The sequence below is a fragment of the Lactuca virosa genome, chromosome 8 (assembly GCF_052849685.1).
Source record: "Lactuca virosa cultivar CGN04683 chromosome 8, Lactuca_virosa_CGN04683_v6, whole genome shotgun sequence".
Taxonomy (NCBI): domain Eukaryota; kingdom Viridiplantae; phylum Streptophyta; class Magnoliopsida; order Asterales; family Asteraceae; genus Lactuca; species Lactuca virosa.
The window spans coordinates 337463348-337535436 of NC_136433.1; the positions used below are offsets into that span (position 1 = coordinate 337463348).

General features: G+C 33.9%; 2 long non-coding RNA genes, 1 other non-coding gene and 2 pseudogenes across 4 annotated transcripts; 4 read left to right on the plus strand and 1 right to left on the minus strand.

The window, feature by feature from the left end:
• Positions 1-5262: 5262 nt before the first annotated feature.
• LOC145131815 (GCN5-related N-acetyltransferase 1, chloroplastic pseudogene) lies at positions 5263-11127 on the plus strand (annotated as a pseudogene).
• Positions 11128-13061: 1934 nt separating this feature from the next.
• LOC145133715 (uncharacterized) lies at positions 13062-14771 on the plus strand. Of its 2 annotated transcripts, XR_013718698.1 has the most exons (7): positions 13062-13366; positions 13497-13590; positions 13670-13743; positions 13822-13915; positions 13991-14275; positions 14372-14501; positions 14590-14771. It is a non-coding gene; the product is annotated as an uncharacterized LOC145133715 (long non-coding RNA). The 2 variants fall into 2 exon arrangements; XR_013718697.1 differs by having other exon boundaries at positions 13062-13590.
• A 3732-nt stretch (positions 14772-18503) lies between these two features.
• Positions 18504-19125, plus strand: LOC145129373 (uncharacterized). Its single transcript, XR_013717471.1, has 4 exons — positions 18504-18604; positions 18729-18812; positions 18894-18975; positions 19058-19125. It is a non-coding gene; the product is annotated as an uncharacterized LOC145129373 (long non-coding RNA).
• A 2173-nt stretch (positions 19126-21298) lies between these two features.
• LOC145131816 (uncharacterized protein At4g14342-like) lies at positions 21299-21889 on the minus strand (annotated as a pseudogene).
• A 43463-nt stretch (positions 21890-65352) lies between these two features.
• LOC145135037 (small nucleolar RNA R71) lies at positions 65353-65459 on the plus strand. Its single transcript, XR_013719517.1, has one exon. It is a non-coding gene; the product is annotated as a small nucleolar RNA R71 (small nucleolar RNA).
• Positions 65460-72089: the final 6630 nt, after the last annotated feature.

Consider the following 72089-nt stretch of genomic DNA (forward strand, 5'->3'; position numbering starts at 1 on the left):
TATAAATCACGTCATGTTAAACAATAATTCACATATTCGATCTACCCAAGATTTCCCTGGTTCCATGTTGCATTACCAAATTTCTAGGATACAGAATTCCCAGCCGACTGCTGAAGTGGACAACTTCACTCAGGGCCACACATCAAGGCTTCATCCAAGAGTTTAACAGACAAAAGGTTGTCCTGACCCATCCACAAACATGGCTCCAACAATCGTCTAATCCACACAAAAGATTAATTAACCAACCAACACACCAGCAATCAATAATTTCGTTCCACTCTAGTTGAATGCTACGACCAAGTCGAAGTCTTACATCACACTCGGCCCCAATTCGGCCTACGGCCTATCCCAAAAGTATGAATATTATGGCCCTCCCACAGTCTCACAACGATTCCTGCAATGGTCTAACTCATCCTAGTGAAGACTACGAGCCATATCGTAGACTTACAACACTCCCACAACTGCCTACCAATCTAGTGAATGCTACGGGCCACCCCGTAGTCTTATAACACTTCCATAACTTCTTATCAACCTAGTGAATGCTACAGGCCACCCTGCAGTCTTACAACACTTCCACAGCTGCCTATCAACCTAGTTAATGCTACGGGCTACCCCACAGTCTTATAACTTTTCCACAACTGTCATGGGCCCAACACATGGTCTTGCCAACTATCCACAAGAATACCTAGCCAAAATCAACACAATTCAAAACCGCAGCCAACTAACCCAAACAGGCGTTTGGGTGGTACTTTGAACCCCAAATCCTTCATCAGACAAGAACAAGCAGATAGGTTCTAACAAAACCCGCAACCTAAACCTAGACACGAACCCAACATGCGCCACCGCCAAGGCTTAATGTCCTCAGATAGGATAACCTGAATCCTCAACGTTTGCTTCCCTGATTACAACTGACCACCAAACATTATCCCTTGGATAATCCTCGGCTCATACTACAACTAGAACTGGATATCTACTTGACCTTGGATATGAAACTCCAACTTGACTCTCACTTGAAGATATTCCCATTAATCCCAAATGATTCTACCCCTCTTGGATTCAACTACATTATGCCAACTACATAACCAATCAAATTCCCATATCATCCACAACTTCACTACTCAAGATCATCACCAACCGGAGCTTGCAAGAAATTAAATTCCATAACCAAAAAAACTAGTGTACACACACCCCAAAACCAAGATAAACACTTTGCTAAACTTAACAAACGATTGACACCTGCAAAGAACCTTCCATTGATACCACTACAATATCCTCGGATAACTCAACCGATGACAAAGAAAGAATAAACTAACTATCAAAATTGGATCGTCAATCAATCCAATATTCTACTTGCTACTGAGCAGAACCCATGTAGAAACGCATTAACCACGCCCTGAAGGCATGAATTTGACCATAAATAACTCTACACTCGCATTCTGACCAATCCTTTATACCTTGCAACCATGAAAGATTTCCACAATCCTGAATACCAAAAATCTAGTAGACTTACACTGCAACTTCCATAGACCCATTGCACTGAAACCATCAAAATCAATTTGTACGCTGACCCTCCAAGCAGAACACTCAGTTCTCCTCCACTTAGGTTTTACTATATCATTGGCCGATGTCTCCTACGTCGAAGCCTGAACATGGATCAACCAGCTACAATCCTCGAAATATAATAATCATGTAAATATAAAGAAACTCTGATCCTTAGGTGGAGACTTAAACACTCTAAACATAACGTCTTGCACACACAATCATATAATCAAAAACATAAATAATAAAAGCAAGAAGGAAAAGAATACGATACATACCAGTTACAACATCTATTGGAACTCGGGCCTCCTCAGCCTGCAACCGAAATGCTCGACTCCTCACCACCAGAGCCTCCTCCTTGCCCCCACGACCATCAGTAATATAGCCTCGTTTTTAGCCTTTTTCCCTCACAACTCAATCCCAAATAATCTGGGATTCTTTCTACCCCCTAGCCCCAATACTCCCTAGTTCCCAGCTACTTTAGCAAGGCTATGGAGCGCCAGAAAGCCAGTAAAATAGAGCTTCGGTCAAAGTTTTGTCCGCGTAATATCCCGGTTTTCGCTAAAATCTTTGTAAGTTAAGCTACAATTACTTTATTTTAAGTGTAACTTATATTTATGTTCATAGTCATTATTATGAACCTATAAATAAAATTTATCAGTAATTTCAAGTCATTATACTGATTGATCTACTTACAGGGATGATGTCTAGGCTGAATTTAGTGAGGTGTTTAAAGTGGGGTTTCCAAACATTATACTCTGTATACCAAACGGACCCTACATCCGATATGATCCTACATGGTTTTTCCTTACTTGATAGATCTTGATGTAGATACCTAGGCCACGTTAAAAGGAAAAACTAAGGTGTTAAGTGAAGCTCTGCAAAAATCAACAGTCATCCACTTTCAACAAGTGAGTGCATAGTTACTTTCTGCTTACACAAAAATACAAGTATTCTAAATGCTTAAATGCTATGTGTATTGTTTAGTTATGTTGAATATATATATATATATATATATATATATATATATATATATATATGTGTGTGTGTGTGTGTGTGTGTGTGTGCAACATGATATAGCTATTACTTGATTAAAGTATATATATTTTATCATACTTAAAATATGATTCGGTAGTGAAGGGCTGTGTGAAAGAATAGATGAAAGGTTGTGATAGGTTAGTAAAGGGCTGAGTAAAATAATAAATGGGAGGATGAGATAAGTTAGAAAAGGGTTGTGCGAAATAATAAGTTGTGACCTGTTGTGCTGTAACCAAAGTACTATTGTATTGATGTGCTCACCCAAAAGTACTACTGTATTGTTGTGCCTTGTCATCTAGGAAAATATTAGTTAATGATGTGTAAAATAATAAGTTGACCTGCTGTGATGTGACCAAGTACCATCGTATTGCTATGTTTACTGCTGTGATTACCCAAAATACTATTGTACTATTATGGTCACCCAAAGTACTATTGTACTATTGTGCCTAGATGTTTATGGAAGAATAGATGGCAACCGCTGCTAATAAAAGTTCCTTTTAGGAGAGATCCCTCAAGATCATTATTTTAAGATTAGAAAGTAAGGATAATGGGAATGAGTAACTGGGTTATTTTTTTGTTGAAAAATATATAACTGAAGATTATAATATTGTGGGTTGAAAATCTTATGTACTCACTAGGTTTCCCAACCTGACCCACTCAATTTCTTTGTATCACAAGTATCGATACGAATGTATATGATGTTTGGATATATGTTGTAAGGCCAGTAATATTTACGTTTATGATTATCTTTCTTATATCAGTTATGACATCCCAAGTTTTAATAATAAAAAAACATTTCTTCGAAATTACTTTTTACGAGACAAATTCCACTATACGAAGATTACTCTGTTTTTAAATGAATATAAATAAAACGATATTTTTTAGCCATGAAAATGGGGATGTCACGTACAGAAAAAAGAAAAATATAACTTAAGATAATATAGGAATATAGTTTGTTAATTAGTTACTTATATAACTTATTAATGAAAACTTGTAGATTATCAGGGGCTTAAGTGAAAATATTTGAAAGTCAAATCTTTTGGATAATTAGTTCCTTGGGTACGATCATAGAAGATGAATCCTACTTTGGATTCTATTCCACCTATTCAACCGAGAAAGAAGAAAACAATGACTGTGAGTGTATGGCTTCTTTTTACCTCTCCTTAGTTGTATAATTAGTTGCCTAGATTGGTTGTATAAGAGATTTGTCTCTTGAGTTATTAGTTACTGAGTTTTAATTGGTTATGCTTCCTCAATGTTTGTGCCTTTGTGGCCAAAGATCCTGATTACCCATCATAGTTCATGACATTATAAGATACATAAATCTTAATAAGTTCCTTGAAGTTAGGGTTTATTCCATTAGGTTTACTTCTATTGGATTTATGAAAATACCCGTTAGGGTTTGTTTATATTCCATAGTCGTATATATAGAGTACATATACATTGTTTACTGTAAGGACCATACACTATATAAAATGTAAAAATAAATATAAACTAACACTCCCCCTCAGTTTGAGAAGGGATTTCATAAATGTTTAAACTGATATGAAAATCTAGAAATAATTGTGTAAGAAGGCCTTTTGTAAATATATTAACAAACCGATGAGTAGATGGAACATGCAATACATATTCTTGACCAATGGAAATGCATTCCCTGACAAAATGTAAATCTATTTCCACATCTTTGGTTCTTTTGTGATGAACTGGTTAGAAGCTAAGTATATAGTACTAACATTAGCACTAACATTTCGAAGTCGTGCAACTTTAATAAATATATTAGCTACCCCATGTACTCAGCTTCAACACTAGACCGAGAGACAACATGTTGACGTTGGACGATCAAAAAACAAGATTGTCACTGAGATAGAGATAAAACCCAACGGTGGACCGACAGGTCTGAGGACAACGTGCCCAATCAGCGTCATTATAGGAAAACAAATGATCGACAATAGACACACGAATGTAGAGATCATGAGATATGGTATTCTATAAATATCAAAGAATACGCTTAATACCAAAGAAGTGCGGTTCACGAGGATCATGCAAATGCAGGAAAATTTGTTGAACAACATACAAAATATTTGGAAGTGTGAATGTCATATATTGAAGAGCACGGGCGAGACTACGATATAAGGTTGGGTCAGATACAAGCTTACCAAGAGTAGGAAGCTTTGGTTTTAAGTTTGTTAGTTTGTTATAGTGATTTCAGGAAGACATTTCAGCACGAGAGAGAATCTTCTTGACAAAAGCAGTCTATAAAAAGAAACATACATTGTGTAGACCAAGTAGCAGTAATGTCAAGAAAAAAAGATAAGGGACCAACATCTATAATGGAAAACTTAAAGGACAGACGTAAGATAACACGTATGATGAGAAACGGAACAAAGGCAGTAAGGATAATATCATCATCATAGAGAAGGAGATATTTGGTCTCATTTCCATCATGATACGTAAAAAGGGATGTACCGGAGCGACTACTGCGAAACCCGAGACAAGAGATGTAGACGACGAAGCGTTGATACCAAGCACGAGGTTCTTGCTTAAGACCATACATGGCTTTGAGAAGCCGACAAAAATAGTTCGGGTGTTGATAACGAACATAGTCGGGAGGTTGTTTCACGTAAACCTCCTCTATGAGATCGCCATGAAGAAAATCACTTTTAACATCAAGTTGATGTATAGGAAATGACGAGAGATATCGATTCTCATAACGATACTAATGGCATTTGGTTTGACAACACGACTGAATATGTCATCAAATTCAAGACCAGGTTGTTGAGAAAAACTCTGAGCAACCAACCAACCCTTATAATGATCCAACTTTCCATGAATATCGAACTTGTGATAACAAAGCCATTAACAACCAACAATGTTGGCATTGGCAGGAGGAAGAACGAGATCCCACGTGATTTGAATGCAATGCATTCATTTTAAGATCTATAGCAAATTTCCATTTGGAATCACAAAGAGCTTGAGAGGTGGAACGATGGATGGGAGAAACCTCTGTAGTAGTGGAAAGATTAAAACATTTGGCGAGGTTTGAGAGAACTAGGTTGGGACCAAGTAGTCACAGAATGATGAGGACCTTCATGCGCACGTGGAGGGTATGTACTAGGAAGACGAAGTGGTGGTAAAGGAGATGGTGGATAAGATGAGGTCGAATATGATGGTACGGGAAAGGGATCACTTGGAATAGTCGTAGGAATAGGAGGCGAGAAAGATGGAGGAGTATGATCATTGGGAAGAATATAGTCATAGTCGAAAGATGATGAAGGAACGTAGAATTCATTAAAGGGAAAGTGATGTTCATAAAAAACAATGTGGCGCGAGATGATTATCCTTTGAGTCATAAGGCCAAGGCATCGAAAGCCCTTGTGATCGGAAGTGGGTCCAAGATATACACATGCTAACGAACAGGGAAAGAACTTGTAAGTATAAATGGAGGAGATGTTTGGATAGCAGAGGCATTCGAAAACATGTAGATGAGAATACGAGGGAAAGAAGCCAAACACAATCTCAAAATGAATTTTTAAAGAAAGAGTAGTAGTGGGAAGTAAGTTGAGAGTGAAGATAGCATTAAGAAGGGTTTCGGTCTTAAACTTAGGAGGAAGAAAAGCTTGAAAGAGGAAGGTGCGAATAATATTATTTATAGTACAAATGAATCTTTCTACTTCACCGTTCTGTTGTGATGTGTATGGACAAGAAAAACGAATTTGAATTCCATTTGAATGCAATTGGGTAAGAAAAGGTTCGTTATCAAATTCTCGGCATTATCACATTAAAACGATTTGATTTCAGTCTCAAATTGATTTATTACATAAGTGTGAAAGTTACAAAAAAAAAATTATAAACTTCTTATTCCCACATAACGGAAACACCCATATATGTATATATATATATATATATATATATATATATATATATATATATATATATATATATATATATATATTCTTAATAAAAAAACTCCTACATCAGCCGCGTGTCATCTTTTAAACACTGCCTTATGCCACGTGTCATCCCACGACCATTCTACTCTCTCATTTTCCCGTCTAGTTATTCCCATCATCCATCGACATTCAATTTCAATTCCTAAATATAAGCATTTCGGTTGTATCATTAATTGACTCAATATTCTGCAAATCGGTTTCCATATTCTATCGTATACCCATAATTCGTTCCTACAAATAAGGACTTTTGATGTTTATGGCGTGATTTTTGTTCTAGATATTTACACCGTGAACGGAGGGATTAAAAATTGAAATTTGAATATCCCGTCCTCCGTATCTATGCCATGTGTTTCTTCTTCTTTTTGGGTATCTCGCTGATTAGTAGCTTTTTGATTTGTCTGCTTCATGGTAGAAATGTTATCAGCGGGAAGAGCTATTCCTCTATCTTTGATTTTTTTTCTCTAAAAACCCTAGCCATCGCCACTAATCGTCTCTATAAGGGGACAAAAATTGGCATACCTTCTTTTTGTATGTAGAAATCAACAAAGGTTAGTCAGATATCTCTTTTTTCTATTTGAGCCCTAAATTGTTCATATTTTATGTTGATGGTTGTTTATTTTTTGTCTAACGTTTTGGAGGAACACAATAGACTGGTGCAATCTACTCTCTTTCTCCTTTGCACCATTGGAGACTGTGTTAATTAAACTTGGTCTTTCTATAGTTTTTTTTTAAGAAAACAATAGGTAAATCTTTTTCTTTTTACACTATTTTACATTTATTGTCCAAGTACTATAAAGGTTTCTTCATGATGTTTGTTCATATGGTTACTTACTGTCAACAATATTGTTTTTTACATTAATTAGAATACTAATCTTTACGTAATTGTTCATTTTAATTATCTAATGGTATCTTCATGATGTTTTCGCATTCTTTGTGTGTTATTTCGATATTTAATTGGTTAGTTTGTTCTTATTGGTGAAGACATGACAAGACTAATCCAAGATTTACATTTAATCTTCATTTTGTTATTCAGGTTCTTATAGAAGAGAAACAAAGTTAGACATTATTTAATAGGTACTATCTATAGATTCAAAATATACATGTTTGATCTAACCTTTTTTGCCGATTTTACAATCCAAGAAGTAATGGAATGAATATCAAATTCTATTATCACGTTTGATTTTGTTGAAGATATAGAACAACTCATTTAAAACATGTTGTTTTCTATGTATAATTAGAAAACTGAATGCTACTTTAGTTTCTTGTCCATTCGTATTCATACTTTAGTTTTTTATAAAACTATATATCGAATACAAAATCTAAGATTTTCTATAACACATATATATAAATATGAAAAGTAATTAGTTGTATAGACCATGTTTAAAATGATGTTAAAATATTAAAAATGAGACTTGACCATTTTGTCCCTTCATTATTTTTCTGGTTTGGTGCAGTTTTGGTGCATTCTACTTAAAGGTATCTATTGATGTTCTTCTACCTTTGTTTACTCTAGCGTTTTCTGTTTTCATGGCTGTTGGTGTAGTGTTATTAGTGACTTGAGCATTTTACCCTTTGTTGAGAGCGAAAGTTTCATTTCAGATATATAATTACTAATGGAAGTCTTGGTGATGTTTATATAAACGGGGAGCTTTTTTATATTTAGTCTGTAAGGTATTTCAAGTTGGGGTATTGATTAAATTTTTTAGGTTTTCATGGTGGCCATAGTCGGTAGTTTTTTTTTTTTTTTGTATTATTATGTTCTTATTTTCCCGCTTAAACCAAAAAACCCATTTCAAATTTCATTTTTCTATATCATGGTGTTTTGTTTATGTTTGCTTTAAGTAATGGGAGTTGCTAACTCTTGCTGCTAATGTTGGCTGCAATTCAAAGTACATTGCTATAGCATGATAGTACATGAAAGTGCATTGCTATTGATGGATTAGTCTGGAAAGTACTTTGACAAGGTTGGTTTGCTCCTTATAATTCAATGTCGCCAATTTCATTTTTATAAGGTTATTTTCGTGTTGTAAATTGTTGTAGTTTTAACCTCTTTGTATCTTTTTCTTTTTTAATATAGATGTGTCGTTCAAAAAAAGAATATATATAATGGTGAATGGTCATGCTCAAAGTCAAACTGATCCACATCCTTCCCTTCCATCTTTTAATTTTTTGTTGTTTACACTGGTGAGTTATATGTACATCTTTTAATTTTTCCATCTTTTAATTTTTTGTTGTTCACGTTTGCATTGTTTGGGGTGTTATTGTACTTTGGGTACAATTATATGTAGGGATAATTTTTGGTTTTTATTTCTATTACAGCCAAAGGCAAAAGGGGGTTAGGGAGGTTTGATGGGTATTTTGGTAAAAAAAAATTTGTATATATATTTTGAAATAAAAACAATATATACATAATAACACTTAAAAGAATCAACCGGGTAATGTTTTTTTTAATCATTTGTTATATTAAAAATATTTACATAATTTTCATTGCTTTATATCCCCAATTAATATTATAAGAAATATAATTTAAATAAACATCTATAATTCTAAACTTAAATGTCGTTTTTATTAAAATGCAATTTAAAATTACTTAAATTTGTTTAAATGTCATTTTATATATTATAGTCAACAATATAATAAGTCAATTTTATTTATATATCAGCATACAATATTAACATTTTTGATTAAGTTATTCTTAAACATCGTCTTAAATATCCATAAAACATTTTTATATTTATTAAAGTAACACCATAGAAACAAAAAGACAAATTTATTACGCATCATGATTTATAACTATTATTTATTTGAGATTTGATTATTAGTTAATTTCTCAATTGAAGTTTATTCGAATTACAGAACCTATCAATCGTAACCGATTTTTTTTTTCAAATTGGTAATTGTATTTTTAACATATCTACATATACAAAATGGCAATTGGATATTCAAACCAATATCATTTCGTAATTTCAACCAATAATTATGTTATCATATATGATATTACTGACAAAACATATATATTTATTATTTAGTAAAGTTTTTATTATTAATTATCAATAATTAAGTTATAATTTAATTAAAATTATATTTAAAAATTTTTCATCCGTAGTATATATATATATATATATATATATATATATATATATATATATATATATATATATATAGAGAGAGAGAGAGAGAAATTAAATATCCTACTATCTTTTCTTCCTACCCACATGAAATTGTGACAAATGTCATATTTAGATAAAACTAATGATATTTTAGTACACTTGTTATCATTTCAAATGGGTAGGAAGATAAATAGAAAGAAAATTAGGAGGATATTTAATTTCTCATATATATATATATATATATATATATATATATATATATATATATATATATATATATATATATATATATATATAAGGAAATGATCAAATGAGAACACCAAAAAGGTTGAGAACGTGAGAACGCTTATGAACCAATCATTTTATAATATTTAGATTAAATTTTAAAATATTAATATTAAATCCTAAACTCCTAAAATCTAGCGATCATAATATTTACCTAAAAAAGCAAAAAAAATAATAAAAAAAATAATTGATTTTTTTTTTCTTTTTAAGTTATTGGAATACGTAAACAGGTTTTTATTAGTTTTTTTTTTCAACAAAAAAAAAATCAAAGTTATTTACTTAAAAAAATAAACTACAATTACAATCATAAATTAATACATTTTTATTTACAAATAAAAAACCTTACGAAATCCAATGTCTTTTTTCATCAACTCGAAATAAAATTTTTCTAAGAGTTCGTCATATTCTCACAAAATGAAAACTTTAATCACAAATGATTACATTTTTATTTACAAATGAGTATAGCTTTAATCACAAATAAATATAGATTTAATCATAAATGATTAAACTACATCTAAAACATAGTGAACATTCTCATCTATTCAACAAAGAGAGAAACAACTCTAATCATTAATGAATACAATTCCATCACAAATGAATTTAGCTATAATCATATGAATACAAAAAACAATAATCATATGAATTTAGCTATAATCTTCAGGGGAACTTCTCCCTTCCATTCCGATCACTCCTCCGCCTCTGACCTCCGATCACCCACCACCCTCGCAAATTGTCCTTTGCGGCAGTTTCATCGTCCTCCGGTTATGCCATCTCCGACCAAGAACTGGAATCGCGGGGTTTCATCTTCCGCCGCACAATCAACGACCTGAACCTCGACCACTTAAACTCCGTTTTCGTCGCCGTCGGTTTCCCAAAACGTGACACCGACAAGATAAAAGTGGCACTGGAGCATACATATTCGTTGTTGTGGGTGGAGTATGAGAAGACGAAGAGACCGTTGGCGTTTGCTAGGGTCACCGGCGACGTCGTATTCAATGTTATTATTTGGGATGTGGTGGTGGATCCGAATTTTCAGGGGATTGGGTTGGGGAAGGCGGTGATGGAGAGAGTGGTGGAGGAGCTGCTTCAAAAGGGAATCACTAACATTGCTATGAGTTTTGGGATTCTATAGACCTCTCGGGTTTATTTCGGATCCAGAGGGGATAAGAGGAATGGTGTATTCAAGAAAGAATAAGAGAAAATAGTTGTATAGATTTGGGTTCCATGGTGTTCGGTTGTGAGAAAAGTGATCACAGTGATGTACAATCGCTTGAAGATGACTTTGTTGCTTGACCTGATGAATTAGGTAGAAGATGATGAAGGCTGTAGAATGCATTCTCCCTTTGCGTTGGCGGCTAGGTTAAAGAAACAGAGAGGGAAAACATATACATAGGGGAGAGAGAAAGGTGAAACAAGTGGGTCAGATACCTGATATTCAGGGATCATTTAAATATAAATTACTAATTTACCTTATAAATTGATTGTTCAAGAACTGTTCTCGCGTTCTCAACCTTTTTGGTGTTCTCATTTGATCCTACTTATATATATATATATATATATATATATATATATATATATATATATATATATATATATATATATATATATATATAGGGAAAGTTAAATAGAGAACCATTATTAATCAATGAACCAATCCAAAGCGTCGGAATTTAAAGCGATCAACGGCAAAAGGAAGGGTTGTAAAATTTTATAATGGACGCACATGTACCGGATTATAACAAAATTCACTTCCTTTTTTTCATTTAAAATTTTTTTTAGGCCAAGTTTTTTATCGAAAAAAAAAAACGAATATACCGTTGTTCACGATTTTTCGTCCTCTTTCCATAGAGATCCATGATGATATATAAAAAACGAACTTTTTTTTTTCGAAAAAAACTCACTTAATTTTCTTAGTTTTTTCAATATTTATGTTTATTTTTATCAAAAAAAAACTAATTATACCAAAAATATTAATTTTTTGTACTCTATTAATAAACATCAACACCGATTAAAAAAAACCAAAAAAAAAAAACCTCGAACAGTGTAGATTCACACTGTGAATCTAAACTTTAAATATTTCAATTTTTAACATTCACAATATGAAAAATCTCGAACAGTTCAGATTCACATTGTGAATCTGAATTACTATTATGCACACTGTGAATCTGAGAAGGTTCACAAAAAAAAAAAAAAAAACCTCGATCAGTGTAGATTCACACTGTGAATCTAAACTGTAAATATTTCAAATTTTAACATTCACAATGTGAAAAAAAACTCCGATCAGTTCAGATTCACACTGTGAATCTGACTTATTATTATGCACACTGTGAATCTGAGGAGGTTCACAATGTGAATCTGAACAAGTTCACAATATGAATCTGAAAAGGTTCACAATGTGAATCTGAACTGAAATATCGTTTTTTTTAACATTAATATGAATCTATGTTTAAAAAGTACAAAAAATATGAATTTTGATATATTTATTAATATTTTTCTATAAAAAATAGACCTTAACTTTTTTCATTAAAGAAAATGAAGTGAGTTTTTTTCGAAAAAAAAAGTTCGTTTTTTATATATCATCATGGATCTCTATGGAAAGAGGACGAAAAATCGTGAACAACGGTATATTCGTTTTTTTTTTTTGATAAAAAACATGGCCTAAAAGAAATTTTAAACGAAAAAAAGTGGTGAGTTTTTTTGTAATTGGTGGATTTTTTGGTATAATCCGATGTGTGTGCGTCCAATGTAAAAGTGTACATCTATTTCCTTCGCCGTTGATCGTTATGATTTCCGACGCTCACGATTGGTTCATTGGTTAATTATGGTTCTCTATTGAACCTCACCCTATATATATATATATATATATATATATATATATATATATATATATATATATATATATATATATATATATATACACCTTAATAAGCATTTAGCCCTAAATGCTGAATTTTAAGAGGTACATCCCTTAATGCATTATATACAACAAACTTCATGCATTGCAGAAAAATCAAAATCGGCCAACCATTCTTCCTTATCTCTTTGTATCCCTAAATTTTAGTTGAAATATTCAAATCAAAGAACCATAAATGCGGAAGGAATAAAGGGGATTCGTTCTTCATATATATCAGAACTAAATTGTATATAAATACCAAATTTGCCTCTCTGAACAAACTAGACACAAACAACTTAACGTGCCATTCCTCACCCCTTCCATCTCCTTCATCGGCTAACGTTAGCCACCACGACCACCACTCTTATCCTTCTCTCTTCCCTAACAGCAACCTTCACCACCATACACCATTGTCTCCACCACTACCCACCACCACTCTCTAGCATCGAATTCCTACCTTAAATCTGATGAATCGATTATAAGTTTCCACCTTGTTATTTGTCTTTAAGCCATATGCACTCAGAAACGGGCCAGGAAAGAAGGATATCATGGTAATGGCCAGATGGCCTTGCACAGGGATAGCATATTTTCTCATTCATCCTTTCAATTTCAATTTTGGATTTCAAATTTTGAAAATTTCCCAAACGTATGATTCAATTCTTTTTGGATTTGGAATCCCAGCTCCTCTGTTACTGACTGGAAATATTGGTAATCACCATATTTCACGTTTCAATTCAGAAATTAAAACGTGAGGTTTATGTAGCTTTTTGCACATGTAAGTTTACTTTCACTCTTTAATAGATTTGATTCTATATTTTTCTAAAGTTTGTTTGAATTTTGGATGATGTATGCAGTTAATTGGTGTTAAATCAACTTCTGTTGAGGGGTTAAACCAACTTTCGTTGAGAAGGGCTGTAAAATTGAAGTGGTTAGTCCATGGATTCATTTATGCATCTTTAGTCTTTTAATGGGTTTAAGAACCTTGGGTTTGTAATTTTTTTGGCAGGTTACAGAAAATGCACCCCAGGTGCTTGACAAAATGACTCAAATAATGTTTGATCAAGTGTAAATGAACATTAACAGAAAGACCTTTACTATAGGTAATGTGCTCAATGCATCTTTGTTTATTTTCATTGATCTGGTGTAATTGTGATATGAATATTCATGTTTGACAGGTGGTTCATGTAAGAAAGTTCAGGTTTGACTTTGTAAGGATTGCAATTTCACTGCATTTTTGTATCATAATTATTTCAGTGACCACATTTAATTGTTTATCAAATGCATTTCATCGCTAAACTATTGGCTTTGTGATGTACTTAACGATAAGCAAGAATATAGTCGCACATGAGATCAAAGGAAATTCACCACTAATTCCCTATGACTCTCTTCTAAGTAAATTCCATTTCTCTTGGTTTATTTACATGTCGTGTTACTCAAGGAATTCACATCGGGTTATGAAGGTACGATAACATCGTCAGCCCCATGTTTTAATTTGCGCTTAGATTTCATTTGTTCATCTGCAATTGACTGTTTATATTGTATGTTGTACACATTAGGGTGATCCTGGTTGAAATCATGGTCTGGTCATGGTACCAAAATTGAAAGTAAGATCTTATTCTCCATTTTGCTGCTGAAAGATGCTCTAATAGAGCAACACCAATGAGACGTAATTGGAGCTTTTCAGTGGTATGTTTTTGATTTTTTTTTCCTGCTTTGGTAGCCATTCACCCTATTCCATCCTAACATGAATTGTAATCTTACCTTCATGATGAAGAGAACGTAAAGAGGTTTCCAAACCAACGACTTGGCTTCAAGTAAGAAGGGGGAAAAAATCCAATCCAAAAACAAATATAAGTTATTCAAAAAGTTGTAGTTTTATGTTTTTTATTTATTTTTATTTTTATTTTTAATTTTTTTTAGTTACCATTTTACTCAATGAAATAAACTTTTTTACTATACGATTATGCATCTGGAGTGTGTGCTTATATTATGCAGTTCAAATCTTTGGTATACATCCTACCTCAATGATGAAAAAATAGAAAATAAAACCAAAAGAAAGCAGCCAAATAATTTGGCTCTTGATTTGGTAATGGTTATGAACCTCAACTGCTAACTAATGGAAATTAAAGTGATTTATTTAGTTGGATGATCGCACACTTTGGAGTTTAGAAATGTTAGTGGATAAATTGGTTATGAGTCAACCGCAATGTAAAATCATGTCCAAATATAAAATGTGATAATATAATACTTAGAATATTCAATTACGAACTAATACTTCCAATAAATGATGGACAAAATTTGCATCATTTTTAATCAGTTAGTAGGGATTATGAAATAACAAAGACAAAAAGAAAATATGGCGTATCTTTAAAAACATCATTGCAAATTTGTTTTTTATTTTTTCTGAAGTTTCATAATTATTTTGTTCTCAATGTTGTCTAAGTGGATAGTCCATTAATGACCATTTTGCCTATAGATCATATTGGAAAAAAGTTACTAAATTACATATAATTTATAATATTTTTAGAGGATCAATAACAAATTTTCAGATGTTTTTTTATCGGGAGCAAAACATGGGAACAAGAGAGATTGTTTTTTTGAGAAACCCTTTATCAAATGCATTAAAAATCATGGTAACCACCTTTTAGTACGTTTAGATGTAGTAAATTATTTACACAAAAAAACTAATCGTCTTTAGAAATTAATTTCTAAAAAAATTAATTATACCCGTCGCTTGGCGCGGGTAAACGGCTAGTATATATATATATATATATATATATATATATATATATATATATATATATATATATATATATATATATATATATATATATATATATATATATATATATATAAACCCACTTAGACTAAGAACAAGAGTTGTCCATAGCCATATATATAGATTACATATACAATATTTAGAGTAATGATCCTATACTATACAAAATATAAAAATAAATATAAACTAAGAGTTTCCATTCATCAATCCTTTTGTACATGAAAACTCATTAAAATAGCGTTTGAATTTTCACTCCCACTCGCTTGTTTCCTTATCTTTTATGCGAATCTGCAACCATATTCAATCTTGCTCACAAAAAGAAAACCTCCAACTGTCCAACCCTGATTCGGTAATAACTCACGAGAGAAATTCTTCTCGCAATCACTTTCAAAACCCTGAACGGGTGATTCATGATCACAAAACGATTCTCATTACAGTTGATAACCCCCCTTCCCACCCACCCACTGAGAGACGTCGAAATTCGTAGTCAAGATCGACGATAAACAAAGTCTAACTATCACCCGAGAAAAAGGTTTCACATCAAAGGTTATTCGGTCTAAATATTACAAGTTGGTAAATTCATGGTAATAACAATAATACCAAAAGGCCATCACATGTTTACTAGCAAAAAAAAAAAAAAAAAAGGTTACATTTGTGTTTTCATGCGAATAAAAGGGCAACCGAGTATGACAAAACATATTATGTTAATATAATTAATGCAAAAATAAATCACATTATCTACCAGGTCTCTATCATCATACCTTTTAGCATATCCTTATCCTTTGAATGATCGTCACACTTCTTTTGAGATCAAGATCAACTTGCTATGTCATTTTTTTATAAAGTTTGAGGTTGATTAAAACAATCAAATTATAAATAAATTCATTTAATTGGGTTTGCCAAGTACTCAAATTGAGTCATACGAAGTTCGGTTCATTTAGTTAAACTATTCAATGTATCTCAATCACAAGATAAATACGAACTTTTCGATTGTTCTAGTGAATCAGTTCACACATTCATCGGGAACAATTTAGTTTTATTTTTTCATTTTTTGGTACTTTGAATATTTCCAAATGCTTATCTCAAAGAATACAATGGACCCAACAAAATATACAGAAAAAGTTTCAATATTTAATTTAGTTCGGTAAAGTGGGTCTAATATAATGAATTAATGATATTAGTATTCGGGATTACAATAAAAATATACATCACTTCTCTGTGCAAAAAGAATAATCAGGCTGAGGAGTTTCTACGACGTTTTACTTTTTTTTTTCTTTTTACTTTTTGTCTTTTCACTACTAGAAAAAGGTTAATAGAGTACGGTTGAAATTATGAATATTGTACGTACATATAGTAGTAGAGGGGTGTATTAGATTACAAGCATAATAGAGTACGGCTATTTAACCGTACTATATGTATCCTATACCATCGCATACAATCATCTAATACGCCATATAAACACATCTAATACACCAATACACAACCGTACTTGATGTCCAACATCCCCATTCCTTCCAGCCCATTCTGGCTTTGCATTCCAGCCTTATTAATCAGCCAATTCCACTCCATGGATGATGCGGAACACATGGATCACCATTCCAACTATTCCAACTGAAACAAACTCTTCAATTTTTGCAAAGCTTTTACCATGTGAATTGTAACCGAATGATCAATCTCTACAAAATACAAACCAACTATATGATTACATTCCAACCATAAGAAGTGGGACATCGCTGATCATGTTTTCATTTTAAGAAACAGAAAACAAAAAAATTACAATAACCATTTAGTTCATTAAACATAAAAACATTAATATTCTTTCATACTACAGTCTATACAATCTAAAAGACTATCATTTGTATACCTAGTTCATTAAACATAAAAACATTCTTAAATTTGTTAATGTCACACCTCTGACCTCTCTTTCCCCTTTGTGGCTAATTCATTGTATGCCTACAAAAACAAGAAAACTTAGGATTCAAAATCTCAAATAACTTTTAATGAAGAAAACTCAAATTATAGGACCTTCCTGCCATTAACAACTTCATCTATAGCAATGCAAGGGTGAAAACTTCTCCACAACATAAAAAATATGAGCAAATACAACATGAAATACAAGGGATGTTTGTGTACCTCCATAACAGCAACCTCCATAACTCGAAATCTGCAAACTTCCACAATAAAACACAAAATATAGCATCCTACTTTTATATATCTCATTTTCCATAAAAAAAACTTTCGTCCAATTCCTCACTAGAAAATGGTTTTTTGAAAAACATAACCAATTATAACAATGTATATAGAAGAACTAACCGTTAACTTGAAAAAGGCTTCACTTTATCACCAAAAGTTCTCATCCATGTTTTAACACGTTCGTCCAATTCCTCACTAGAAAATGGTTTTTTGTCCTTCCAAATGTTCTACAAACAAATTAAGATAAAAAATTTGTTATTTAACAAAGGTGAGCCTTTAGTACAATAAACAAAAATGCAAAAAAATATCTAACAATATACTTACTTTCGGAAATCCATGTTGTCGAAAAAGTACAAACTCATGCATCCGGTTCATAACGTAGTAACCACACTCCCAATCGGACAATTCTAAATGCATCTTTCTACTCAATAGTGCAAAGCTGCCGACTCAGGGGAGAAGAAACTCTCTCTTCATTTCTGATGATTGGTATGTAAATTGCCTCATATTCTCAAAATCGACTTTATTTATTAAAATTATGACATGGAATTTTATAAAACATTTTAGTAATTCAGCTGTTTTGACTTGTTTTCGAGCCAAATGTGGATGGAAAGGGAGCACACGAGTAAATATTCTCATTTTTCACTACTTTTTTTTCTTCATTTAACTGTTATATTGACCTAATATTTCTCTTATTCTTTAATTTCAGGCTCTTGCAGATGTTAAATCAAGTTACAAAAGGATGAATGCACTCCCTAAAGTGAAAAAAATTAAGGAACTCACAGAAGATGAATTGAATTTGGAACCTTTGTGCAAAGATGTAGAAATCTTTTCTCCTATTCACTTTTCTTTTTTACTTACAGAAGGGTAAAATGGTCATTTACTCATTTACTCACATTAAGACAATTGATATTATATGATTATATCTTGTATTTGTGAATCAGTTACTTGAATATTTTTCTGAAAGAATGATATCTGAAGAGACATTACGGAGAAATCATGTCATGCAAAGAAGATATGAAAAACAGGTAGAAAGAATTTACTAATTTACAAAACTACCCTTCTTCTCCATGTACTCTTTGTTAACTTTTTTCCAATTGTGTATGCAGATTGTTATTGCATTTACTTATAGAAGAAAAAAAAGAACTTGTTAGTTGCAAATACAGATATATCTCAAAGAAATTCTGGCAGGTGAAAATCGATATATCAAAACTTACTATTTATGGTAAAAATCGGTTGACTAAAGTCAAAATTGACATTTTTACCCTTTTAGGAAAGTGATACTGAAAAGATATTATATGGACTTGATGATATAGAAGGAGCAAGTGATATCATCATAGTAAGTTTTCACTTTTTCATCTTGAAATACATAATCTTTTTTGGTGTTTCTAATTTTGATTCATCAAAATATTATATATTTATATATTTTTTTGTATAAAAGGTGGAGGGTGAAATGGACAAACTTGCAATGGAAGAAGCTGGTTTTAGAAACTGTGTGAGTGTTCCTGATGGAGCTCCTCCAAAAGTAAATTAACACATATGGGCTACTTCTTGCAATATAATAGTAACCATTAGTAAATAATGTTGAAAAGAGTGATCATTCCACAAGAGAAGGTTTTACCTTTGTGATATCAGAGACAAATAAGATCCATGGTGTTCTTCATTGATATCCACCTTAATAATCAAATAATCATAAGCAGAAGTAGGTTACTAGAAATTAAATGATTATAATATCATAGACCAGTTGAAATTGTCCATTACTATAAATTTTTCTGATTATATGGTCTAATAAACCAACAACTGAGTAGCATATATACTTTTACACAGTATAACCAGTATCGACTCCTAGCCAACTAGCAACATTGCATAAACACAACATTAATATGCCGTACAAAGAAGACATTGTCATAAACAGAACATTAATCAAAGAAGGCCGATCGTACCTGTAAACAACGTGAAAGAAGGAGGAGGCGGAAGCGGATGTAGGCCGGAGTAGGAGACTTCGTCTATGTCGTCGACCGAAGACCGAAGGCGGAGGCGTCGTTGGCCTGAGGCGGAGGCGTCGTCGGCTGAAGGCGAAGGCTTCGTCGTTCTCGTGATAAGCAAACAACAAAAGGGAACGTAATTGCAATTTTGACTTTTGGGTCAATTTTGTTAAGTTTGCAAATTTTGACCGATGACGAATTGAAAATGTGCTCATATGCAATGTTTTAAAAACCGGTTTGAACCGGCCGGTCGAACCGGTTGGACCGGGAACCGGAGGAGAGAACGGTTCAACTATCACCGGTTTTATGTCGATTTCTGAACCGGATTGAACCGACCGGTTTTTAGAAAAACCTGGTTGAACCGGTCAAAATAAACCGGTTAAACCGAATAAAAACACATGGGAAAGAACCATTTTCATAATAAACTTTAGTGAAAATTTTCAAATCTATTTAGTTTTCTCTAAATAAAAACATATTGTAAATGTTATAAAGTTTTTTGGTGTGTTTGTATTCATCTAAAACTATATTTTATTTCAGTATTATATTTTATTTTCTTTTTGACGTATATGAATTGATATAAAACACTAAAACTTATGGTTATATGTTATTTTAATGTATTTGAATTGATCTACAATTTATTTTTATGTATATTTTTAATATTTGAACTACTAACGTCAAATTCATGATTTATATATGTATGTATGTGTAGGAAAATAGAAAAAAAGATGAAAATTATAGAACCGGTTGACCCGGTGGTCGAACCGGTTGAACCAGAAACCGATCACCATACCGGTTCAACTAAAAAACCGGTTTTTAAAACATTGCTCATATGGGCTAGACTGATGGCCCCTTCAATATATGCATCCATATAAAAGAAAAATGGGATTCACGTCCATATATATGTAAAAAGGACAAAAAAATTCAACTTTTTTTTTTGCTTTTGTTTCTTGTTTAATAATATACATATCTTTTGATGTATTATTATTTTTTTTTGGTTTTAAATTTGATGTTTGTGTATATGTACAAAAACATAATGTATGTACAAAATTGTTCAACTTGAATCAACAAATTTTTTGGAGAATTTTCAACCTTTTTTTTCAATTTTTTTTGTTTTTTATATTGGAAATACATAATACAACTTGAAACATTAAAACACAAAACATCCAAATTGTCAAACTAATACATCTTCAAATTTTCATTTTTTTTTGTTTTTTACACTTGGGTTTTGATGTCTATTTTGGTCTTTTCATCAATTTTTTTATCTATTTTTTTAATAAAATTATACAATTAGACTAAATTTACAAAAAATACACAAAGATTAATGTTCATCACTTACCACGTGACACTTACCAACATAACCACCCCATAAAATACACAAAGATTAATGTTCATCACTAAAACATGACTTTGTATAATATAGAACATATTACATGTGACATAAACATCAAAAACTCAACATAGTTTTTTTATCCTCGCATCAAGTTGATACTACACAAGTTTTTCATAATGCAATCATAGTAAATCTCCCCATGAAGAACCTCATTGCCCTATTCCTCTTCTCTCTCTGGTGGAAGACCACATGGCAACAACATTTTCTGCAAAATAAAAAATAAAAAAAGAATTACTTGAACTCCTATAACATTCACAATAGCAAAGTACTTTCATTGATTTGTTTCTTATCACTTAGCAAAATTTTTTTTGCATTTAGCTTATCAAAAAGGAACAAAGAGAATATATAAAAAGTAACCACTCTATAGAAGGATAGTTGATGTATGATTATAATGATTATATAAAGAATAAATATATGCATAAAATTGTAGCGTTCTCTTCCAATTGATTCATTTTCTGCTATTGCAAAATATTAAAAGTTAAAACACTTTATCTCAATAAGTGAGAAAAAATCAATTTGAGGTGAAAATCAGTAAATCACTAATACTAATATTAAAAAATGACATAGATAAAAATGTCACTCACAATCTGTTCATGTCTGCATGCCCTGTTCCCACATACTTAGCTTGAAGATGCTCAAGTTGAGAGTTGATCTTAAACTTGTCACTAGCCTATGAACCAATCAAATAAAATTATATTATTTTGAAAAAATAAATAATATGCACCCGCATATTGCCCTTGTTGGTATAAGTTCATATTTTCAGATTGTCCAGATGTTGTAATGTCAATAGGGGCAAGAAATGCTACATAATTACAAAATTACCTGATACTTCCTTCTATATTGCTTCAACTGCAACTATCACTGTTATTGTCCTTCAGTTTCAAGGATAATTTGGTCCGGATAAAAGATTTAACTAAATACAAATCAAAAAGATTCTATTAAACAGTTGATTACATTGGAATTGATACCATTATTAGAAGTATATGATAGAAATGAAAGAATAACCATTGTTTATGAGGTACAGAGGGAATCTTTATCCTTTCAGTTGATGCAAACTCAAATGCTTACAGTAAACAAAAAAACAGCAATTAACCACCAATTTTATCATTTCTTGAAAGATTTTAGCCAAAATTTCAAGATTATTAAGCAGGTATACATATTATGTTTGCACTATATATGTGTGTATTATGGAACTTAATTTGATATTTTGACAGACTTGATGAAATAGGGAATGTGATCTCTGTGAGTAAGAAGTTGATATATTGAAATTGATTGGTATGAACTTAGTACTCAAGGACTGTTAAGGACTGTCAAGTAGTATTTAACACGAGGTTGTTTGAATTTTAAGATTCCAAGGTCATCTAGTTAAAATTAAGCAATAAGTTTTCAAAATAGAGATCCTACCATTTGATTTTGCATCTCGGTCACAGCCAAAACGCTTCCTTATCCTTCGTGAACAGTTGTAGTTCCTTTGTATTTCTGCCCTTGTTTTTCTGTTGCAAAAACAGAAATCAAAGCTCTTACCTTTAAATTTGAACCGCTACCTGTGTTTGTCTATTGCAAAAACAGAAATAAAATCTATTACCCTTTAAATTTGAACCGCAGGTGTGGTTAATTTGTATGATGATGATGGTCTGGTGGTGGGATTTTCAGGTTGGTTGAATTATTGGAGGTGCGAGGCGAGGCGAGGCTGGCCGGTGATGATGGTGTTGCGACAGGGGAGATGGAGATGAAGGACCGATTAGTGGTGTAGAGATGGAGAAAGGGTGGTGTTTAGGTGTTCGGTTGGGAGGAGACAAGTGTGGGAGGAGGAAGCTAAAGTATGTGAGGAGGAAGCGTATTCAATTTAGGTATTAGCTGTACTTAATCAAATTGGGGCGTATTTTATTTAGTTATTTGATCTTGTTTCTAGTACATCTCATTAACCGTATTAGATGCTGCAATTGTGCGTATTATATTTATTTATCCCTTTATAATACGGTTTTTATTTACAACCGTATTATATATGGGTGTATTCTATAGCCTATTTTACAGTAGTGTTTGTTTATACATATAAGTTATATGTGTGATAATTCAAAACATCATAAAGGCACCAATGGTTTAGATTTATTGATTTAAGAGGAAAGTTTTAAATGGTTTTTGTCCTACAAAAGAACTCTCTCGTTACAATTTTAGATTCCATTACACCGGTATGTGATTTTAAAATTTTACATGGCCAACTTCATATATTGGTAACCATCTTTATCGTTTTGTTCATATTTAGGTAACATCTTTATTTTTGTACATATTTGATCATTTAACTTGTTATATGTGTTCACATATTGTCAATGTCACCGACTATAGCAGGTGACAATGCTAATATATGAACAAATCAACAAGTTAAATGGTTAAATGTGTGCGAAAAAAAGAAATTTTCTAAATGAGAACAAAACGAAAAGTTAATTACTCTGATAAGTCATTTTCCCCACTTTTAATAGCGATTTTATTTTTCATATTTGTTTGTATTATTTTTTTCAAACGTTATTTTTAAAATATTCATAATTTCCTAAATATTATTTAAATATTGATTAATTTTAAACTTTACTTTTTAATTAATAAATATGTTTTTGTTTTGTGAAATATTTTATATAGCCTATTATATTATATTATATATATATATATATATATATATATATATATATATATATATATATATATATATTTGTTTTTAAGCATATACAATATATTTAAAGTAAATAGTATCTAACAATAAAATTAAATAAATTTAATATGTAACAATAAGTATGGAGAGTCTTTTAAAAAAATAAAAAGAAAATATTACTTAGCAAATAAAAAAACAAAAAAAAATCTATATAATGTAAATGTTTTAAAATTATTCCAACTTTTTCATACTTTTTAATTAGAAGTTTATAAACTTTTAATTTTTTTTAATACAACGTTTTAAACTAGTATTTAACGAAAGTATTTTTAAATGTTATAAAAAAATATTAAACTATCATATAAAATCTATGAAACACTTTAAAAATGTTGTAAAAGAAAGTTTAGAAATAAATGTATGAAAGTTATAAAAAACAATTGTATGAAAATATAAAAGAAACAAGTTAAATACTTGTAAGAAAATTTTAAAACATTTATAAAATATTTGGTTTAAAAACACTTGTATTAAAATTATATGAAAGAATAAAAAAAAGTTTTAAAAAATATTATAAACAAAGATTTAAAACATTGTATTAAAAACTTGTAGGAAAAAAATATCATAAAAATGTTCGAAGAAATTATAAAAGATTTTAAGAAATTTGTAAAAAAAATAAATAAATAAATAAATAAAAAGTTGTTCACATTTGAACAATTTTTTTTGTACACATTTGACAATTTAACTTGTTAAATGTGTTCACATGTTATCATTGTCATCTGCTATAGCATGTGACAATGATAATATGTGAACACAATGTAACAAGTTAAATGGTCAAATGTGTACAAAAAAATTAAATTACTTAAACGTGAACAAGACGAAAAGGTAATTACCCTCGCAAGTCATTTTACTTATACTTTTATCTTTTTTATTTTCTATTTATCATTTTTATTAGTTGTTTATATTTATCATATTTATTAGTTGTTTATATTTGATGTAAATATTAAATTTAAGATCGTAGGATTGGAGATAAAATAATATTTACATCATTTTTCTATATTTAGTGTTAAAAAATGAAGTTGAATTGAAAATGGTCTAACGAATTTACGTCTACACCATCCAACTTCTTATTATTCTTTTTTAATTAAAATTGGCAAAAAAAAAATAATAATAATAATAATAATAATAATAAAGATACAAAAGATTACATATGATAAGAATTTTTACATTGGTCATAGACCAATTCCGCAATATATTATATATTTAAGGACGAAAGCGTTATAAAAGCCATTTTAAACTTCATAATTTTTCGTGAACATAGGTACTATTTCTATAATTTATTTTTAAGATTACGCGTGAGTGATAACAATATAATAGCATTTTGTAGAAATAAGGCATACAACCTTTGAATCAAGGGATCAAGGATCGTAGATGATGGAGTGGGTGTATGATTGTCCCAAACGAAATAGGACACACCTCATTTAAATCATTTATTTAATACTCAAATAATATATTTCACAATAATGTAATAGGTATTTGGTTCATAAGTTCTAATTAAGAAAATTATAATATTTTATATGTACTGTCGATGTGTGTGGTGTCGACCTGTCGTTGCCTCTCTTGAGCCTCTTTACGATCACGACCGGTAAAAGGGGGGTTGTTTGATCGCTCCGGTTTCATTATGGAATCGAGATGGAGGCCCGATGATGCTTGGAATAAGAATCGTAGCGATATGGACAGGACCCGAGATTATAATTCGTACTACAAGGGACAACGACAAGGACACTCTAGAAGGAATCATCACGTAAGTTCCAACGTAACTTCTTTCTTTGTTACAAATGTTCCAGATTCAGTTATTTTGAATGATTTGTGGTGTGCATGTGATCGTATTGGAAAAGTTGTGGATGTTTTTATTTCCAATAAGAAGTCTCGAAATTGTGTAACAATTGGTAAAAATCGTTTAAAGTTCGGCGGTCAAACCACTGCGAACTGCTATGTATTAAAGATCAATTGTATGTAATTTTATGTTTGTAAGTATATTAAATATATTATATTCATAATTTCTTTTAGAACATCTTAAGCTGCTCAAATCATCTATCATTGAAGATCGAATCGAAAATCATCAAAAATTAAATCTATTCATGATGTTAAAAATAAATTTTTACATTAAGTATATTTGAGAGTTATTGATAAGAAATTTGAATAGATTACGTGCTCCTGATTTCGTAGATATAAAGAACATCTAAAACGGAGATCATATGAGAAAGTTACGTCACTTTAAAGTTATAAAAATCAGTATCTATCTGATTTTTCTGAAACAAATTATGCACTGCTTCGTTTGGAATAGCCACGAGCCTCGTAAATTATTTCTGAGCACGTTTTTGAATTCAGACTACAGTCTATTATCTGATTATATTTGATAATTTTTTTAATCTAGACCAAAATTAGATTCGAAAAATTTGTCGAATCTGAAGCAATTAATCGTGAAACTTTAAACATTGATTCCCGGAGTTTGGTATATCGAAATCGAATTTCGTCTGCATTTTTGGAATCACCACAACCGAGACAACAAGCAGATATGTTCGGAAAATTTTCACGAGACGATACGATAGCACGAGAATCGAAAAACGAGATTTAAATCATTAAAATAAAAAGTATATATGTTTATTATCAAAAAAATATATCTAACATTTGTGTACAGTGATTTTTTAGTCATGCATCTGTGCTTCAAATGGAAGCTACTACTTTTCCTTTCATTACCAATTGATATTTCTCCCTCTCTCGTTCTTGGTTACCATCGGCCAAAAGAAGAGGCTGTCGGCCACCATGGCAGCCCTCCTCCTCCATTCTTCTTTTCCGGTCGAGTGGTCAGCCCAACCCCCCCTCCCTCCCTCACCATCACAGCAAATCGAATGGAGGGTGTGTGGGGATGATCTTTTTGAATTATATAAAGTAGGGAGAACTTGAATTTTTTGTTTTAGATTTTGTACCAAAATAGTATATGTATTGGTCCAAGACCAATGTATTTTTTCTGATATTTTCTTGTGTAAAAATTTTCATTCTTTTGCTAAATTTTTCAAAACTCCTTGTTCTGCAATATAATTTAAACATTCAAGAAATCGTTGTATTTGTTTTCTATTTTCAAGTTTATCAGGAAACATATTTAATTTTTCTCGTATGTTTTCTGTTAAAGATAGTTGACCATTTTCTCCAATTTTTAAACCAAGATATTCAACTGTAGATTGAAAAAGTTTTGATTTTTTTTGATAAAACTAAACCTTTTTCTTTGATTCTCTGTAAAACTCTGATAACTGCATCGATATGTGTTTGTTCATTTCCTTTTGTAAAAACAATTATATTGTGAATGTATGCAAGACAAATATGATCTAAAGCATTTAAGGTTTCATTCATGAATCGTTGATATATAGTTGGTGCCTGCTTTAAACCGAATGGAAGGACATTCCAGTCATAATGCTTCTGAGGAGGACATGAAAAAGCAGTTAGTGGTTTCGTATTTTCATGTAAGCGTAATTGCCAATATCCGGATTTTGCATCAAATGTACTAAAATGTGTATTTCCTTTTAATTTTTCCAAAATATATTTTTTTCGTAGTAATTTATACGAGTCTCCTATAGTAGCATCGTTCATCTTTTTATAATTAATTACCATTCTTCGTTTACCTCGTTTTATTTCATTATTATTTTCTACATAGAAGGCATGTGCAGAATGATGACTCGTGCTCGATCGAATGATTCCTTTTTGTAGTAGTTCAGTGCATTCCTGTTTAAATTCGGAAACATCTTTTATACTATATGAAATTTTATTTGGAACATTAACTTCATCATTAGGGTTTTTTAATAATATTATTATTTCTTGATTATTTCTATTTTTTAAATGATCTAGTAGGTTTTCACTACATACTTCTTCAAGTTGTTTTTCAGCAATTTCTTTAGCAAACGTTAGTAATATGCGTAGTTGAAAACCAACTTCTTGTTTGATTATTTTAATAAGATCAAAATGTTTGATAATTGCAGTTTTTATAATACCTTTTGTCGGGTGATTGAGACTTATATGATCATTTGTTTGTATAAATGGTTGATATAATTTAAGGAAATTATTTTCTATTACTAAATCTATTCCCGAATCATGTTGATATATAGTTGGAGTTTTAAATGGTGCTTTTTCAATTACTATATCTATGTCTCTTCCTACGAACCAAATTTTGTGAATTGATTTATCAGCAATTGTAATTTTTAATGGTTTTTCTAATTTTTTCCAATTTTTTAATATCTTTTTTATTCTAAAACATAAAGTAGCTCCTGTATCTATGTATGAAACTAGTTCTTTATCTTGTATTTTAGTTGTAATAAAGGTACTGTTTGGGTTAATATTTGTTTTTCTTCTACTCATTAGAGTTAGTTTATAAATTTCAATATCTGTATTTAATTAATGTTTCTACTTTTTCTAGTAAAGTTTTCATATTAACAAGTTGTTTTTGTTAGGATGGTTGAAACATTGCGTATTGTTTTTAAATTACGATTTTGTGATTTTTTGTATTTCTTAATTCCTTCTTGTAATCGAGATATCTTTTTTAATTGATTATTATACTCTTCATTTTCTGATTGTAATCTTAATAAATAGTTTTCTTCATATGATAAAGTATCTTCTAAATGTTGAACAGTATTAGAGATATTAGAATTTATTTTCCAATGATTTTTTTATTATATTAGTCCATAGCATGTTATCTTTTGAAGAATTAATTTGTACTTTTGAATTCATTTTAGCAAATTATTAAAGCATTTGAAAGAAAATTAATTGAATTGTTAGTATTTTTTATTATTATTTTAAACTGATTAATTTGAGTTCTTAATCTTCCAATTTTAATTAATTGATATGCAGTATAATTCTTGTTTTTAGAAATTAATTCATGTACTTTAGATTCTTTTTCTTTTAAATGTTTTGTGGAATTTTCTAAATCTTTTCATAATTTTTTAAGTAAATTAACTTTATATTTATTATCGAAATTACAATATACTTGAGTTTTATAGCTCATAAATTTATTTACCATGTGAAAGGTCGTTTAATAGTAAGTGGTTTTTCTCTAAGCGGTGGTCATTAAGTGGTTCTTCTTTAATAGTTTTTATTTTTAAATATTTTTCAAGTAATATTTTCTGTTGAGTTAGATTTTGTAATAATTCAGGAATTTGTTTTAATACAAGTAAACTTTCTATTTCTATAATATTATTTAACTTTTGACTAATTATATTTAATTTATCTCCTATTGGTTTATCATCTTCAGAACTAAGACCAATATTATATACTGTTCCTTGTGGTAAATTTTGCAGTATTTCTATAATCATTTCTTTATCTGTTATGCATGGTTTTGTATTTTGATATGAGCCTTCAACTGTGTTAAAATATTTTAAGGAATTACTAGATGATTCTGTCATATTTTTAAACTTAATGTCTAATCATTTCTTTAATATCTTCTAATTTTTCATTTTGATTTTCAGGAGATGTTGTAGGTTGACATTCCGAGATGGAGGATCTACTTATTATAGTTGAAATTGGAGGTTCTATAATTGGATTTCTTTTTATTAACAGAGTAGTTATTATTGGTTGAAAAGTAGCTTCGTTAAATATTCTATTATTAGTCATATTTGGTGATTCAATGGATAATAAAGGGGTAAATAATTTATCTATATAAATTCTATCTTTTGTTTTAAATGTGATACTATGATGAGAATTTGTTAATGCATAATTTATTTGATATGTAATAGTAAACGGATGATTACCTTTTAACATAAAATTTTGTCTTAATAATTTATATAATACGGTAATACTATTACTTAGATTTTTATCTTTAAGACTTAATCCTAGTTGAATATTAATATTAAATTTTATTTTTCCTTCAATTAAATTACATTTTCCTTTTGCAATAATACTTTCTTGATTATTAATTATACGATCATCTCTGATTTCTAATTCTAATGGTGTATCTAAGTCACTAAAAGTACTTTTTAAAATTACTTGAATAGTTGATATATGAATATAAGTAATTTTTATTCTATCTATTTCTTTAATATTAGATAATCTATTTCGAATTTGTTGTTTATTATTATAAGTATAATAATATTTCAATGAGTTGATTCTATGGGTATTGGTTCTTCTCCTATAATTTTTCCATAGTATATAATATTTTTTCTTGAAAATAAGTTTTTTAATGAGTTATTTCTAAAATTATCTTTTTCTGATAGTGTAAAATTTGATTTTCTTATAGCATCTTTATTAATATTATTTTTATTAATTAGAGCATCAAATGTGTATCCAGATTCATTTCCTTCGTTATTAATAATTATTGGTGAATTTTCTATTTCTTGAGACATATTTAACAGATTAATCTTGTTATCTTATCTTCAAGATTTTTTATTTGTTCTTGTTTCCAAATTATACTATTATCTATTATATGTATTGCTTTAATATTAGATATGTAATTGATTATTGATATGTTAGAATCTATTTTTTAAATCTAAAAAAAATTAGATTGTTTCAGTGTTTTACGAAAAAAAATTTAGTTCTTGTTTATTAATGTTTAGACTTTAAAAAACTCATGATTATAATTCTATAAGAACAAAAACTTTGTTATGTTTTAGATCAGAATTACGATTATGACTATTATTTTTTATGATGATTATGATAAGTAATATGCATGATAACTCATAACGATGAATATTCATATTCATAATAATATTTATGATGATGCATGACAAATAACAATGAGAATTCATAGTAAGAACGATATCTTGCTCTGATACCAAATCGAACGGAGGGTGCGTCAGGATGATCTTTTGGAATTAATTTGTTTGGATTATATTGGATGATTATATGTATGAGTTGGATAGGGCTCTGCTATTCAGAAATAGACAAACTATTTCAACAGAGGGCTCTGCTATTCAGAAATAGACAAACTATTTCAACAGAGGAAGAACTTTGAGATTCAACTCAAGTCTTAAACACTCAAAACGCCTTGTTTATTTCATACGGGCAAATGCCCTATTTATAGGCTCTAAAAAGCCAGTTACATAATTGAGAGCAATCGTATGATTGCAACACGACAAACCTATTTTACAATTCAGACCCATAGACTATCAAGGGTCTTACACTTTATGTTACATCTTACCTACTTTACGTCACATTCGACATATTACATTTAACCTAACGACAACTGTTGAAATAGTTTGTCTATTTCTGAATAGCAGAGCCCTCTGTTGAAATAGTTTGTCTATTTCTGAATAACAGAGCCCTATCTAACCCATACATATAATCATCCAATATAATCCAAACAAATTAATTCAAAAAGATCATCCCGACGCACCCTCCGTTCGATTTGGTATCAGAGCAAGGTATCGTTCTTACTATGAATTCTCATTGTTATTTGTCATGTATCATCATAAATATTATTATGAATATGAATATTCATCGTTATGAGTTATCATGCATATTACTTATAATAATCATCATAAAAAATAATAGTCATAGTCGTAATTCTGATCTAAAACATAACTAAATTATTGTTCTTATAGAATTATAATCATGAGTTTTTTAAAGTCTAAACATTAATAAACAAGAATTAAATTTTTTTTCGTAAAACACTAAAACAATCTAAAAAAAATTTAGATTTAAAAAATAGATTCTAACATATCAATAATCAATTACATATCTAATATTAAAGCAATACATATAATAGATAATAGTATAAATTGGAAACAAGAACAAATAAAAAATCTTGAAGATAAGATAACAAGATTAATTTGTTAAATATATCTCAAAAAATAGAAAATTCACCAATAATTATTAATAACGAAGAAAATGAATCTGGATACACTTTTGATGCTCTAATTAATAAAAATAATATTAATAAAGATGCTATAAGAAAATCAAATTTTACACTATCAGAAAAACATAATTTTAGAAATAGCTCATTAAAAAACTTCTTTTCAAGAAAAAATATTATATACTATGGAAAAATTATAGGAGAAGAACCAATACCCATAGAATCAACTCATTGAAATATTATTATACCTATAATAAATAAATAACAAATTCGAAATAGATTATCTAATATTAAAGAAATAGATAAAATAAAAATTGCTTATATTCATATATAAACTATTTAAGTAATTTTAAAAAGTACTTTTAGTGACTTAGATACACCATTAGAATTAGAAATCAGAGATGATCGTATAATTAATAATCAAGAAAGTATTATTGCAAAAGGAAAATGTAATTTAATTGAAGGAAAAATAAAATTTAATATTAATATTCAACTAGGATTAAGTCTTAAAGATAAAAATCTAAGTAATAGTATTACCGTACGATATAAATTTGTAGTCGTTTGATTTATCGAGTAATGAAATGAGATCAAAATTGACAAGAAGTAAGAACACCGAGAGTAAATAAGATCTGGTTTCAATTTATATATGCTTTCAAGATACAAAGAGAGTTTAGACAGAATCGTGGAAAAGTTCTATCTAGTCTAAGTATCTTTCCCTATTTATAGGAAACAGAAAGCAAACAAAAAATACAAAGGACTTCGACATTACAGATTCGAAACTAACATTGCCTTTGTAAATAACATTACAAAACTTTCGCCACCTTATAACTAAGCTTCGACCCTTACAATCTCCCCCTTTGTAAGCAGTGTCGAAATCAAGTTATCAAAACCTGAGCAGCCATATGTAATGTCCTTCGAATCTCCGTATACCAGTTCATGACCTTCTTCAACTCTGCCTTATCCCCTCATTGTTGTTTTTACAACTGTTCATACGCACAATTAGGGTTATATAGTGAGCAGTTGTATATATTTCAATATCACTTGATTGGAATAAGAACTTTGTTTGTTTCCCTTCTTGCTATTTCCCACGAAAACAACTCCAAAAGGCTTCATGCATATTTCACCATCAACATACTTCTTCAAATCAGCTTGACTCTTCAACACTGATTGAGGAACTGTGATTTCCTTTCCCATTGACAGTGCTAATTCAACATCAGTCAATGCTAGACAATCATAGTAATTGTCTATGAAAAGTTTGATATGGCCCAATCCCAGATGTAACACTTCTTTACTTGTTCCTTGGAGTTTCGAAGCATGCATGTCTTTGAGAATAGTTGCAACTTGAATCAGATCATTAAAGTTCATTAAGGGAAAATCAGCAATCGAAAAGTCAAGAGCAACATTGTTTGCCCTCACAACATGATATCAAAAATTTTGAAGCATATTTTTGAACAACACATCCTTTGTTATGCTTATCACTCGAACAATCTTCAAAAGTGACCATACCTCCTCCTGATCTTTTCCCAACACAACATGAAATCTTAGCTTCATATGGATAAAATCATCTTTATACTTGAATTGATCAACAATCTTGTACTGAGCAGTAAGAAACATCATTTCATTGACTGGAAAATCAAGTTGATTCATATCAGAGTTCTCAATAGAATCACTTTTCCTTGGCTTCTTCTCGAATTCATGCATCTCATTGTAAGCAACTATGGCTTCAATATTCTCATAACTGTGTAACTTCTTTGGATCACCTTTGTCCATTGTAGGAGGATCATTTTTACGAAGCATCAAAATACTCTGAATTTGACGATGCTTCTGCATTTCCGCTTCAATTTCAACTTTTCTTTCTTCCTTAGACTTTTCTATAACAAGCCCTTTTCTTTTCCCTTTATCTGTTTCATTTTGTTTGGGTTTCGAAGAACTCCCTTCGCCAGTAGACCCAATTACAATGCCTTTAGCAATTGGCATTGTAGTAACTGTAGTTTCCATCACTGGTTCAGCCTTCAAAAATATTGGTTTTGATGTAGGAACTTGAGTTTTGAAAACTTTTCCAACAACCTTTGTTTCTTCATTCGTTTTCCCAGAAGCACTTTTCTCCCCCTTGCACCCCAGTGGCAACAGGCGGGGCATTTGTTGGTAAGATATTGATAAACTGAGACAATGGAGCCAACACGTTTTGAATTGCAGTCTCGAATGAACGAAACTTCTGGTTTAAAAACTTAGGAGTTAAGAGAGATGATGAGCCAGACTTCGAAATAAGCTCCTTCAATTCTACAAGCATGGTATTAAGTTTACCAAAACTGGTAACATCAGCAGTTTCTTTCTCATCAAACTTGGGAACAAAAGATTGATGTGTTTGGACAAACGTAGTAACACCAGCAGCAATAATATCAACTTTCTCAAGGATAGAAGAATACTTTTTATCCAACTCACTGAGCTCTGTGGACCCACTCACTTTCATCTCTTCAAGCTTTCGATTCACATTTTCACGAACTATTTTTACATCTTGCACAAAAAGAACATGACGTTCCTTGGCAACACGTTTCAAATCCTTGAGCTCCTCATTAAAAGTTCAAGACGTAAACTTCACTATCAACTCATTATTTTGATCCATAATATCAAGCTTGTCTTGAATTCGAGATTCTGAATCTTGTATCAACACATTCAATTTATTCAGAAGACGAAGCTCTTGTGCTTTGACCATAACATATACTTCAATTCCAGAAACAGAATTCCTACCCCCTGCATCTGCTTGTGATTGAAACAAAGAGTTAAGCTTTCTGTTGAGAATCTTGAACTGTTTCCCCGACATAAGCATATGGTCTGGAATGTTTTCTTCTTCAGAATTAAATTCTAAATCAGTAAATGATCCTCTAAACCCTCCATCATCAGTATCATCATCATTCATTGGTTTGGGTTGGTCAGTAGATTGATACGAAAATAGAGAAGTAATGGGTTGATTCATGACTAAATCAAAAGTAGGTGAATGTGTGGCTATAGAAACAGTGGTGACAAATGGTGGTAAAGAAGTATTGGTAATGATTAATGAGGTTTCGAAAATACCTTGAGTAGAAACTGGATTTTCGTTGTTTAAGACTCCTGCACCCATATTGACATTTACACCCGTATTAGATACGTGTGTAAAAATGCCTGAGGTTCGAACCACCTCATAAGATGATTCGGTTAACGAAACCTCGGGTGTTGAGACCAAAATCTGCTCAGGAGTTGATACTTTTATAGATTCACCAAGAATAGTAGATGAGTCCACTAGAGAAGTTTTCACAGAGCCACTTGAAATTCCTATCTCCTCGATGTTCGATTTGACAGGAGATTTCTTCTTGGATGAAACATCACCCATTGGTGTTTCAGGAACTTCTTCCTCTTCCATAGAATCTTCCTGAAGAATCAACTTTCTCTTCTTACTCTTCTTTGAAATATGCTTCGCAACATCCTCAGCCCTTCGCTTCTTTGAGGATGGAGAAACAGGAACAGGAACTTCACGAATAACAAGACCTTTCCGTATAACATGTGGCTTTCGAACCAATGAAGGAGAGAAGCTAGAAGATCTTTCAGGAGAATTTCGTGATCTATGAGCTTTCTTTTTGAGACGCTTGAATACACCAGTTTTCGAAGGAAAAATTTCCTTTGAAGGTGCAACAGTTTCAGGCTCAACACTTTTCTCTGACTTTTTCGAAACTTTAATCACTACTCCAGCCTTCTTCTTGGGTGATTGATCAAATTTTTCTTCAGGAACATCAACAGCTGTCTTTTGTTTTCGAGATTTCTTCGAAGAACCTTCATCACGTTTTTCCAACAAAACACTAGTTCCATCATTTGTGCTTATAGTGAGCAAATAATCCTCCAACACTGGATTCGAAGGATCAACCTTCTTGAGCATCCCATCAGGAATCCTAGCAATTGTAGGAAAGATACTCACATCATCTTCAATCGTCTTTGGATAATGATACTTCACGAATTCTGCTTTAGGCTCATCAGCAGGCACCAATATACCTTCCTTTTCATAAGCGTATCGAAGAATTAAACTCCAATACCTTGCACATGAAACCCCATCTACTGAATTCGTGTTTTCAACACTCTTCAAAAATTCTTTCCATATCTGAGTCGCATAGTTAACAGGTAGATCATAGTAAATGCCTGCGACCATATCATATACCTCCATTCGTCCTTTGTCTAAACCAACACTTCGACCTGTGAGGCATCGAAGGTAAATCCCAAAAAGAAAATTCCATATACTGGGAAGACCAGACTTTTTGAATTCACTGATCTTCAAGAGAGTAGGTTGATAACCCATCTCATTGAACATGTGTAACACTTGTTCATTAGTGACTTTGTAGAAAGGTGGAGAATTAGGGATTTCAAGGATCTTAGCAAACAACTTCTTGGTAAGACGAAACTTCTTATCAGTGATCAAATTGAAGGTCACAGTATCCATCGTCTTGCTGTACGAAGCAGTAGAACCAGCCATGGACAACCAAGACATTGGTACTTCAAACGAACTGAACATCGCATTCGATAAACGGAATTTTTCAAAGCAGCGATGAGCATCTTGAGTTCTTGAGGATACACAATAACATCACCATCAACTTGATAGTTGGTACTCTGAATCTTCTTGATTGGTTGAGAAGATGCGTCGTCAGTAGTGTTGGATTGAAGAGCAGCCATGATTAGGGTTTGTTTGAAAGCGTTGAAGAACAGAGAGATAAAGAGAGCATTGATCGTCTTTGAATAAGTTTGAAACGCGTAAAGTTGGAATGAATACCCAATTTTCCCTTTTATATGTATCCCTAATTTGAATTTCAAACGGTTACCATCAATAGGCATAACACGTGTCCCTTGAAAATCGCACCACTAGCCGTCATACACGCCATGTCAGAAAAAGTGATTAGAACAGTTTTCGAGAAACACGCATAGTTACCAAAGCGTCACTTCAAAAGTCTTTTCGTCTGTATTGATGGATAAGAACAAAACCTTCGGAATGGAGGTAGGGCTCTTTCACTTTTGGGTTTGAAAACGAAGTCATATGCCAAACTTTCGAAATCATCAGCCTGAGTTGGTAATACTCAGAATCTCAAGGATTTCGTGAGTGTAGTGTGCCAAAGAAAAAGATAAGAAGCAAAGTAAGAAAAATATGGATCTCTGATGTCAAAAATATAATTTTGACATAAAAGTAGATAAATCCCGGGCAAAGATTGCTTCGCTAATCATCAAGAGAGATGATCAACAGCTTGTGTGGTTTCCCGTGAATTACAATCGAATACTTATTGAGAAGTATCGAAGGGCTTGTTATAATATGGCTTTAAAGGAGGTTTAAAATTTCGTTAGAAAGAACACTCAACATAAGTATGACAAGTTGTAAATGAAACTACCTGTTTGACCAGTGTAGTCAATGACAAGTAAGCTTTGAAAAGTTTATCAAGTAACGAAGGTTGAGAATGATACTCAAACAGAAATCATATTCTTGAAACCAAAATTAGACCTAAATCTTGTTGGGAAACAAATGCCGTGGGTTTCGAACATTTGATCAAGATTACTATTCAAGAAAATAGTATGATTTTGAGTATCAATTATAGGTACTGAAACAAAGGTTTCGTGAGTTCTGGAACAAAGTTCCCCGTCAATTCTTTAAAATGATTCGACATTTAGGGTTTCACTTTCATCACAGTTTCATGATGTTAGATCATAAACACATAATTTTGATATGTCTAGATCCTGATTGGTTTTTACCAGAGATCTCTTGGACATATGTCATTGTGTGTGAATGTATAAGAATTTTGGGATAAAAAAAATTTGCTAAAAGAAACAAGTGTACCTCTGCGTTAATTTGACCTCGCAGTAAACTCTTAACTCAAATGAGAAGAGTAAGGTAGCTCAAGGACTAATGTGAAGATAGCCTGATTGGGAAGAAATTTTCGTGATGAAAACTTCATTAAGGCTTTGAAAACACACATTGAGTCAAAAGAGGCTTAGGTCAACATGATGCAGCATGCTTCTAGGGACAACCTAACTAGTGCAAGGTTTTTTGAAAAATATACCTGACCCTAGAACTGCAAGCATGAACCATGGATGATCTTTGCCAAAAGTTGCATTAAGAAAATGAAATACAAACACCAAAAACAAGAAAATCTTTTTATAGTTTTTGATTTTTCAAAATTTAAAAGACAAAACAAAAGTAAAATCTTTTTGCTATTTTTGATTTTTCGAAAATTGAAAGACAACACAAAAATAAAATCTTTTTGTTCTTTTTGTTTTTTTCAAAAATTGAAAGACAAAACAAAAATAAAATCTTTTTGGTATTTTTGGATTTTTCGAAACAAACAACAAAAAAAATATTTTTGGTATTTTTGGATTTTTCGACATTAAAGTAACAAAAAAAAATTTATACAAAACTCACGAAAATTTGTGATTAAGCGGTGTGTACATAATGTCGAAATCGAAGCGTGTCGAAGCGCTGAACGTGAACAGTAACCTGTGAATGACAGGATATTTTCTCTGTACGACCATTCAGCACCTCTGAATCGACACTCTTGCACCTTTCTTTTGTCAATCTTTCGAAATCAATCCAGGAACTGAATTGCCTTCGATCATTCCTAGACCTCCCTAAATTCTCACGAATGATTTTTCATCCAATGGCTTTGTGAAAATATTAGCAAGTTGATCAGTGGTTTTCACAAAGTGGACTTCGATATTGCCATCCTCAACATGATCTTTTATAAAGTGATAGTGAAGAGCAATGTGCTAGGTTTTTGAATGTTGCACAGGATTGTGAAAAATGCGTATGGCACTTTGTGAATCACAATACAATGGAATTTTCTTCATGTTGATTGCATAATCACGCAGTTGGCTTTGAATCCATATGATTTGTGAAGTGCAAACTGCAGCATCAACATACTCTGCTTCTGTTGTGGAAATCGAAACATGTCACACCCCAAAACCAGAATGGCAGAAACGTTCTGGGGTGGAGGACATCATGTCAAGTATCACAACACATGCATTATAGTAATCAAAGTACAACAACCATTGAATTAATAAAATAAGTTTTACAAGGGTTACATTTAGCAACAACATCACAAAATAGATATAGAGAATAACATAAAATGCAGCTTGGTACAAGGCTGACTTCGCAAAAAGCTCCCGGAGTGTACCTGTCTACTGACGACCTGAGAATACAAGTTATTTTGAAAGAGAGTATCAGCATTTTAATGCTGTTGAGTTCATAAGTATTTTAATGACATTGATATAAATATATGTTTTTCCTCAAAATAATCTCATTAGATGATGGTGATAAAAGTTTACAGAGTATTTGAATTCCTTCCAGAAAATCCTATATTTTCTAATAAAAGTAGTCTTCTACCAAGACCCGACTGTTTCATGTTTAAAAAGAATGAGTTCCTTTACTAAAAGCAGTCTTCTACCAAGACCCGATTGTTTCATGTTTTAAAAGAATGAGTTCCTTTACTAAAAGCAGTCTTCTACCAAGACCCGACTGTTTCGTGTTTAAAGAGCATTTTCCCAAATGTTACTATCACTATCATAATATAGTTTTACATTATCGTTTTATATCAAAAACGTTCTAAGTTAATGTATTAAGGAAAATATTATAGTACCGTAGTTTTATATGTAGAAACTACTGTGGTACTAATTACCTTAAGACCATGAATTATAAGGTAAATGTGAAGATACTCGTAACCATACTGATTGACGGATGTAAACACGACGACCTGCTGGCGTCGAAATAAATGTGACATTTGTCACCCCTTGGCTTGGTCGGCCGGAACTGTAGCTAGCAGTCAGGATGTGGAATGGTCTGTCCCGTATAGATCTATACACACAATGCCTGCTCTCCCTTCAGGAGACTCTGGTTACCAACTCAACAACGGTGAAATCCGCGTCATGAGGATGTATCCCGTGTTTTGATTGCTATATACGTTTCTTTTTACTAAAAGTACATGTTTTAGAATATTGATATAGCTAGTTTCTCCTTATAAAATTTATTGTTGATTTCTAAACTATACCTATTATAGTTTACTTGAGAGGTTATCTAGGTACCTTTGCTACCCAAGGGCGCTGAACTGGAGTAATAGTTTTAATATCTAAATAGATATACATAATATATAACTTGGATTTCAACGACACTCGGACAAATAACCGGATACTCTAAGTCCACAACCAAACAAGGAACAGGAAATAAAGCGGGCTATCAGTCCTAAGTCCTTCAAATCCGACTTATATAACTATATCTATATAGGCATGAATCTAACAAGAATATAAGTTTAGAAGACTTTGATAAAAGTTTAGTAATTTAAAAAGAGATTTTAGTATTTTAAAAGAGATTTGAAATCAAGATTTGAAAACCTTTAGCTGGATAAAACAGTTTAACATGCAAAAATCTATTTGCTTGACAGTTATTAATCACTTGTGATTGATATAATAACTTAATAGTTCAACTTGTATTCCCCCCCATAAAAGCATTTAAAATCATTTCAAAGGTTGATTAAGGGGTATGAACTCACCTGCAGTGAGTGATTTGGATGAAAGTGCCGGATAAGATGCTAAGTGTCAAGTGAAGACTTGAACACACACACGGATCCTATTTAACATGTAATGACACACATAGGTATCTAATTAGTCATTTAACAACTAATTAATCAAGTAAGGACACCCTAGAAAATGGAAACACTTTGATTCAAGTGCTTTAAGTACAAAGGGTTGCACCTAAGGGTTGTAGGGCCTCACATTGGAGTTTACTGCCCATATGGTAACACCACATGAGTTTACGGTCAATGGTCACTTCCCCCATGAGTTTACGGCCGTAAACTCATGGTAATTAGCACCATCTTGTGTTTTAGGGTCTTACAAGTCAAGGTTAAGCATCATATGTCAAGTCCAAGCCTTAGGAAGTAATAGGGCCACAATTTCACCACCTTGTAGAGTTTACGGCCCATGGTCATTTCACCATGAGTTTACGGCCGTAAACTCATGTGTGCTTGATTCTTTTGCTTGATTAAGGTCCTATACTCCTCAAGGAAGTGATCTAGACTTGGTTCCAATGCTTTAGAAGGGACTAGGGCTCATAATGGCCCCCTTATTAGGGTTTACGGTTCATGGACCAACTCTCATGGAGTTTACGGTTTAGGGTTTACGGTCCTAGTGGGTTTACGGCCGTAAACCCATGGTAACTCCTATCATTTCGTGGTTTAAGGTCTTTAGCTTATGCATGCAAGGTTCTAGTCCAATATCCAAGCCCTAGAAGGTAATGGTGGCACATATGCACCAACACATGTGTTCTTGGGACTTCTTGGTGTTTTCCATGGTTTAACAAGTAATCTAAGCACATAACTAGTTAAGAGGGGTGTACTTACTTATAGGAAGCTTGTAAGAGTGTTTAAGGTCCAAGAACAATAGTGTGTGTTCTTGGTGTTCTTGGTGAAATGAAGAACACTTGAAGATCTATGACAAAGAGAAGATTTCATGGATGAAATCATGTATAACTACGAGATGGAGTGTTGTATCAACAAATCAAGAGAAGAAATACTTACATTTTTGGAAAATTTGGAAGAAGATCTTATGATACTTTAGAGAGAATGTGGGTGTTCTTGAGCTTGGAAGGTGAAGAATGAGCCAAAAATGACTAAGTGTCATATTTATACTCTTTAGAGTTTACGGCCGTAAACTCCATGCTTGGGGCCGTAAACTCCAAACTCTTGGAGTGTTGAGACATAAATGATGCAAAACAAACTCTAAAGTATACTTCCTATAATTACCGCTTGCAGTACTAGGCTTTAGAACACTCAAACTGCTTCCAAACAGCTTAAAAGTTAGCAAAAAGAAATCTGACTTCTAATGAGATGAATGGTTATACCAGATAGAAATTTCGAGTTGTCACATCATTCCCCCGTTAGAGGGAATTTCGTCCTGAAATTAGAGTTTAAGCAAATAAGTATTTACAATTAACTAAGCAAAAAGATGAGGATATTTCAGTTTCATCTGATCCTCTCGCTCCTAAGTGAATTCAGGTCCTCACTTTGCGTTCCAGCGAACCTTCACTATCGGGATATGACTTTGCTTTGTTCGCTTGACCTCTCGGTCCATGATCTCTACAGGTTCTTCCACGAAGTTGAGGCGCTCATTGATTTCGATCTCGTCGAGTGGGATTACAAGAGTCTCGTCGGACAAGCACTTTCTCAAGTTTGAGACGTGGATAGATTAGGGTGGAATTTATGGAATCCCTAAAGTAGTTGAGGTCTGACGGATGCTGGACCAATTCTTATCAAGACTCTCTGATGATCCTAAGTTCTTGGGAAAATAGAACGTTTCAGTACCTAGAACATAATGTACTTCCATGGTGAGATCATTACTTGGCGTGATCGCCATTCGGAAGTTCCAAAAGTTTTCTCTTACTGGAGGTGTAGTCCTTTTGATTGGTTCTTAGGAGGCTCAGGTCGTCTTTGGATTTGTATTTCCTAATGGTTGGCTTTCGAAGATTTTCTGGATCGTTGAAGGTGCTGATTATATGCTGGCATCTATTGGTTGCGCGGCATCTACCTCAGCCCAGTGCAGAACGGACCTGCACTTCTGACTCAGGAGGTGTTTCTAACGGAATATCTCAACGTCAGTATGATAGAGGGTTTTACCAGATGATGCTTAGATAATTCCAATTTTTATCATCGTCTAATAGATGCTTTCACAGTATGATCCCTAATCGGAAGGAATCATTCTCTCACTCGGTTCACTGTTTCATGGATAGGAGTCTCTGATCAGGGCTAGCTTCGCCCTTAGAGATTTTCTGAAGTGATTGACTATTTCAGGAGGTGGTTCTACTATCTCTCTAGAGATAATATTCCCTGGAACACCTAGTAGTCTTGCAATCTCTATGACATGCTCCCTTAGTTTTTCCATTGTGTCTGCTTCCTCAAGTTTGTAGGGAGTGCGTGATCTTGTGTAACTCGTCGACTAACACCTAGACTGGTGTCTAGTCCCCAATCTCTTTATGACCTGGGTTATAAAGCTTAACGCAACTTGCTGCCTACTTTACTCAAGTATTCCTGGTCGCGGAGGAAATCATGCGGTTCTTTGCATCCTAATATTAACTTTGGTGAATGCAGACTATCATCTATAGGGCGATGGTAACTTTCTCACATGGCGAGGCACGATCACAACTCTTTCCGACCTAGGCGCTTCTCGTCTGTATCTGGATGAACGAAGTGCTTAAGTAGTGCGGGCATCCCTTGCAGCTACTTTTCCTATGTTACCGAGTTTCTCTATCCAGATTAAATCTAGAGGGCATAAGAATCTGTTACTCAGAACCTCTAATTTCCCCATCCATTCTTCTCAGAGTTTAACCTGTCACAGTTTTTCAGGTTTCTTGGCTCACCACTGAGATGCTTAATTTGTGGGATCAGGCGTGAATGGATGGTCGTAGTCAATGTTTTTGACTCTTACGACTTGAGCTACTTTTCCTAACTGGGGGTGTCAGCTACTATGTTGGCTTAACCGGGATGACAACAAATGTCGAATTTGTAGTCATTTTAGTAGCTCAACCCACAATGGTTCTCTTGACTTCAGCTCCTTTCCTATGGGTATATGATGAAGGGTTTTATTTTAAGGTTTATGGTAGACCTCATACTCGGCTCAAACCCTATTACTCAGTGTATATAAGTCGTATATAATTGAGACTGACAGGATGCTCAGATGTGTGGCCCCACCCCAAACCCACAACCAACAAGGAACAGGGAGTAGGGCGGAAACACACATCTTAAATTTTATCGATCTAGATTATATGCCACTCTTAATGCATATACTCAGTAGTAGTAAGTTAATCCCATGATTTCTTACTCTTGATTCCTAAACTTGATCGTGCGGTGCAAGTGATCTTTCTGAAGGATCTACTGAGTAGACCTCGGGTGGTTATTGTCTTCCGGAATATTCACAGTGCCCTTCGCTTCTGGTTTTAATGTCTAATGGGGTTGGTTAACAGCGCGTAGTACCCCTTTCCTGGGTACTTCTGAAGGTTGAATGAGAGAGACGACCGATGGTTCGCATTAGGTTTTCTATTAGGTTCAAAATGAATTTTATTTGACGCTTAGGATAAGGTGAAAGTTCTTTTTACACAACACTATGAATTTTCGCATGGTCGAACCAAGTCGAACCATGGCTGATGGTAGTGTGGAAATTAGCGAACATCGACACGATATGGAATGGAGATTGATGGGGCCATGTGCTAAACAGAGCACACAAGTTCTTAGCGTCTCGGGTTTGTCCATGATATTACTACCGCGAATACTTGGGCCGACATGACTGACTCTGAACGCTAGGGGTCCTGATACTTTGGAAAGATGTACTTTTCATGAATATATTTCTCACGAGGCCTCTCTATAATTGCCTAGTATACACTAGTCATGTATAATTAAAATTAAAAATGACTGTTGACTGAGCGATTCCGCCCTAAATCCACAACCAAACAAGGAACATGAGATAAGGCCGCATCACTCACTCGAGGTCTATCAATCCTAATTATAAATGGCCTTCACGTATATACTAAGCCATCATAGCTTTACCTGATGGGTTTTTAAGTTTTACAACAGTGCTGTGACTTTCGCCTTAACGAGGGAGTAATTTCAATTAAAATTGATTATTTAAAATTTTCGAGTAGCTACTTAAGGTTGAGAGGCGTACCAAAATTCTACCGGGTTCCTTGATGTTCCCCTAGGTATTAGGGTTAAACTCCTCCTGCGTCCTTATCATTTCTTTTAGTTGGGCAGTCCCTCTTGAGGTGCCCAATTTCACCACATAGGTGGCATATTGGACTGGTCCCAACATTGGTTGTTGATGTAATGAACTCAACCGGGGTTCTGCAGTTGCGAGCGGTATGCCCCTTCATGTTGCACCTAACACAAAAGGGTTCTTGACAGCCTCCATAATGATGGTAGTTACACTTGCTGCAGTGGGGGAAGTTTCCTAGATATGGTCTTCTTGGTGTCGAGACAGGCGGGTTCAGAGGGGTATTGTCTACCTCAGCTTGCTGCCCTTCGGAAGGTCCTTGAGCCGAGGTACTCCCCTTTTCGTTCTCAAACTTTTTTTTCAGGGGATTAGATTGGAGTTCTTGGGTGGCTTTACACACCGGTGTTGGTTGCTGCTGTCCATCGCTATGATCGGGATTCCCGATAGTGCTCCTGCTAAGATTTTCGTTGTTAGCATTCAGGTGAGCCATGACAGCTGCTACGGCTACGGAAACTGCAGCTTGGAATGTAGCTTCATTGATCTGAAGAGTCGGTGCCTTGCTAGCGGGTTGGTTACGTTTCTTCAGAGGCATGGTTTTTCCTACACGATGAGGAACACAAACTGATGAGAGACGATGGTTACCCTTAGACGTATCTTTCTTTACTATAATAGGCATAAATTTTTTCCCGCGCTTTGAGTTATGGTTCTCTAAGTGTCGACCTACATCCCTATGATGCAGTCCTGGTAACAGGGTAGAAGTAAGTGTATCAGAAAGCCATAAAATGGGTGTCATTCCAACTAAGTTATCTTTATACTGGAGAGGTTCAATCTCCGGCTTTGAAAAGATTTTGAAAGAATCTTCGGAACGAAGATTACACAAGAAAAGGCTCATGAAAGTTTAGGGCTAAACACTCTCAATCGAGATTTTGTGATCCGATCTATTTATCTTAGTCGCGACAGGAAAGACGATTTGCCTAACACATAGTGTGAGTAGTGTAACCACTAACTCACTAAGTTGTATTAATTTATGGGTTATTAGTGTGATTTTATAGGGGTAGAACACCTCTCGGGTTTCATACATTGGCTCCTTCTGTTTTCCGTTCACTCTTGACTGGAATAAACATTGGTTTTCTTCGGGTACTTATATAGGGTTCTCTTCTCTGTAGACATATTGAATTTCTGTTCCGCCTTACTTCCGATTCTGACTCTGATCGTCATCACTTCATAATGGATGACTGGAATCTCGGAAGTTCAGGCGAATTTCCCACCGATGTTCCTAAAAGGGTATAGGCACATGGCGATTTCAATAGTCTTATTACTATTCAATTATTTCCTATTTGGAAATCTCCTCAATGAACCTCTTTCGGGTCTTTATCGACTCCTCTGTCGATTACTGAAGTGGATAAGGTTTTCTAAAGGGGTTTATGCGAGAATGGGAATGTCTAAAGAATCTTAAGAGATTATTAAAACATTTTAATGTGTGCTCCATATCGAGTCCTTCTATAATTACATAGTGTACACCAATCATATATAACTTAGATCTAATAGGCCTTCGAATATGCGATACTACTCTATATCCACATCCAAACAAGGAAAAGGAAGTAGAGCGAAACCACACATTCTTAGCCTATGAGATCCTCACTATATATAACCTTGGGAGCATACTTTTGGGTTTTTAGTTTTCACGCAAGGTTATTTAAGGTTCCTAAAATATTCCTAGAGTATTTTAATTACATGTTTGATTCTAGAACTTCTGAACATGCTTTTGGGTTTATTGTTAGTCTTTTAGTATCATAAAATACTCCTATAGTATTCTAAATTTTATGTTTGGCTCTAGCATTCCTATATGGTAGGTTTCAGATTCATTGCAACACCACCATCACTCCCAAACACACGTTAGTCGCATCTCGAATAAATATAGTTGATCAGGCTATATTTATTCCAGCTTACGATTACATAACTGTCCAGGTTTGACGGTAATGCTCAACATCCAAAGACTTTTATTCTTGTTCTTCTTGTGATACTTGTTCTAGTATATTTATTCTGGATGTACTTATACTTTTGTAAAATATGGTTATATTTTAAAGTATAACTCTTGGTCAGAGTATTTTTATCCCATTGTATTTATAGGTTGTATATCTTTTATGATTTGATATAATGAGTTCACTATAAACAATGCTCTGATACCAATCTGTCACACCCCAAAACCGGAATGGCGGAAACGTTCTGGGGTGGAGGACGTCATGTCAAGTATCACAACACATGCAGTATAGTAATCAAAGTACAACAACCATTGCATTAATAGAATAAGTTTTACAAGGGTTACATTTAGCAACAACATCACAAATAGATATAGAGAATAGCATAAAATGCAGCTTGGTACAAGGCTGACTTCGCAAAAAGCTCCCGGAGTGTACCTGTCTACTGACGACCTGAGAATACAATTTATTTTGAAAGAGAGTATCAGCATTTTAATGCTGGCGAGTTCATAAGTATTTTAATGACATTGATATAAATACATGTTTTCCTCAAGATAATATCATTAGACGATGGTGATAAAAGTTTACAGAGTATTTGAATTCCTTCCAGAAAATCCTATATTTTCTAATAAAAGTAGTCTTCTACCAAGACCCGACTGTTTCATGTTTAAAAAGAATGAGTTCCTTTACTAAAAGCAGTCTTCTACCAAGACCCGACTGTTTCATGTTTTAAAAGAATGAGTTCCTTTACTCAAAGCAGTCTTCTACCAAGACCCGACTGTTTCGTGTTTAAAGAGCATTTTCCCAAATGTTACTATCATTATCATAATATAGTTTTACATTATCGTTTTATATCAAAAACGTTCTAAGTTAATGTATTAAGGAAAATATTATAGTACCGTAGTTTTATATGTAGAAACTACCGTGGTTCTAATTACCTTAAGACCATGAATTATAAGGTAAATGTGAAGATACTCGTAACCATACTGATTGACGGATGTAAACACGACGACCTGCTGGCGTCGAAATAAATGTGACATTTGTCACCCCTTGGTTTGGTCGGCCGGGACTGTAGCTAGCAGTCAGGATGTGGGATGGTCTGTCCCGTATAGATCTATACACACAATGCCCGCTCTCCCTCCAGGAGACTCTGGTTACCAACTCGACAATGGTGAAATCCACGTCATGAGGATGTATCCCGTGTTTTGATTGCTATATACGTTTCTTTTTACTAAAAGTACATGTTTTAGAATATTTATATAGCTAGTTTCTCCTTATAAAAGTTATTGTTGATTTCTAAACTATACCTATTATAGTTTACTTGAGAGGTTATCTAGGTACCTTTGCTACCCAAGGGCGCTGAACTGGAGTAACAGTTTTAATATCTAAATAGATATACATAATATATAACTAGGATTTCAACGACACTCGGACAAATAACCGGATACTCTAAGTCCACAACCAAACAAGGAACATGAAATAAAGCGGGCTATCAGTCCTAAGTCCTTCAAATCCTACTTATATAACTATATCTATATAGACATGGATCTAACAAGAATATAAGTTTAGAAGACTTTGATAAAAGTTTAGTAATTTTAAAAGAGATTTTAGTATTTTAAAAGAGATTTGAAATCAAGATTTGAAAACCTTTAGCCGGATAAAACAGTTTAACATGCAAAAATCTATTTGCTTGACAGTTATTAATCACTTGTGATTGATATAATAACTTAATAGTTCAACTTGTATTCCCCCCATAAAAGCATTTAAAATCGTTTCAAAGGTTGATTAAGGGGTATGAACTCACCTGTAGTGAGTGATTTGGATGAAAGTGCCGGATAGGATGCTAAGTGTCAAGTGAAGACTTGAACACACACACGGATCCTATTTAACATGTAATGACACACATAGGTATCTAATTAGTCATTTAACAACTAATTAATCAAGTAAGGCCACCCTAGAACATGAAAACACTTTGATTCAAGTGCTTTAAGTACAAAGGGTTGCACCTAAGGGTTGTAGGGCCTCACATTGGAGTTTACTGCCCATATGGTAACACCACATGAGTTTACGGTCAATGGTCACTTCCCCCATGAGTTTACGGCTGTAAACTTATGGTAATTAGCACCATCTTGTGTTTTAGGGTCTTACAAGTCAAGGTTAAGCATCCTATGATCAAGTCCAAGCCTTAGGAAGTAATAGGGCCACAATTTCACCACCTTGTAGAGTTTACGGCCCATGGTCATTTCACCATGAGTTTACGGCCGTAAACTCATGTGTGCTTGATTCTTTTGCTTGATTAAGGTCCTATACTCCTCAAGGAAATGATCTAGACTTGGTTCCAAGGCTTTAGAAGGGACTAGGGCTCATAATGGCCCCCTTATTAGGGTTTACGGTTCATGGACCAACTCCCATGGAGTTTACGATTTAGGGTTTACGGTCCTAGTGGGTTTACGGCCGTAAACCCATGGTAACTCCTATCATTTCGTGGTTTAAGGTATTTAGCTTATGCATGCAAGGTTCTAGTCCAATATCCAAGCCCTAGAAGGTAATGGTGGCACATATGCGCCACCTAATGGTGTTTACGGTCCAAGGAGATTGCCTTGGTCATAAACCCATGTGTTCTTGGGACTTCTTGGTGTTTTTCCATGGTTTAACAAGTAATCTAAGCACATAACTAGCTAAGAGGGGTGTACTTACTTATAGGAAGCTTGTAAGAGTGTTTAAGGTCCAAGAACACTAGTGTGTGTTCTTGGTGTTCTTGGTGAAATGAAGAACACTTGAAGATCTATGAAAAAGAGAAGATTTCATGGATGAAATCATGTATAACTACTAGATGGAGTGTTGTATCAACAAATCAAGAGAAGAAATACTTACTTTTTTGGAAAATTTGGAAGAAGATATTATGATACTTGAGAGAGAATGTGGGTGTTCTTGAGCTTGGAAGGTGAAGAATGAGCCAAAAATGACTAAGTGTCATATTTATACTCTTTAGAGTTTACGGCCGTAAACTCCATGTTTGGGGCCGTAAACTCCAAACTCTTGGAGTGTTGAGACATAAATGATGCACAAAAAACTCTAAAGTATACTTCCTACGATTACCTCTTGCAGTACTAGGCTTTAGAACACTCAAACTGACTCAAAACAGCTTAAAAGTTAGCAAAAAGAAATCTGACTTCTAATGAGATGAATGGTTATACCAGATAGAAATTTCGAGTTGTCACAAAACACATGTTTGCTTTTTTGATTGCCAGCTTACTAACTTCCCATCCAGTAGTTGACATCCACCACTTGTGCTTTTTCTATCAAGATTGCAACCTCCTAAATCAGCATCTGTAAATGATTGTATGAAGAATCCAGTTTTCGAAGGATACCACAATCCTAACGAAATTGAGCCTTTGAGATATCGAAAAATATTCTTCACTGCTGTTAAATGTGGTTCTCTGGGATTCGATTGATATCTAGCACAATCACAAACAGAAAACATAATGTCAGTTCGACTTGCCGTAAGGTAAAGTAACGAACCTATCATGCTTCTGTATAAAGTAAGATCGACAGCTGGTTTGTCTAACGAAGGAGAGAGCCTTGTTCCAACCGCTATTAGTACTCATAATTTCGTGCTATTTGTCAACCCAAACTTTTGAAGCAGATTCTTTGTGTATTTTTCTTGATTGATAAAAATTCCTTCTTTGCTTTGACAAATATTCAATCCCAGAAAGTTGTTTATTTTTCCCATCATGCTCATCTCAACTTGACTTTTCATCAGATTTTCGAAATCTCTAGACAAAGCAGAGTTAGTCGAGCCAAAAATAATATCATCGACATATATTTGAACAAGCATAAGATGATCCCCAACTTTCTTTAGAAAGAGTGTGGGATCAACTGATCCTTGTTTAAATTTCGATTGTTTTAAAAAAGAGGTAAGAGTTGCATACCATGCTCTTGGTGCTTGTTTTAACCCATATACAACTTTATCTAAGATATAACAATGATTAGGAAATTCTTCATTAACAAAACCTGGAGGTTGTTCAACGTAAACTGTTTCTCCAAGTTCCCCGTTGAAAAAAGCACATTTGACATCCATCTGATAGACATCAAAATCTTTGTGTGCTGCATAGGCCAAAAATATTCGAACAGCCTCGAGTCTTGCGACAGGGGCAAAGGTTTCCTCATAGTCGATACCATCTTGTTGCGAATAGCCTTTAACTACAAGCCTAGCCTTATTTCAAACAATATTACCATCTTTGTCTGTTTTATTTTTGAAAATCCATTTTAACCCAACAATCGAAACATCTTTTGGTTTAGGAATTAATCTCCAAACCTTGTTTCTTTCGAATTTAGACAATTCAGATTGCATTGCAACAACCCAATCTGAGTGTTCCATTGCAGCCTTAACTGATTTTGGTTCAATTTTCGAAATAAAGACATTAAACATGCAGAACTCCTGATGAGCATTAAGTACCTCATTCTTTGCACAAAGTTGAGCTCTTGTTAACACACCATCTTGTGGATTTCCAAGCACTTGTTCTTTTGGATGATTTCTCGTCCATTTCTCCAATGGTGGATATGCTGGATCAAAATCCAATGGCGCATCTTCAAACATTTCTTCATTCTCTGAACCTGCAACAGAATTATTATCATTTAAATCATGAAAAGTTTCATATTGATTGTTATTCGACACATTTAGCTCCCCCTCGACAATTTCATTTTCAGGTTGCTCCCCCTCAACATCATCATTCATTCTCCTATTCTCCCCCTCGAAAGAATGCTCCCCCTCAACAAGAGAATTCGAATGCAAGTGCTCCCCCTCCACTTGATCATTTGGTATACTTTCGCTATTTCCAGGAGAAGGTGATGTCGAGTTTTCATCAACTGCATCTTGAGTAAGTGTCGAATAATCACAATGTTTTGATGATTCCGGAAGTTGATTATCCTGAGCATTGATTTCAGCATCAGCAGCCCTATCTGGAAGACCAAAAATTAAATCATAATCAAAATCAAACGAATTAAAACTTTCAGATTCATCTGTTGATTCATCAAGGATTGGTTTTCGTTCGAAAAACTTTTCAACTTGTTTGATATAATAATCATCGAACGTAAGATTGAATGTTTCTTAAATTTTCCTTGTTCGTCTATTCAACACTCGATATGCAACTGAATTATGAGAATAACCCAAGAAAATTCCTTCGTCAGCTTTGGACTGAAATTTCGAGAGATTATCCTTGAGATTCATGATAAAATACCTGCAACCAAAAACATGAAAGAATTTGACATTAGGTTTTCGGTTATTGATAATTTTATAAGGAGTAATGTTGAATCTTCGATGAATGAATGATCTATTTTGTGTAAAACATTCAGTAGAGACTGCTTCAGCCCAAAGATATTAAGGAAGATTCGCATATATGAGCATCGTTCTTGCAGCTTCACAAAGAGAATGATTTCTCCTTTCAACAACCCCATTCTGCTGAGGTGTATAGGGTGAAGAAAAATTATGCAAAATTCCTTTGTCTATTAAAAACGAATCAAGAACATTGTTCTTAAATTCGGAACCATTGTAACTCTTTATTTTTCGAACTTTCTTCTTCAAACTTGTTTCCATATTTTTGATAAAATCAATCATTATTTGAGCAACTTCAGATTTTAACCTGAGAAAATAAACCCAAGTAAATCGAGAAAAATCATCAACAATGACTAATATTTACCGTTTCTTGTTGAGAGTTTCAACAGTCGATGGTCCACAAAGATCAATATAAAGAAGTTCCAGTGGTTCGATAATTTTTGAATCAATGACAATTGGATGTCCTTGTCGATGTTGTTTCCCTTGTTCGCAAGCTGCACACAAAGTATCGTTATCAAATTTTAATACAGGTAATCCTCGAACAAGATCATTTACCACCAATTTATTAAGATTTTGAAAGTTCAAGTGAGAAAGACGTCTTTGCCAAAGCCAACTAACATTTGATGAAGCTTTCGAAAGTAAGTACACAGATGGAACACCAACAATTGGCTTTATGTCAAGAGTGAACATATCTCCCTTTCTTTTGGATTTGAGCAAAACTTCATTTGTATTGACGTTTGAAATAATGCTTCCTTCGTCATTAAACACCACTTGATTTCCATTGCCCACAACAAGTTGCGAAACACTAATCAAATTATGTTGAAGACCTTCGACATAAGCAACTCGGTTTACAGTAAACTTCCCATTTGTGACTTTAGCATATCCCTTGACTTGACACTTTTGATTGTTACCATACTTCACAACACCAGCATTTTTCAAACTTCGATAATCACGTAAATTCTCTTTCCTTCCAGTCATGTGACGCGAGAAACCACTATCGATATACCATTTTTCATCATATTGCTCGTCACATAAAACCTGCAATCAGTGGAAAAATTTAGGTACCCAAGGCTGTTTGGGTCCTTTGTGATTAGTTTGAAACACATTGTGAAATGAAGATCCTAAAATCCAATTACGAACTTTAGATTTAACACTATCAATTAAGTCCACTTCATTTGGTAAAGGCTCAGAAATATAATATTTCGAAAGTTTAGGACTTTGACTGACTTTCACCTTTGTTTTCTCAGATTGTGGCTTTGTTTCCTTTTCTTTCGAAACAGGGCGCCATGCCTTAACTGAAGATATCGAGTCTTTCGATGATGAACTGACATTCGACATTTCGTTCAAATACTCTTCATAAGCATTTTTGATTTGTTGTTGAGAGTATTTTCCTGTTTGATAAGACTTCCCTTTGCCTTCAAGCCAATGATCGATATTTTTCACATTTGATCTACCCTTGGTATATGAAACTTTGAAAGTGTGTTTCGCTGGGGGATTGGGAAAATTTGGTGGTTGTGGTGTGAATTTGACATTTCGTTTTGAATGAACTTTATCAAACTTTTGTGTTTCAACCTTTGACTCAAAACACTGTTGAGACTTCTTCAAGGAGAATGAATTGGTTTTAGATGGAAATGATTTTGAAAAACCATTATTGAAAAAGCTTGTTTGATTATTAGAATTAGACTTCTTCAAAGATGACGATTTTGGCAAATTTGAAAATTTATTTTCATGAATTGTTTGACAATGATTTTGAGACAAAAACTTTGTTTCTTTATTTTTGATTTTCGAAAAGTCATTATGTGATGTTGATTGAGACAAATTATTTTTAGACAGAGCGGGATTTTTCTTTATGTCTGAACTCGATAAAGGCATTTTCTTAACCTTTTTAGACATTTTCTTTTCAGTTGTTTTCTTTTTCAAATCGTTTGGTTTCTTTCGAGACTCAACAATTTGCCAAAAAAATTCTTTCGTGCTTGTCTCTTTGAAATTCCATTTTCTTTCGAAAAATTTTCAATTTGATCTTTAAATTCTTTTGAATTTATTTTCACAGTCTGTGATTCAACTTCCAATTGCATTTCAACTTCGTTCAACATTTTTGATTTTTCAACCCATGTTCGTTGATTTTTCAACCCATGTTTGTTAGAGTATTTTCGACAGTGCTTTGATTAGAGAAAAAACCTTCTTTCGAAGTTCGCTTATTATCTTCTTCTACCAATTTGTTAAATTCAGGCTTAATGTTATCAACATTCCCACTAGTAACAAATACTTGATTTGGAAAGATGACATCATCGGGGCACTTGAAATTTGGATAGACTACCGTATTTGTTTCGAGATAATGAACACCTTTTTCTTCCAACAATTTGTCGAATTTTTCTATTTCTCCAAACACCTGATCAACAACTATTCTTCGTATTTCATCATCCTCCTCATCATCACTACTATCAGTTTGACTATCTCTGACACTTACATTATCAAAATCACAAACTTTCGAAGTGGAGGCTTGATCAGTGTCAGTCTTAGCTAACGAATCATTATATTTTTCTTTGCCTTTACTCAAAGATGTGACATTAATGATAGACAACTGAGAACAATCGACATCTTCAATTTCACTGATTTCGCTAAAATTATCAGAATTATCTTCAATATCAGCAAAATTAGATTGATTGTCAGATTTCGAATTCTTAGTTCTTTTCAAAATTTTAAATTGTTCGTTTTTGGTTAAGGTGTCATTCACAATGTCAAGTAATTCATTAGCATCCAAACATTCATCAATTTTCACAATTCCATATTTATATCTATTATCTGGAACTTTATCAAAATCTTAAATATTCATCTCACAATCATAAGAAGTTGCATCTACTTTTTCTCTTTCGAAAGCTAAAAATGGTAGAAGCTTCCTATGTTGTTCTCTACTAATTTCACACGAATGACGTAATTCAGTTAATTTTGCATAAAGTCTCTTAGCAGAATTACAATATATCTTCCTCTGTTTCAATAGAATCTTATTGTCAATGCTAAGATTATTTCTATCTACCATAATATTTGTTATCTGCAACTCTAAACAATCTATCTTAGTCTTCTTTGTTTCCAGGATTCTTTGAGTTTCTAGTAACTGAGTACTAGCTTTCTTAGCTTCATTGCTAGCAGAAATAACAAGATTATCACATAAGTAACAGAAGCATCAAACTCAGTTAATACAGAATCATATGCAGATGAAGGAATGTTAAAGGATTGAAGTAGAGAACGTACCTTCGTAGTCATTGGTGCATTATCTCCTGACTTCGAAACAAAGCATCTGCCTGTTACATTTTCTTCTTCGACATCCTCATACTTTGCATACATGGCCCCATGGTTTGGATTTCTCATCTCTTCATCATCTAACCCCGATGACCATATCTGATACTTTCCCTCATCTTCATCTTCTCCTCTAGCCACAAGCGAAAGATTTTTCGACTTTTTCTTGACTTCCTCCAGCTTCTTAGAGTAATAAGCTTCATCCTTGATGTGAGTTTAATGTGCTTATATTTTATCCAAGTTAATTTATAAAAGTTATTCCCTTCGCTAGACTATTAAACACACTAGGCAGTGTACCTAATCGTGCAATAGTATAGCAATGGTAAGAATGAGGGTCGAACACAAGGAACAGTGTTTAAATTACTTTATTTTACTATTTAACTAACTATTAATCAATTGAGAAAAGGTATATGTTTTCCTAGTTTTGCAAGACTAGATACTTAATTACCAACTAACTCAAAATTCACTTAATCAAACTAACACCAAAACTAAGCAAGTAGACAAGTATGAATGTACCAAGGTGAGAAAGAGACTTTCGTTTAGCTTCAGATTCGTTGTTATTGTAGTTGATTTATGGAAGGTCAATTGATTTAGTTTCTTTAGTTACCGATTCCTAAGATGACCAAAGTAGTATTCACTAATTTAATCCTTTAGCAAACTAGCTTATTTATTCGGTGATCAGGCGGACAAACTTACCAGCTTACTAGTGTTCAGTTCGAATTGATAAGACTTATAATTAATTGACCAATTTAGTTTGTTGATTCAATTTCATATATGATTTTTCATCATATATTAGCTCCTATACTCTTTTACCCACTTTTCTACTTAACCCTAGGTTTTATTCAAAACTCTAGTCCTACAATTTTGCAATTCACAAGATTATAAGATTCAAATCTAATTAAGAGATATAGTCATACTAACTTTATCAAATTCAACTATAAGTAGAGGAAAGCAGTTATCAAAAGTACTTGAGGTTCTTTAATAAGCTAAATCAATAAATAACTAAATAACTAAATCCAAACCATAAAATCAGCTAACAATATTCAACTCATCCTAAGCTAAACGAAAGTAATGAGTGTTTAGCTCATGATTTCAGCAAATAAAATCACAAATACTAAATTCAATGTGTTAGACATAGCTAAATCAAAGAAAAATCGAAGTGTAAGTTCAATTTCCTTAATGCTCTTCCTTCCAATGGATGTGATTGAAATCCTTGCTTCCAAGCTTAAATTCCAGTGTTTTGCCTAAAAAAGTATTGAATTCTCCAGAGCCAAAAGTCCTCATTCTGAGGTTTGAGTGATCTATTTATACTTTTCCCGAAATCAGGGCACCACGTCGTGGTGGGTCCACCACATTGTGGTTATCATGCTTATCCCGTATTCTCCAAGTCTTCTAAGCTGATCGGGATTCTTCAAGTTGCCACGTCGTGGTGGTATCACCACGACGTGTTGGGCATATTTTTCTTCATTTTAGAGTTTTGATCCAAACTTTCAACTGCAAGCTTCCTTAATCCAGCTTCCAGCTTCCTTTTCGCTCCAAGCATTTCTTTTGGTACCTACAACACGATTCATATCAAATTAAGTATCTTTTGTTCTAATAAAGGCATAAAACTGATTAAAATATTAAAATATGTTGTATAAATATGTGTATAAATATGCACATATCAAAATACCCCATACTTATTCTTTGCTTGCCCCCAAGCAAATTGATTTAAAATTTTACCAGCAAAATACAAAACAATCCATTTCAAACCCAGCCATTATCCTGAGACCTCAATGCATGTATTTGTGTCTATAATTCCTAAGAACTTCCCATTCCTAAATACTCACAATCCCTATGAATCTTCACCCCTTAGCTTATACGACACTCATTTCTGCAACCCTCCGAATCAATCCTCAAAAGTCTTGCTTACCCTCAAGGTATTTTTGGCTAAACAACCAAGCATACATAAATTCTAGAAATTACAACTTTGATATCATAATAGAGCTTTTTGAATTCTTCACTATGTTGTATATTTGATCTTTGATTTACTTGAATTCACCACCTTCTTTGTTTGATTTTTGGTATCTTCAATTTTTGATTTCTTCCGGATTTCTAATCTTTTGATCTTCATACTTTGATAGCTCCAAAATTCTTTAACTTTTTGGTAATTTCTCTCTTTTTTTTACATGTATTCTCACTTTTTTTTTCTCTCAAATCCTACATGCTGAAGCAAGGAGCTTAGCTTCAACCTTTATTGGTTAAGATATTAGTCTGAATGCAATGACTACCTAAGCTTTCCTGGATAGATTTCAGGTTTAGGCTGCAAAATGTGTTATGCCATAAAAGCTACCAGATTACCTTTCATACTTCATGGCTTTTCACTAGGAAATGGGAAGCCACAAATACACTACAACATGTGTTGACTCAAGTAAACATTTGGGCTCTCATCAGATCATCTAATACTATGCTAGCAAAAATTTTAATTAGCTAAGCTTCCTAAGTTAGACTATTTAGAAACTAAAATTTTAAAATCAAATGCTTTTCCTCATGCTATATACCCCCTACCCCACACTTATTTCATGCAATGCCCTCATTGTATGATATGCAAAATATAAACTTAAAAAGAGGGAGAAAAAGGAACAGACTCCCCTGGGATAGAAGATGTGAGTCGATTCATGGAAAAGACTTCTAAATCGCTCGAACGTGTGGACACAGAAGTGGAAAAGAGAATAGCAGTCTCCTTGGTACAGTTCTTCATTTAGGCTTGAAAATAAAATTCTATGGTATGGGAACAGCTCATCCATACCATGAGAATTAATGAAATGTATGCACGCCATTCTGGAACACGTAGGCTACTGAAAATACGAGAACTGGCTTGAAAAGTGACTCGAAAATCACCACGTCGTGGTGGATATTACCACGGCGTGTTGGACCAAACATAACGTTTTTGGTATTTTTTTCATGCGGCAACACGACGTGGTGAAAGTGCCACGTCGTGGTAGTCCTAAAAACTCAAAATCTGATGCCAAAATGTACTGAAACGCGAACTATCTGTGACACCATCTCTTGTATAAAGCTCTAAGACATGACCCTTCTCTCTATGACTCAAGTAAACACCCAAAAAATATTCTCTAATCTCGCTTCTCTCAACGTTCTCTAAACTTTTACGATAACGAACTCTCTTTTGCCAAATATACTCGTACTTGGACTGTAGAATAGTACCTGGAACTAAGACAAGGAAAAAGGTAATACAAGTAGGAAACATTGTCCAAGCAACCAAAAACAAACACATAAGTTTTTCAAGTACAAAACAAAATAAAATAAAACCATAATAAAACACGTCTAAAAACCATCAAAATAAAAAAGGATAAATTCTCATTCTTCTTCATCATCTCCTCCACCACCACTTCCACCAGCTCCACCTTGTTGCTCCCTCCATAATTCATCCCAAGTTGGCGCGTAAGGGTATGTAGGAGGAAAATGAGGGGGCCGGGCAAAATGCATCTGCTCCATAAGATAGTCGATACCCATGTTGGTATAATTGCTACTCCTTGCCAAGTTATCTTCAAACCTTCGCCTAGCAATACTATACGGGTCCATGGGCATTTCTTCATCCTCGGGTACTACCAGTGGCTCGTCCTCTCCAGCTGCCCTACCCCGCTGTCTGCCTCGGCTTGGAACTCGCTGGAGGGGAGTATCATCTGGAATGCCAAAATTTCCAAGGCCATGATCAACAACGATATTTGCACGCTTGTAAAGAAGGATAGAAAACGGCTTTTGTGCCTCCACATTCAACATCACAGCTTCGCGTTTTTGAAATACTCCAAAGGAATTTGCGAGACGAGTAATAAGCATGCCACCATACAAAGGGGAGCCACGTCGATCCTTAGCCGCCCTTACCGCAAGAAATTCCGCCAAAAGAAAAGGTAAATCCACACGGGCACCAGGTGAAGTAAGTGCCCAAAGGAAGAAAACATCAATAGTGGGACATTTGTCCCCCTCTTGGCGCTCATTCACAGTGTTAGTGATAAGTCTATGAAGTAAGCGATGAATAGGAGACCGGATATCGCTCTCTTGCGCTGTCGCTTTCAAATATGCACCATTAGCTATAGTATACCAATGCTCTTCAGCCTTGAACCCCTCGACATCTCTCACTCAATCCGCAATATACTGCTGGTAGGGTTCTGAATGAACTTCAGATGGAAGATAAATCCCTATTCTGAGGGAAAAATCAGCAAGGCTTAGTGATCTCCTCTCACCACCAAGGCAAATTGTCATCCGCATAAATACCAGCTTTCCTTACGAATGAAACAGTAGATAAGAATTCCACCACTAACTCCTTGTAAACAGTCTCTTGAATCTGAAAAATCCTTCTCCATCCCATACAAACAAATGGTCCATGAATGCTTTCAAACATCTTATCAAGAAACGAATCCATTTCTTCTACAATCCGATTTCGCTAAACCACTGCCAATCCACAACCGCAGGAACATGCACCTTTCGTTGCTTCAGTGAATCGAGTTTGGCATTCCATTTCGCGTAAATCTCGGGCCCTACGTTGCGTGGAAAAGTGTACCATGGAAAGTCGGAACGACTTCCGATTTGGTTTCGCCTAGACCTGTTAGCCATGTCTGCAAAATAACCATAAAGACCACACAAGAAACCATGTGCATCAGTATAATTAAAACAAAATTAAAACGAATGTGTAAAACTTCACCACGACGAGTACCACGATGAGTCGTCGTGGTCGACGTCTTCTTCGTGACCCTGGTTAAATCGCACCAGATTCAACACCATATCAAGTCAATCCAAGTTCAGGGTTTGTTCTAGGCATAAAATGTAATAGAATGGTGCCGAAATCAAGGGTCAAAACATCCAAAACTTGGTCCGATTTTTGCAAAAATCGGAACCCTAGGCTCCCAAAATGAGCCCTAAAAGTGTTCTAATCAGGAAATAGATGCTCTATACTACCTTACTAAACCATAAAAAGTAAACAAAACACTAGAAAATCATACCATTTAGGGAAGAAAAACAAGAAACCGATGAAGAGAAAGAGGAGTTCTTCGTGGAGGCTGGCACGACGAGAGAGATGGGGTGGTGTAAAAAGTGAAATTGTTTTGACTTAAGTTTAAAAACCCTAAATTGACAGCAGTAATTTCCGTTTCCACGACGTGGTATAATAACCACGTCGTGGTGACGCAATTGATCTCGATTTTTCGTGTTCTGGAAAATCACTACCTCGTGGTGGTTTTCACCACGTCGTGGTGGGTTACAAATCATTATTAATTATCAAATTCTTAAAAATAATTACCCCACACTCATTCTATGCCATACCCCACGTCAAAACTCCATAACAAATCAGAAGAATTAGAGACTAAAAACCTAAATAAAGCAAAAACTAATAAAAATGAAATAAAAGAAAAGAAAAGAAAATGCAAACTCAAAACCACAGGTTGCCTCCTGCAAGCGCTTATTTTTGAGGAGTCATGAGCCGGACTCCTTCCCGCTTTACGTTGTTTCAGATCGTATGAATTTGACGATTTCACCCTCTCTTTCTTCACTCGACATTCCTTCCTAATAATGCTTCACTCTATGGCCATTAACCTTGAAAGGGGTTCCATCTCTCGATATAAGCTTGATAGCTCCATGTGGGAAAACCTGTTTAACAACAAATGGCCCGTCCCACCTTGTTTGCAATTTACCCGGAAAAAGTTTCAACCTTGAATTGAAAAGCAACACCTTTTGTCCTTCATGAAAGTCTTTATTACCTTTAAGCCTCATATCATTCCATTGCTTAGTCTTGTCTTTTTAAATCAAGGAACTTGTGTATGCTTCGTTTCTAAGTTCTTCAAGGGCATTCATTTGCATCAACCGGTTGGCACGAAGTTCAGCTAGCTCAAAATTACATATCTTCAATGCCCAAAATGCTTTATGCTCTATTTCAACTGGTAAGTGACAACTCTTCCCATAAACCAACCTATACAGTGTAGTACCAATAGGTGTCTTGAAGGCTGTTCAAAATGCCCAAAGTGCATCATCAAGCTTGTCCGACCACTCCTTTCTATTGCTTCCAACCGATCTTTCTAATATTCTCTTCAATGCCCGGTTTGTAACTTCAGTTTGCCCACTCGTTTGAGGATGATAGGATGTTGAGAATCTGTGGTGGACACCATACTTTTTCAACACCTTAGCCAATTGATCATTTGCGAAGTGGGTGCCTCGATCACTAATTAGAGCCTTAGGAACTCCAAACCTTGAAAATAACTTCTTAAGGAAACGTACCACCACTCGAGCATCATTAGTAGGCAATGCTTGTGCTTCTGCCCACTTGGATACATAATCGACTGCCACCAATATGTATTTATTACCCTTTGACATTGGAAAAGGTCCCATGAAGTCGATCCCCCAAATATCAAATATCTCACATACTTGAATGCTATTTTGGGGCATCTCGTTTCGTGATGAAATGTTTCCCGACCTTTGACATGAATCGCATTCCTTAACAAATTTAGTAGTATCTTTAAAAATAGTAGGCCAATAAAAACCCGTATCAAAAACCTTCTTAGCTGTATATTGCGCTCCATGATGTCCTCCGGTGGGCCCGCAGTGACAATGCTTCAAGATTTCTCGACTTTCCTCCCCGAACACACATCTTCTTATCATACCATCAGCACAGCTCCGAAAAAGGTATGGCTCATCCCAAAAGTAATCCTTAATTTTTGAAAAGAATTTCTTCTTTTGTTGGTGGGTCAAGTCTTTTGGAATATACTCACTTGCTAAATAATTAGCTATATCTGCATACCATGGAACCTCTCTCGCTATAACCAATAGATATTCTTTGGGAAATTCAACTCCAATCTTGTTTTCTTCTAACTCTTCCAAGTGCGGGTTTTCCAACCTTGATAAATGATCGGCAGCCACGTTTTCCATCCCCTTTTTATCTCTTATTTCAATGTCAAATTCTTGTAGCAGCAACACCCAACGTATCAACCTTGGTTTAGCATCTTGTTTAGCAAAAAGATACTTAAGGGAAGAATGGTCGGTAAAAACTATTGTCTTTGACAAAACCAAATATGGACGGAATTTATCGAATGCATAAACCACCGCTAGTAGCCCTTTCTCGGTAGTAGTGTAGTTCTCATGTGTTGGGTTCAAGGTCTTGCTTGCATAGTAGATCGGCTGAAAATGCTTGTCAACTTTTTTTTTCCCAAAACAGCTCCCACCGCATAGTCACTAGCATCACACATATGCTCAAAAGGAAGACTCCAATTTGGGGCTATCATAATAGGTGTAGTGGTTAACTTTTCCTTCAACAAGTGAAATGCATCAAGAAATTCTTTAGAAAAGTCAAATGGGGCATCGTTCAAAAGAAGTTGAGTCAAGGGCCTTGTGATCTTCGAAAAGTCTTTAATAAAACGTCGGTAAAATCCCGCATGCCCTAGAAAGCTTCTCACTCCTTTTACATTAGTTGGAGGTGGTAATTTTGCTGTAGTGTCAACTTTTGCTCTATCTACCTCAATCCCCATCCTTGAGACCTTGTGTCCTAGCACAATTCCTTCCTTCACCATGAAATGACACTTCTCCCAATTAAGAACAAGGTTAGTCTTCTCACATCTTGCTAGCATTAGATCCAAGTTGGACAAACAATCTTCAAAATATGACCCAAAAACCGAGAAGTCATCCATAAAAACCTCCATAAATTTCTCGATCATGTCGTGAAAGATAGCCATCATACACCTTTGGAAAGTAACTGGTGCATTGCATAACCCAAAGGGCATGCGTCTATATGCGAATGTTCCACTTGGACATGTAAAAGTGGTATTCTCTTGATCTTGTGGGTCAATTGGGATTTGAAAGTACCCCGAGAAGCCATCAAGGAAACAATAATAAAGATGACCGGATAACCTCTCGAGAATTTGATCGATGAATGGTAACGGGAAATGATCCTTGCATGTAGCATCATTAAGTTTTTGATAGTCAATACAAACGCGCCACCCGGTCACTGTTCTTGTTAGGATCAACTCATTAGCTTCATTGGTCACTACTATCATTCCTCCTTTCTTTGGCACAACATGTACTGGACTCACCCATGTGCTATCAGATATTGAATAAATGATCCCAACATCTAATAGTTTAACCACCTCTTTTTTAACTACTTCTTGCATATTTGGGTTGAGTCTTCTTTGGCGTTGTACTATGGGTTTAGCTCCTTCTTCTAGATTGATCTTATGAGAACAATAGGCTGGACTAATTCACTTGATGTCAGTGATCTTCCATGCTATGGCACTTTGTCTTTTCTTTAGAACTTTGACTAGGCTTTCTTTCTCGTGTTTTGCTAGATCGGAGGCAATGATTACTGGCTTTTGTTGTTCTTCTTCCAAGAATGCATACTCCAGGTGTTCGGGGAGGGCCTTGAGCTCAATTTTTGGCTGTTCGTCAGTTACCACGACGTGGGCATTTTGCCACATCGGGTGTCGCAACTTTTAATCCCAGGTTGCGAAAAAAAACTTTGCCACGCCGTGGTATCCTTACCACGTCGTGTTGCCTCTTCTGTCTCTTTCATTGCTTCCTTATACTCACCTTCTTCCAATTGCTTCTCCAATTCTTGTAGGTCGAGTTCGGGATCAAAATTTCCTTCCTCAAGCACCATAAATCCCTCAGTTTCTTTTTCTTTCCATCCCGCTAGCTCTTTTTCAAGTACTTCATCCAACACATCAACTGAAAATGTCGTATCATCACTCATCCTTGAATGTTTGATTGCCCGATTAACTCCAAAATTAACCGCTTCTTCTCCAACTCGTAGAGTAAGCTTGGACTCTCTTATATCAACTAAAGCTCGGGCGGTACTCAAAAACGGCCTTCCAAGTATGATTGGTACTTGCTTGTCTTCCTCATATCCAACACAATAAAATCCGCGGGAAAAACGAACTTATCTACTTTCACTAGCAAATCTTCACAAATACCCCTTGGAAACATCATAGTTTTATTGGCTAAATGGATAACCATGCGGACCGGTCTTGGTTCGGGCAGGTCGAGCTTCTTGAAGAACGAATAGGGCATTAAGTTGACACTTGCTCCCGAGTCACCTAGAGCATGACTTGTTGCTAGATTCCCAAATTGGCATGGCAAGGTTATGCTTCCTGGATCTCCCATCTTCTTTTGTAGCATGTTTAGCATTGCAGCAGAACAAGTTTCATTCAATACTACCTATGATAACCCCTCCATCTTCTTGCGGTTTGTTAACAAGTCCTTGAGAAACTTGGCATATTTTGGCATTTCAACTAAAGCTTCAAGGAAAGGAATGTTGATTTCGAGAGATTTTATGTGTGCTAGAAACCTCCAGTAATCTTCAGCCTACTTCTCTTGAATAGCCCTACTGGGAAAAGGCAGTGGTGGACGATATGGCTTTACAGGTTCAGCAACTTTCTTTTCAGCTTCTTTCCATGCCGTGGTATTATCACCACGTCGTGGTGATTGCCCAGACTCGTTTTCTTTACTTTCCTCTTGAATTTCCTGCTCCGCTTCTGGTTTGTTTCTGTCAATAGGAGTTAAATGAGTAATTATTTTTCCGGTTCTTGTGGTGATGGCTTGAATTTGAGCTCCTCTCGGGTTCTGTTCGGTATTTCCTGGAAGTCCTCCCGATGATCTTTCATTCAATTTGCTTGCTAGTTGCCCCAGTTGTTTTTCTATTGTAAGGATTGATGCTTGTTGATTACTTACGAGAGCTTGAGTATTTCTCATCATCTCTTGTTGTTCTTTCATCATCATTTGTTGGCCTTTCATTAACTCTTATTGCTCTTTAATTGCTGCTTCAATTCCTTCATGCCTTTTTTCGGAAGCGGCTACAAATCGGGTAAGCATAGTCTCCAAATCATATTTTTTTTCCTCAGGGTGTTCTTCTATTTGGTAGAGGCCTCTTCCTTTTTGTTCATACTTCTCTTCTTTTGCCTTTTTATACTCATCATAAGGCAACCACTTTTTCTTGGGCTTTCTCCAATCTTCATCAAAACGATCACCACTCGAGTAAAAAGCTTGAACCTTCCGGTTTCCATTATCATCTAGAACATAATCTTTAGTCAAATGAGGCCCATTATAGTTTTCACACCCAACTCGAATAGCATGGATTGTTTGATCCATCTTAGTCATTCTCCTATCCATGTTGTGCAACATTGCTAGAACTGCAGACATGTCCTCTGAAGCTACATTAGCCGATCCCCTAGTCACATCATTCCTTGGGTTATGGTATTCTCTAGAGTGCTTAGAGAATTCTTCAATGAGCTCTTTTACTGCTGCGGGTGCCTTCTTTGTGAGTGGTCCTTGAGAATCAAGGAGCTGCCTGGTTGTCACATTCACTCCATCATAGAAGATGGAGACTTCTTGTTGACTATTTAGATCATTATGAGGGCAATTCCTCAATAAACTTTTGTATCTCTCCCATGCCTCATAAAGGGACTCGCCTGGTTGTTGCTCAAAGTTTGCAATGGCCTTCTTCAATTTTGATATTTTTGAGGGAGGGCAAAATTGATCAATGAATTCCTCACGCATCTTAGCCCATGTGGTGATAGATCCTGGAGGGAGTGACTTTAGCCATTCTTTCGCGGCTCCTTTGAACGTGACAGGTAGCATGCGAAGTAGAACAGTCTCGCAAGGCACATTAGGTGTGTTGAAGTAGTCTGCTATGTCGTTGACCCCGTCAAGATGCTTGTACGCGTCTTCGTTATCTTTCCCATAAAATGAGATGTCCCAGAGTTGTGAAAGTATATGACCTTTTAGTTCAAAGTTTGCAGTTGCTGGAATCGCGGGTTGCACGAGTCCTGGGCCGGTATCGTCACGCATCCGTTTCTTCCATTCTCCCATGGACATTTCATCGATGTTCGCCATGGTATTAGCGAGTTCGTCTTCTATGTCGCTTCCTTCTTCAAATTCGCTTTCTTCCTTTTCGGTATCACACTCGGTCTCCTCCTTCTTTGGATCTTCATCCGTCAATGAAGAGATGCTGGATTCTCCTTCTTTCTTGCCCTTTTTCTTGCTGAAAACAGATTTGAGGTTCTTCAACGGCGAATTTTTCGATGTTACGGTTTCGCCTATGGTTTTGCCTTTGATTTTCCTTAAAGTTGCTTCCGGGTCTTCAAGTGGTGGAATCAAAGGTGTGCCTCCTCCTCTGGTCATAAACGTACTGCAATTAAACCAAGGAAACACGTAAAAGAACAAAAACGAAAAATTAAATTCCTACTGTAGCGATACCACGGCGTGGTAGAAAATACCACGACATGGTGAATCTAAAATACGAAAATCCTAAAAATCAAATTTAAAAACTAAATTCTAACAGAAAATATTCCTAAAAATAGCAATATAAAGTAACTAAAACTGAACCGTTCCCCGGCAACGGCGCCAAAAACATGATGTGAGTTTAATGTGCTTATATTTTATCCAAGTTAATTTATAAAAGTTATTCCCTTCGCTAGACTATTAAACACACTAGGCAGTGTACCTAATCGTGCAATAGTATAGCAATGGTAAGAATGAGTGTTGAACACAAGGAACAGTGTTTAAATTACTTTATTTTACTATTTAACTAACTATTAATCAATTGAGAAAAGGTATATGTTTTCCTAGTTTTGCAAGACTAGATACTTAATTACCAACTAACTCAAAATTCACTTAATCAAACTAACACTAAAACTAAGCAAGTAGACAAGTATGACTGTACCAAGGTGAGAAATAGACTTTCGTTTAGCTTCGGTTTCGTTGTTATTGTAGTTGATTTATGGAAGGGCAATTGATTTAGTTTCTTTAGTTACCGATTCCTAATATGACCAAAGTAGTATTCAATAATTTAATCCTTTAGCAAACTAGCTTATTTATTCGGTGATCAGGCGGACAAACTTACCAGCTTACTAGTGTTCAGTTCGAATTGATAAGACTTATTATTAATTGACCAATTTAGTTTGTTGATTCAATTTCATATATGATTTTTCATCATATATTAGCTCCTATACTCTTTTACCCACTTTTCTACTTAACCCTAGGTTTTATTCAAAACTCTAGTCCTACAATTTTGCAATTCACAAGATTATAAGATTTAAATCTAATTAAGAGAGATAGTCATACTAACTTAATTAAATTCAACTATAAGTAGAGGAAAGCAGTTATCAAAAGTACTTGAGGTTCTTTAATAAGCTAAATTAATAAATAACTAAATAACTAAATCCAAACCATAAAATCAAATAACAATATTCCACTCATCCTAAGCTAAACGAAAGTCATGAGTGTTTAGCTCATGATTTCAGCAAATAAAATCACAAATACTAAATTTAAGGTGTTAGACATGGCTAAATCAAACAAAAATCAAAGTGTAAGTTCAATTGCCTTAATGCTCTTCCTTCCAATGGATGTGATTGAAATCCTTGCTTCCAAGCTTAAATTCCAGTGTTTTGCCTCAAAAAGTATCGAATTCTCCAGAGCCAAAAGTCCTCATTCGGAGGTTTGAGTGATCTATTTATACTTTTCCCGAAATCAGGGCACCACATCGTGGTTATTGTGCTTATCCCGTATTCTCCAAGTCTTCTAAGCTGATCGGGATTCTTCAAGTTGCCACGTCGTGGTGGTATCACCACGACGTGTTGGGCATATTTTTCTTCATTTTAGAGTTTTGATCCAAACTTTCAACTCCAAGCTTCCTTAATCCAGCTTTCAGCTTCCTTTTCGCTCCAAGCATTTCTTTTGGTACCTACAACACGATTCATAGCAAATTAAGTATCCTTTGTTGTAATAAAGTAATAAAAGTGATTAAAATATTAAAATATGTTGTATAAATATGTGTATAAATATGCACATATCAATCCTTCACTTTATTCTTCTTTTCTTCTTTCTTTCTCAGCATACAGTCATTAGCCATGTGGTTTGCTCCATGACAATAATGACAATCTATTCCTGAATCACCCTTCAGCTTTTTCTCTTGTTTCAAATCCTCAGCCTTTACCTCTTTCTTCTCAAACCTCTTCTCTTCACTAACCTTCCCACAATAACTTCCCTTCGTTTCTCCAGACTTCATCTTCGCATTAAATGCCTTCTTGTAAAACTTCTTCACCTTGTTATTGGAGTAAAATGCAACAACTTCATCATCCGAATTGATAATAAACCTTCTTCCTCAGAACCTTTGTTCTCTGCAACATCCTTCTCACTTTCTCTACCACTGATCTTCGATACTAGAGCTAAAGGACTTCCCAGACTGATCCTTGACTCCTCTGCCATTTTATTCACTTCTGTTTCATGAGTTTTTAGCTGGTTGTAAACATCATTTAAGGTAGAAAAATCAAAGCCATGTTGTGTCTTAATCATCAAACTTACACTCCTCCATTCTTTGAGAAGACCCATAACAAAAGTAATGTTGTATTCCATGTCAGTCCTTTTGATTCCATACCTTGTGCACTTGTAGATAAGCTCGTTCAGACGATCGTAATACATTTCAATTGTTTCTCCATCTTTGTGCTTGAATTCTCTTAATTCAATCAGACATTGTTTGACATAGCTGATTTTGGTCTTCTCATTCCCCTGGTATTTTTCCTTCAATGTATTCCAGAGCTCTTTTGAAGTTTTGCAAGTGCGAACATAATTATACACCATAGGAGGAAGAGCACTGCGAAGCTCTCTCATGCATTTCTTCTCATAATTCTTCAACCTATCATTTTGTTCAGTTACACTTGGAGTTGATGAAGAAGTACCCATGCTTTCAACAGAAGAAGGTGGAATTACATCATTAGTAATGTATTTCCATAGCTCTTCATCTATTCCATTTAAGTAATCCTCCATTCGATCAGCCCTCTGATCGTAATACTCTTGAATCAGCATTGGAATCTTCGTAGACGAACCAAGGAGATGAGAATACGATGTCATCGTGTTCATGTTAAAATTCGCCATGGATGTACGGACGAATTTTCAGAAAAACTTCAGAAAAAGTGAGAATTAATGGGTGAGTTGAACAGAAAGAATAAGAAGAACACTCGATTAAACAAACTAGTTGTAGAATCGAATCACAAATGAAGATCAAGGATGATTTTCAGTATCAAATGTGCGGAAATTTTTGAATCCAAGATGAGACTCAAAATACGATTGATACAGAATGAAAATCAGATCATTGCGGTATGATTCCTGCTCTGATACCAATTGTAGTCGTTTGATTTATCGAGAAATGAAACGAGATCAAAATTGACAAGAAGTAAGAACACCGAGAGTAAATAAGATCTGGTTTCAGTTCATATATGCTTTCAAGATAAAGAGAGAGTTTAGACAGAATCGTGGAAAAGTTCTATCTAGTCTAAGTATCTTTCCCTATTTATAGGAAACAGAAAGCAAACAAAAAATACAAAAGACTTCGACATTACCGATTCGAAACTAACATTGCCTTTGTAAATAACATTACAAAACTTTCGACACCATACAACTAAACTTCGACCCTTACAAAATTATTAAGACAAAATTTTATGTTAAAAGGTAATCATCCATTTACTATTACATATCAAATAAATTATGCATTAACAAATTCTCATCATAGTATCACGTTTAAAACAGAAGATAGAATTTATATAGATAACCTATTTACCCCTTTATTATCCCTTGAATCACCAAATATGACTAATAATAGAATATTTAACGAAGCTAATTTTCAACCAATAATAACTACTCCGTTAATAAAAAGAAACTAAAGTTTTCATTTCTAAAAATCAAAACCAATACAACTTGTTAATATGGAAACTTTGCAAGAAAAAGTAGAAACATTAACTAAATTATTCGCAGCATTAGAAATCCCATCCGAAATTCAAGATAACGCAAATAATACAGAAATAGAAAATAATTCGGATAATAAAGATGCGGAAGTAATATATGATTTTTCATCCGATGATGAAATTCCTTATTCAAATCCATATAACAATTCACAAAATAATTTTGGCTTACAACGCAAACAATCATATGTTGAAGACGATTATCAAAGTCAATATATCTACGGACCACCTTCATTAGAAGAAATTTTTTTATATCGACAAGGACTGGTTAAAAATAAACAAAACAAATGGGAAAAAATACCTCCACAATACATACCCAAATTATTTATATTTCCAACAAATTCAGATATTTTGTTTATTGATTGTGATCAAAATCCCGAAGCAAAAATTCAAGAATGGAGTAATAAAATGGAAGTCCAAATTCAGCTAACTGAAGAATTAAGAAACTTACACCCAACAAGTTTTCTTAACTATATCATTCATAAAACACAAGGTAATGCATATCGTTTCGTGTCATCTCTTGATGAAACTAAAACAATGATGATAGCTACTATTGATGCTATGGAAACATTTAAAAATGTGTTAAGTCGCCTTATTCAAGAATTCATAGGAAAACAAATCGAAGATAAAGCATCTCGGGAAGCTTTTCAATTAGAATCATTAGGGCATTTAACTAACCTACGAATTTGTAACATGTATTATTTAGATCCATTTGTATGTGAATATTCTGAACATTATTATAATCTAGACTCCACTAACAAAAAGATAGCATTAGACATGTTTTATTAAAAATTGCCATAATTAGTAAGTCAAAGCATAATAAAAAATTTCGAAGAAGCTTTACAACAAAATAAAATTGTAGATACTTTAGGAGCACGAATAAGTATATTAAAAGCATGGATGCAAAAGAAATGTTTAGAGCAAAAAACAACACAAGATGCAAAAATTAATTTATGCTGTGAAGCTCTTTCTAATAAAGTTAATCAATATGGTTGTAAAGATAATAAAAGACAACGATATAAAAAGAAAATTTGGAAAAAACAAACTTATAAACCTAAATATAAACAATATTATAAACAAGGTGAAAGAAAATATTTTCGAAATAGAAAACAATATAGACAAAAATATCAACCTAAAACAAATTATTGTCCATCTAATAAAAAAGATTGTAAATGTTGGATATGTCAAGAAGACGGACACAAAGCTTACGAATGCCCAAAAAGACTAAAAAGGAACGAGTAACAAATTTATTAAAAACTGCATATGATCTTGGATATGAACCTATAGAAGATTCAGATATAGATTCAGACATAGATATTTATGCATATACAACTGATTCTGATTCAGATGCAAATACATGATCCTATGGAAAAAGTATTATTGGGATTAGAACGTAAGGGAAACCTCGTATCTAACCCATCTGAAATATACATTGCTAAAGCATACAGTAGTATGAAAATACCATCCGAAGTATACATTGAGAAAGCATACAGTGGTACGAAAATATCACCAAAAGCATATAATGATACGCATGTATCATCTGAAATATTAAAAGCAAACAAATATGAGCAAACATACAGGTACCCAAAAGGCAGAAACATTCAGATAGCAGATCTTTTGACATGGAAGCAATTATGAAGCAAATACAACACCAGCTCAAACAGAAGCAAGAGCAAAAAGCATCATTAAGCAGACAACTTGAAGCAGTCAAGCGCGAAGAAGAACAACTACAACCAACATTACAAATCTTATCATCCTATTTAGCACCTAAAGAAGAAGCAACTAGCAGCTCAACAACAAAACATCCAAAAGAAGACATTCAAGAGATATCATCCGATGATAGTCAGCTGCAAACAGTATTCGAAACAGAAAAACAACCCACTACATCAAATCCAGAAGAGTATCCACCACTTCAAGCCGATAATAAAAACATAAATAAATGGTATGTGATTTTCAACGGAGCAAACAAAGGAATCTACGATGATTGGGGAATTGCCAATTCATTTATTCTTGGAAAAAATGTTATCCACAAAAGTTACAAATCTAAAAATGAAGCAGAGGCAACATACAACGAAAAATACAAAGCAGTCATAAAAGATCATGTCGAACATTCAAAAACAGTTCTCCTTACTCCACAAAAACCCGTATCCATCCCTAAATCTCTTAACCAATTAAATGCCAAAATTGCCCTTGAAGCCATTCCATCAACCAATGAAAAAGAAGCTATGAAAAAACCAACTACCCAAAAATTTGCTAAACTATGGGATAGCCTCATTTCATATACTAAAGTTCATTCCTTGATGGGCTTCTACCCAGTAGCCAGGCGCCCAGGCCCCAAAGCAGT